This window comes from Benincasa hispida, chromosome 2 (genome assembly GCF_027475165.1).
Source record: "Benincasa hispida cultivar pf3 chromosome 2, pf3_genome.v1.1, whole genome shotgun sequence".
In the NCBI taxonomy this organism is placed as follows: Eukaryota; Viridiplantae; Streptophyta; class Magnoliopsida; order Cucurbitales; family Cucurbitaceae; genus Benincasa; species Benincasa hispida.
In genome coordinates this window covers 46,526,153-46,598,241 of record NC_143479.1, presented here as the reverse complement: position 1 = coordinate 46,598,241, position 72,089 = coordinate 46,526,153, and the positions used below count along the sequence as shown (strand labels likewise).

General features: G+C 34.2%; 3 protein-coding genes across 3 annotated transcripts; 1 reads left to right on the top strand and 2 right to left on the bottom strand.

Moving 5' to 3' along the window:
* The first annotated feature begins 2,538 nt into the window (after positions 1-2,538).
* Positions 2,539-3,426, top strand: LOC150037940 (uncharacterized). The gene has a single exon (XM_090311085.1). The coding sequence runs from the start codon at positions 2,539-2,541 to the stop codon at positions 3,424-3,426; it is 888 nt and encodes a 295-aa protein (XP_090167211.1).
* Positions 3,427-30,690: 27,264 nt separating this feature from the next.
* On the bottom strand, positions 30,691-38,377 carry SMG7 (Telomerase activating protein Est1). Its single transcript, XM_039022610.2, has 8 exons — positions 38,141-38,377; positions 36,412-36,526; positions 35,562-36,161; positions 35,305-35,427; positions 34,516-34,739; positions 32,467-34,418; positions 32,237-32,366; positions 30,691-31,294 (listed from the first exon to the last, which is right to left on the bottom strand). The coding sequence occupies exons 2-6, from the start codon at positions 36,472-36,474 to the stop codon at positions 32,489-32,491; spliced, it is 2,940 nt and encodes a 979-aa protein (XP_038878538.1). The 5' UTR covers positions 36,475-36,526; positions 38,141-38,377; the 3' UTR covers positions 30,691-31,294; positions 32,237-32,366; positions 32,467-32,488.
* Positions 38,378-43,296: 4,919 nt separating this feature from the next.
* LOC120071060 (Rho GTPase activation protein (RhoGAP) with PH domain-containing protein) lies at positions 43,297-68,073 on the bottom strand. The gene is made up of 22 exons (XM_039023068.2): positions 67,471-68,073; positions 64,087-64,123; positions 63,131-63,207; positions 61,895-61,965; positions 61,736-61,814; positions 61,493-61,637; positions 61,241-61,360; positions 57,226-57,303; positions 56,990-57,045; positions 56,827-56,896; positions 56,463-56,550; positions 55,235-55,478; positions 54,591-54,812; positions 53,205-53,534; positions 50,473-50,522; positions 49,173-49,233; positions 49,011-49,094; positions 48,597-48,710; positions 48,341-48,510; positions 45,689-45,758; positions 43,965-44,168; positions 43,297-43,843 (listed from the first exon to the last, which is right to left on the bottom strand). Exons 1-22 carry the CDS (start codon positions 67,522-67,524, stop codon positions 43,655-43,657), a joined length of 2,613 nt encoding a protein of 870 aa, XP_038878996.1. The 5' UTR covers positions 67,525-68,073; the 3' UTR covers positions 43,297-43,654.
* Positions 68,074-72,089: the final 4,016 nt, after the last annotated feature.

The window sequence follows — 72,089 nt, the reverse complement described above, 5'->3', positions numbered from 1 at the left end:
ACGTTATAAAGAGTGTTGCAATAGTTCCATAAAAACCAACTGAAGCCTCCTTTTTGTCGAACCTCGTCTCACACAACATCACATTTTTGGGGTTGGTGCCCTAAATCCCTTAGGGTCCTATAGTTTGTAATTTTAATGTACAAATTTTTTATTTATGTAATAAAATATGTGATGTTTTATTTCAAAATTAGTTGCATTAACCACAAACCAATAAACCAACATCCAAGGTTATCTTATAGCTTAAACATGTATGTAGGGACATACGAGTGGATCATATTTAAGTGATAACCTAAATGGTCTGTAGTAGATGGATAAGGCTAGATACCTTATTCTAGTGACACTACGAGTATGGTCCGATTTGTAGATGTTACAATTGTTGTAAAGTGCTACAAATGATCTAATCCTGATCATTCATGTAGAGACATGTAAGTAGGGATATTTTATGCAAAGGAGTTTGTATAAGACCGAACCACAAAATGTTTAGTCTCATTATATAATACCGTTCATAATAGAGACTTACATTTCACCAGGATGACCATAGGTAACATGACCTGAATCTTGAGTGAGTTGTGAACTCCTACCTGTGACGGCAGTCTTTTGATTTGTATGGGTGAGAGTGGTCAGATCACCGACTCAATAAGCCTACCATTTTGAGGATTCGTCTGATTTGGGAGCTGGGAACACAGCTACACAAGAAAGAATTCACTCCTTCCCCAATGTCGGGGCAAGTAGATAAATTGTTCCCTTACAAAGGCTTGAACAATGTGGCGCAACACCTTATGCTGGTCCGAGAGGGGTTTGGTCATAGTTGAACTATGATTTATTATTCATTAGAGGGATCAGTGGTACTTAAGGAGTTAGACGTAATTACAGAGACAAAATGGTAATTTTGGCCCAACTGTACTTGCGAGCAATTTTTGAAGAGTCATCATACTATTGATTGGTTATATCCAATGGAAAAAGAAATATATTTGTTGTGCGAAAAGTGCAGATGTCGGTCGTTAGTGGAGTACCTGTCAGTTAACAGATGATGAATAATTTAATTAAAAAGTTTAATTAATTATTCATGTACCACTGGAACTTCAAGCTACAGGTTCATAAGGTCCCCTCAGTAGCTCAAATGTCAAGGTCACCTCACAAATATGCATAATATTTACCTCCATATATAGTAATATGTTGTAACAAAGTATGTATTCCCCTTCCTATTTTGCTTCCAATATATTAAATGTTCATTATGATTTGTCCATATTTTCTAAACACAAATTTAGTAGGTTTAAGTATGGCAAGCACAAATCCTCCATAATTTTGTTTATACTTTTTTTGTTTAAACCTTTGAAAAACTTGTATGGCAAGCACAAATCCTCCATAATTTTGTTTATACTTTTTTTGTTTAAACCTTTGAAAAACTTGTTTGAAAGTAGATGGAAACCAAGTTTTTCTCTTTTGGAGACATTTTTAAACATATGTGAGACTTGGTTAGTTGCAACTTTGATCATATTTTCAAATGATATTCAGTACACATGTATAATAATATCAACACATATGTGCTCGACCCAAGAGAGAGAATTTTGAATCTCTCCTCTTTAACCGACTTGTTGAATTCAATAAGAAAAAGAAAAACATAAAACAAAATAGGAAAACAAAAGAACTTGGTTTGGTTTATTGTTTTTTATTTAATATTTTGAAAAAGAAAATAATAATAATAATAAAGCTTACTATATCCATTTTAGGTATAATATTACTGTTGAAAAATGTAATTTTTGGTACATTTTATATGAAATATTTTGGCCTCACACTTTAATTTATTTTAAATAAAGTCATGTTTACCAATATATAATAAGAATTGGTGTAATCGTAATTGGGTTCCATTGATAGATCAACCGTAATACTACCATCACAAACATAATTAAATCGCATATGATCATGTTTACTTAAAATTACGAATCTATCACATTTACTATTATCGTTACCACTATCATTTAGGATCAAACGATAAATATGATGGTAAATTTAACAAACTATAATTCTCATGTTGTAATGGTAACAAGAACGGTAATGGTAACGGTAAGCCCTAAATGTCCACATAAGTAAACAACACCAAACATAATTAAATGGGACCCACTTTTCAGATTACCATTAATTTATTACATTTTCTCTGGGTCAACGTGGCTTAAGGATAATTTACATACTTCTTATCAACAGTAAAACAGTTACATTTTGTTTATTAGTTACAACAATTTATTTGTTACATTCTGTTATAACAATTTATTTGTTACAACAGTTAAGATTCTGTTTGAGTTTGATTCTGTTTGAGTTTGTTTGTATTTTCCAGCTGTTAGTTAGTCAAGCAAACTAGTCAAGCAAATTAATAAGTTCTTCTATAAAAGGAACTTGAAGTATGTAAATACAATAAGTGAAAGCAATAAGAAAGTATTTCCACATATCTTTTCTCTCCATTTTTTATGGTATCAGAGCATTTCTGCAAGAGAGAAAATTAAAAAACCCACCTGAACGTCATTACCCTCGTGCAGTCCTATCATGACGACATCAGATAGTTCAATGTCCAGAAACTCTTCGGAACTCGACGCCCAAATGAATCCCTTCATCCTTCATCATTCAATCATCCCAACCACCAATCTGGTATCTACACCACTTGCAGGATCAAGCAACTACTCTTCATGGAGCAGAGCAATGAAACTTGCATTATCAGGGAAGAACAAGATTGGTTTTATTACTGAAACGATTGAAAAACCATCAGAAGGAAGTTTACAATCAACATGGAGATGTAATAATGATGTGATAACCTCATGGATTATCAACTCAGTCTCAAAAGAAATTGTTGCTTGCTTAGTTTACAGGGGAAGCGTCAAAGAGATATGGGATGAATTAAAAGAAAGGTATCGTCAGTCCAATGGGCCACATATATACCAGTTGAGAAATGATCTTGTAACTACTGCTCAAGAAAACCTTTCAGTGGAAGTATATTACGCAAAAATCACTACGATATGGCAAGAACTTGTTGAATACAGACCAATGGATGAATGTACTTGTCAAGGGTCAAAGAAGATGATGGAATTCTTGAATGCAGAATTTGTAATGACATTCCTTATGGGCTTAAACGAGTCATATGCACAAATCAGAGCACAAATTCTATTGATCGACCCTCTGCCAACAATAAACAAGGTATTCTCTCTTATCATCCAAGAAGAAAGGCAAAGATCCATTGGATTCATACCTACAATTGAAAGTATAACTCTAATGGCTAATGCTGAGAAAAGGTTTACATCTGAGAAATCTAAGAAGAAAGATACTTGGCCAGTTTGCACTAATTGTGGATATAGAGGTCATATTTCTGACAAATGTTATAGACTACATGGTTATCCACCAGGGCATAGACTAGCAAATAACAATTCAGTCCATCAATAAAGGCCGCAGAACTCTATGCAAACTAGTAATGAAAAGCCATTAGAAGCTCCTAAGAGCAATCAGTCTGCCTTCTTTGCCAGCCTGAATAATGACCAATACTCACAACTCATGCTACAAATACACTTGAATACTCAACAAATTGATGAGATCCCTAAGACAGATACTACCCACATAGCAGGTACATGTCTTTCTACTTCACTCATCGATTCTTGTTGGATCATTGATTCTAGAGCCTCTTCTCATATATGCCATGATAAATCTATGTTTAAAGAACTACACAGCACTCAAAATATGTCAGTTATACTACCAACTAAAGCTCGTTTGAAGGTTGAGTATGTAGGGGACATTCTAATAGCAAAACAGTTAATATTGAAGGATGTTCTATACATTCCTGATTTCAAATACAACCTGCTATCAGTGAGTGCTTTACTTAAGGATGGAAGATATTCTATATCCTTTACTAACACCAATAGTATTTAGGACAAGTCAATTTCGAGAACGATTGGGAGGGCTGAACTAATCAGTGACCTATACTTACTCAAAGTAAATGATGAAAAGAATAAAGACTTGTCTATTAAATTTGCTGACTGGCCTATTGAATCTGCTGTGTTTTTGTGTACAGCTTCTGCAACTACTTGGCATAATCGTATGGGACACCCCTCTATTAGTAGAATAAAAGAATTGTCAAAGATTATAGAGATTTCTGATTTCTCAAATTGTAAACAATTCTGTCACATTTGTCCTTTAGCTAAACAGAAGCGTCTTTCATTTCCTGCCTTAAATAATGTTGCTGAGAATATTTTCGACCTTATGCACTGTGATATATGGGGTCCCTTTAAAACCCGAACACATGTAGGTCACACTTACTTTGCCACCATTGTTGATGATAAATCAAGGTACACATGGATACATCTCTTGAAAAATAAAAGTGACATTCTACAAGTCATTCCCAGATTCTTCAAACTTGTTGAGACTCAATTCTCAAAGAAAATTAAAAGTTTTCATTCTGATAATGCTCCTGAATTAAATTTCATAGAATTTTTTTCCAAAACAGGAACTACTCATCAGTTCTCCTGTGCATATACTCCTCAATAGAATTCAGTGGTTGAAAGGAAACATCAACACTTCCTCAACGTTGCAAGAGCCCTAATGTTTTAGTCCAATGTTCCTCTGACTTTTTGGGGAGAATGCATCCTCACTGCAGCATACTTAATCAACAGAACACCTATGGTTTTACTATCCAACAGCACTTCCTATGTTGTTCTATTTAACAAAACTGTTGACTATGGCTTCATAAAGACATTCGGATGCCTTGCCTATGCTTCTACACCAATAGTCAACAGGTCAAATTCGATCCAAGAGCAAGACCATGTGTCTTCATGGGATATCCATCAGGTATAAAAGGCTATAAGCTATATGATATGACTAAAATGACATTTTTTATCTCCAGGGATGTTTTATTCTTTGAAGAAAGGTTCCCATTCCAGTCTGTCAAAGAAGATAACAAGCCCATTTCACATGATTTTATTGATCAGTTCGTCATACCAAGCCCACTATTTGATCACTTTGAAAACAAAGGTATTACTGAAAATCTTGTTGTTAATACCTTAGAACGCTTATGTGAGGATAACCACGGTATTGATGATTCACAACCTCATATTGAAACCTCAGAAGAAACCAATCATACCCAAACAACCATTCCCACAGCCCCAAGAAGGTCATCGAGAGCACGTTACCCACCCTCCTACCTAAAAGAATTTCACTGTAACCTCACATCCCACAGAAAATCACCCTTTCCTCTTCACAAATACCTCTCATATAATACTTACAACCAAAACCATAAGACATACATCCTAAATGTCACTTCCATCTATGAACCCACCTATTATCACCAAGCCGTGAACCACCAGATTTGGAAGAAGGCTATGACAGAGGAAATAGAAGCCATAGAACGAACTAATACATAGACTATCTCTCTTCCAAAGAATCATCATACCGTAGGCAGTAAATGGGTTTACAAAGTCAAGTACAAACAAGATGGAACAGTTGACAGATATAAGGCGAGACTTGTAGCAAAAGGCTACAATCAACAAGAAGGAATAGATTTCTCAGACACCTTCTCACCTGTCGCCAAAATTGTCACTGTTAAAGTCTTCTTCGCCCTTGCTGCATCCTACAATTGGTCACTCACTCAAATGGACATCAATAATGCCTTCCTAAATGGTGATTTGTTTGAAGAAGTGCATATGTCTTTGCCATTGGGTTATCAAACCTCGCAAGTACCACGGAAAGGTGAGAAACTAGCCTGCAAACTTAACAAATCTATATATGGGCTGAAACAAGCCTCGAGACAATGGTTTCTCAAGTTTACAGTTGCTCTATCTTCACATGGCTTTCATCAATCTAAGTCTGATTATTCTCTTTTTACCCGAGGACATGGACATGATTTTGTAGCATTGTTGGTATATGTAGATGACATATTACTAATCGAACCATCCCCTCAAATAATCAGCTCAGTCAAAGAAGTCCTCAAAGGACATTTCAAACTCAAGGATTTAGGCCATGCGAAATATTTTCTGGGATTAGAATTATCCAGATCTCAACAAGGGATCATGATTTCCCAAAGAAAATATTGCCTCGAAATACTTGAGGATACTGGATTTCTTGAAGCTAAACCAGCTACAACTTCTATGGATCCCAATTTGAAACTATCAAAGAATGAAGGAGAGCTTATAAAGGCAGATGACCTCACATGTTATAGAAGACCGATTGGCAGGCTTATATATCTTCAAATATCTCGGCCAGACATATGCTTTGTTGTTCATCGGCTAAGCCAATTCATCCATAGCCCCACTAAAGCTCACTTCAATGTTGCTCATCATTTACTCAGGTACCTAAAACGGTCTCCTGGACAAGGCATTTTAATCAGCCCTATCACTTCCTTTCATTTAAAAGCCTTTGTGGATGCTAATTGTGGATCATGTCCTGACACTAGAAGATCCATTACTGGTTTCTGCATATTCCTAGGGGCATCTATCATATCATGGAAATCAAAGAAACAAGCCACCTTTTTTAGATATTCTGCAGAAGCGGAGTACAGGGCACTAGCCTCAGTTACTAGTGAATTAATGTGGATCTCTCAACTCCTCAAAGATCTTCAGGTTAAGATCCTAAAGCCCACTACTGTATTCTGTGACAATCAAGCTGCTATTGCCATTGCCTCTAATCCAATGTTTCATGAGAGGACAAAACACATAGAAATTGATTGTCATTTTGTTCGGGACAAGATAGCTGATGGGTTCCTTAAGGTTCTCCCTATCCAATCTAGTCAACAACTCGCAGACATGTTCACTAAAGCATTGCCTACATCTGTTTTGTCTAAACTAGTATCCAAGTTGGGCATCATTGACATTCATCGTCCAACTTGAGGGGGAGTATCAACAGTAAAACAGTTACATTCTGTTTATTAGTTACAACAATTTATTTGTTACATTCTGTTGTAACAATTTATTTGTTACAACAGTTAAGATTCTGTTTGAGTTTGTTTGTATTTTCCAGCTGTTAGTTAGTCAAGCAAACTAACAAGTTCTTCTATAAAAGGAACTTGAAGTATGTAAATACAATAAGTGAAAGTAATAAGAAAGTATTTTCACATACCTTTTCTCTCCATTTGTTACTTCTCACCCATTTTAACTTCTTCCAAAAGTACCTTAGAAAAATATTTACAAATTATAATATTTTAAGTTTACTAATTTACTCATTAACTTAAATACAGTAGCCAGAGAGAGCTTAACTAAACAATGATTGGACATACATTTCTTTGAAGTCAAAGGTTCAATCCACCAACCTACAAAATCATTTAAGAAACAAAAGACAAAGAAAAAAAGGAAAAAAAAAAACTTTTTAAACACAAAAGTCTTGGCCTGTTTGGTAACAATATGGTTTTTTGTTTTTTAAAATTAAGTCTATAGACACTACTCTTACCTTCAAATTTATTTCATTGTTATCTAGATTTTCCAAATGGTTTAAAAAACCAAGCCAAATTTTGAAAACTAACAAAAGTAATTTTTAAAAACTTGTTTTTGTTTTTAGAATTTAGCTAAAAATTCAACCATTATACTTAAGAAGTATGCAAGTCATTGTAAGAAATAGAGAGAAGATAAGCTTAATTTTCAAAAATCAAAAAATGAAAAAATTACCAAACGAGACTTTAAATTTTTGTAATTACGATCTTCCATATCATTTGTTTCCATATTTTTCATTTTCATCATCTTTGTTCAATGTTGATTATTCATGATTTTTTTTCTTTTTTTTGGTATTGGTCGATGAAGAAGACAAAGGTGTCAATTTCTTTCATCTTAATTACTCATAAGTACCTATTCATTAGAGAATTAATCATTCACTTATCACTACAAGAAATTTAGCTTTTTTCGACTATAAAAAGCGTCGGAAAAAGTCATAAAAGTATCGAAAAAGACTTTTTGAATGCTAATTTTACCATCGGTATGGCCATCGAGAAAGACTCGTCGAAATTACTTTCCCCGACCCAAAAAAGTTTTAAGGCAGTTCCAACTGGGACTAATTCCACCATGTTTCATGCATCAGACTCAAAAATTGGGAGTGTATAATACAAATTTAGAATAGACTATACGCTACTAATTCCCTTTTCAAATCTTTTCTTTTCTTTTTTTGTTCAAATTAATGGGGGAAATTTAGATCTAATGATACAATTTTTCTATCTTTAAAAATTGTATTTGCTTCTTAATTACTAGAGATAATTAAAATTCACACGTCCATATATATAAATATTTTATCATGTTTCATTCGTATAATTTGACTCATTCTCCAGCTTTTGGAAATATTATAATCGTTCTTAATGTTGCGACATGTTAGACAAATGCAACTTTTTTTATGTTTGTCATAAAATAAGTATTTAAAATTTGTTATGAAATTGATAAATAAAGATAAACAGAAAAATCGTAAAGAGTTGAGAATCGATACGGAGATTTACGTGATTCACTAATAATGTGTTAACTACGTCTACATGCATAGAGAAGAAACAACTTATTATTAGAGAGATTAATATCATATTATAGATCAAGAGGCACCTCTAGGGTTAGCTAGACTTCGTACTTGATCGTTTAAAGTGCCAAGATAACAGGTTAAAAGCATTCCAACAAAACTAGTGTAAGCTCGTGAAATCAAATAATATGTTTATTTAGTTTAATGTGTCACATACTAATTGAAAGGAATATGTATTACAACAGTACTAAAATGTCTCTTATTTGTAGTGATGATATGGGCAACAAAGTTAGTCAATTGATTTTCAAAAAAACGAAAAACATGTTAAAAAATTACCTCTTCGTGACTAAACTGTTGAACATCACAATCTATCGCAGATTCGTGAATTTCCTCAATAAGGGTATATTTTGCTCAAGGAGTTTGTGGGTTCTACTACTTAAAAAAATCAATTTTATATCTTATCAATTCCTTACTGTGGGCCCCAGAAGTTCACAACTCTCTAGACTTCATAACTTCTTTGAACTCACTATTCCACTCCTTACCTTAAACACCCCCTAATAGATATGACAGAAGTCAATTTTACCTCTCGTTACTAACCAAACAACTAAAAGTTAAGCTATCTAATTCCACCATCAGAAGAGATTGTACTAAGCCGACAACGATCCTTAAACCTTATATAATATCACATGTTCCATAGTATAGGATAATAAAATGGTCTTGTGCCAATCGCCTCCAACCCGTTCAAGAGTGTCGTAATGGTTCCACAAAAACCAACCGAGGCCTCTTTTTTGTCAAACCACATCTCACGCAACATCACATGACAAAGCCAAAAACAAACGCGATGGACAAACCCATTGCGGATAGTCCCCTAGATCAACAGTCAACCCTTAACTGTAGACGTTTGTCACAAACTCCTGAAAGAATCAAGCAATTGAATCCATCAACTTTGTACAAAAACTCCATGGTGATTAGCTATTTGGTTAATTATATTGTCATAAAGTTTGAAATGTTGATGTCAATAAAATATCAAGGTCTCAACTTTACAGAAACGATGGTAAAAATATTTATAAAATGTCCATATTGATGAACATGTCATTAACATGTTGATAGAAAAATTAATATCATATAGTTGTAAGTAGTTTATTATTAAATTTATACGTGTTATATAAATATTATTTTTTTTATTATGGATTAATCTTTTTAGTACAATTTTCTACGGGTAAATTAGTAAATATAGAAAAGTATAAAATAATAAATTAATAGTTTTAGTCTACTAAAATAGTTGTAAGGATTGAAACAATCTTAAAAAGTTCAAGAAATTAGATAGGTCAAATTTGAGTTTGCATATGAAAATGTTTAAATAATTCTCAGCAAATATCTTTAAAAAATAGAAAATTATTTTAAATGGTAAAATTGCTGAAAATATTTACAAAGAATTGCAAAATATCATAGATAGACCGTCTATCATGACACATATAGACATAAATAGTAGTATATGATAAACAGTGAAATTTCACTATATTTTTAAATATTTTGGTTCGTTTTCTTATATTTGAAAACAACCCAAAAATTGTATACATAGAAATATGTTGTAGAAGAATTTAAAAAAAAAAAAAAAAGACATTCTAGCCAACCAAAATATACGTTTTCAATAGGAACAAAGGTGTAAAAATCGATCTTGAAGTTTAAGTTTGATTCTCCCACCTTACAAATATGCACAATATTTACCTCCATATATAGTAATATGTTGTAACAAAGTATGTACTCCCCTTCCTATTTTGCTTCTAATATATTAAACATTCATTATGATTTGTCCATATTTTCTAAACTCAAATTTAGTAGGTTTAAGTATGGCAAGCACAAATCCTCCATAATTTTGTTTATATTTTTTTAAAAAAAAAAAACTTTGAAAATTTTGTTTGAAAGTAGATGGAAACCAAGTTTCTCTCTTTTGGAGACATTTTTAAACATATGTGAGACTTGGTTGGTTGCAATTTTGATCATATTTTCAAATGATATCAGTACACATGTATGATAATATCGACACATATGTGCTCGACCCAAGAGAAAGAAGAATTTTGAATCCCTCCTCTTTAACTCGACTTGTTGAATTCAAAAAGAAAAAGAAAAACATAAAACAAAAGAACTTGGTTTGGTTTTATTGTTTTTTTATTTAATGTTTTACAAAAGAAAAAAAAATAACCAAGCTTACTATATTCATGTTATGTATTATAATTACGGTTGAAAAATGTAACTTTTGGTACATTTTATATGAAATATTTCACACTTAAGTTAAATTTAATTAAGGTCACGTCTACTGATCTGTAATGAAAATTGGTGTAATCGTAATTAGATTTCATTGATAGATCAATCGTAACAGGCCACAATCGTAACCATAATTGGATCTCTTTTGATCATGTTTACTTAGAATTATGAATTTTTCATATTTACTATTATCGTTACCATTATCCTTTAGGGTCAAACGATAAATATGATAAATTATAATTCTCATGTTGTAGTAACAATAACAGTAATGGTCATGATAACTAGACCAACGTAATTTTCAAAAGCAATTGGATTGAGCACACTTCAATTGTTAATCAGTTTGCATTTTTTATTGCAGATTTGGAAGTGGGTCCTAGATATTAGTACGAATATGGAACATAAGTAAACAACATCAAACATAATAAAATAAGGCCCACTTTTCAGATTACCATTAATTTATTATGTTTTTCCTGAAGTAAATGTGACCTAAGGATCATTTACATGATTCTCACCCATTTTAACTTCTTCCAAAAGTACCTTAGAAAAATATATTTAAGTTTACTAATTTAATCTTAACTTAAATATGGTAGTTAAAGCAAGCTTAGTTTAACAATAATTGGACATACACTTCTTTGCATATGAGGCAGAACCAGGCGAACCGAACTTGATCTAGCATATGAGGCGGAATCAAGAAAACCAGATGCGATCTTGCAGATGAGACGAAACCAGACAACTCGAACTTGATCTCGCTATAGGGCAAATCCATGAGGATCAAGCTTGATCTTGCATATGAGGTGGAGTCAGGCGCATCGAACTTGATCTCACATATGACGTAGAGCTAAGAAGACCATAGTTGATCTCGCGTATGAGGTGGAGCCAGACGAACCGAACTTAATCTTGCATATGACGCGAAGCAAGGCAAACCAAACTTGATCTCGTGAATGAGGCGAAGCCATGAAGATTAGACTTGATGAAGCAAAGTCACATCAAACTTTTCTTTCCACTAGTTGCATCGGACTTGATTTTCCACCCTCTGCATCGGACCTGACTTTTCGTCTTCCACATTAAGCTTGACTTTGCGACATAGGCATGAAGATGATATTGCAAAGCCTCCAAACTTGAGCATGAAGATGGAGCATCGACGAAGCCTCTAAACTTGGAGATGGAGAAGCATTGATGAAGCCTTTGAACTTAAAAATGAAAGAGCATAGATGAAGCCTCTGAATTTGAAGATGAAGGAGTACTGATGAAGCCTCTGAACTTAAAGATAGAGAAGCATCGATGAAGCCTTTAAACTTGAAGATGGAAGTGCGTCGATGAAGCCTCTAAACTTGAAGATGGAGAAACATCGAAGAAACTTCTAAAATTGAAGACGGAGGAACATCGATGAAACCTCTGAACTTAAAGATGGAGTAGCATCGACGAAGCCTCTGAACTTGAAGATGAGGGAGCATTAACAGAGCCTCTAAACTTGAAGATGGAGAAGCATCAACGAAACCTAGAAACTCGAAGATAGAGAAGCATCAACGAACCCTCTAAACTTGAAGATGGAGAAGTATCGACGAAGCCTCTAAACTTGGAGATGGAGGGGCATCGACCAAGCCTCTGAACTTGAGGATGGAAGACTATCGACGAAACCTCTGAATTTGAAGATGGAGGAGAAACATCTGAGCTTAAATTTGATGAAGCATTGACTAATCCTTTGAACTTGAATTTGAAGAAGGATCGGCGAATTTGCCAAGCTTGATTTTGAAGATGCATCGTCGAAACCTCCGATCTTGAGCAAGTGAAGTAAAGTGAAGCGAGCCATACCAAAATTTGAAGATTAAATGCCACTTCATATGAGCGAAACCCCAACGTTGAAGATAAAAGATGCCTTAAACTTAAAAATGAAGAAGCAACAATGAAGTCTCTGAGCTTTAAAATTGATGAAGCATAGACAAATCCTTCAAACTTGAACTTTAAGAAGCATCGGCAAAACTTTTGAACTGATCTTGAAGAACTCTAAAGCTAAAGATGAAAAGTTGAACTATAGATGAGTGATGCTTTGAACTTGAAGTAAGCAACACCTAACAATGCTTCTTTATTTAAGTGAGCGAAAAGATGATTGAATTTTCTAGCGATAACCCTATTGTACACATTTGACCTTTGTAACATCGTGCAGACAACATGTGTCTTCAATTTGTTGTGTTTCCTCCAATAAGGATGAACATCTTCAATTTGTTGTTTTACCCCCAGTAGGGATGAACATCTTCAATTTGTTGTGTTGCCCTAATAGCGATGAACATCTTCAATTTGTTGTGTTGACTTTAGTAGAGATGAACGTCTTTAATTTGTTGTATTGCCCCCCAGTAGAGGTGAACAACATCCTTTTTTTTTAGCACGTAAGGTGATTGTGTCACTTCTTTTTTATGAACTAAACTTAAATTTCTTTAAGTTGCCTACGTACCCTTGAAGAAAGGGATCAAGGCATGATGTAGTTCAAGAGGATTTTTTTCTTTTTATCTGGATTGAATTAAAGTTTCCTTCAAGCTACCTACATATCCTTTATAATGATAGAGATCAAGTCATAACGTAGTTTAAAAGAATATTTTTTTGGTCATTCACCTCATGCGGGCCAGGAGCAACATGCAATTTAGACTCTTGCGATAAGGATATTCTATATTTAAACTTCAGAAGCTTTTATTTCATCCTGGATTTGATCATCCTCTTCATTTGTAGAATTTTTCAGTATGATGAGTTTTGCCCTTCACCATCAAGGAACCTTTTGTATTTATATCAACAGACAACTTTCTTCCTCTTCATGTGTGAAGGGACAACCCTATGAATCTTTTCGTCGTTGTTTTCTTCATGAAATGGTTTTGCCTTCAACGTTTTCATCTTTCTTTTATGTTGATCACTTATCATCTTGAGACAATTAAAAGCAGAAGCAGAAGACCGATCTTTCTTTGGCATGGAGATACTTAGCCTTTTGAAGGCTAAAGTTCGAGTGCAAGAAGACGCTGAGCATTGGTTTTCTTCATTCATCGTGGTCATACACAATCTTTGGAAGACTGAAGATCGAATAGTTGAAGGTTTGATATGATCGAAGACAGAAGCTCTTTGCTTAGTTTCTTTTGAACCACTAACTTCTTCAACAGTTACATGATTGTTGTCGACTTCCTCTGTGCTGACAGCATGACATACAATAACTTTTAATACTTCCTTTGAATGATTATCGAGGAAGTTCCTTGGGAAGAATTCTGCCAAAGCCAATGGTCATTAACGTTGAGGGAAGTCCTCGTCTTCTTCCTTAGCAGGCTTAGGCTTCCATGTCCTCTTTTTCTTTTTTGTCTCTTGGCCTTACTTCCTCTTCTGTAATTTTGATGGAAGCGTAACTTCTTTGGGGTAGAATTTGACTTTCCTCTCTTTCAACAAGTCATGAGGATCCACCCTTTGTCGTTATCTTCAAAAAGCTCATCTTTCTTTTAAGAGTCTGTCGTTTGATTCTCTTGTTAAAATTGAACAACTATAGGCTCAAAGGTTTCAAACTGGATCAGGCTTTCTCTTTGATCGTAAGACGCAGACAGCATTGGAACACTTGAAGTCGTCGCTACTGTAATGTGATTTGTTTGAGCTACTTCATCAAGCTCTACTACAACATGATTTGTCTGAGCTACTTCATCAATATCCAACTCAAACTTTTTTCATGAGCCAACTTTAGAATTAGCTTCTTTAGCACGAAACATTTCTCAACTAGGTGGCTAACGACCCAATGATATTTACAGTGGTCAGGATCATCTATTTTTCCTAATTGCTCTAGTCACTTGCATTCTAGTAGTTGAATGAGTTGTTTCTCTAACGGTTACTCCAACATGTCTGCAACATAAGAGCCAGGGAATGGATAAACCTTCTCTTGTCTTTCTTTAAGAGTTGGGCAACGCTTCTCGCCCCCTTTGTGTTTTCTTTCAAATTTTGTTTCTTTTCCTTTGGAGGAAAATTTCAGCAGGGTTGCATGAATGACCATAGATTATTTGATGGCACTATCCATGATCTTTTCAGTGCCCTTAGTTTCATTCTTGTCTTTTCTCCCTTCAGAGACTAGGAAATCTTTAGTTTCCCCTATTGGCAATGCTTAACTCCATGTCATGAGTGCATGTCTCTAACTCCTCAAATGTACGAGGTTTAATTCCTTGTAGAATGTAGAGAAGCTCCCAATGCATGCCTTAGGTGCACATCTCCACTGCGAATAATTCAATGAGTCTATCTTTGCAATCCAAACTTAGAGATCTCCATCAGTTGATGCAAAAGATGATCGGCTCTCCTTTCACTGCTTGGTGCTTGTCAGCTCCATCAAGTTGACAATACGCCTAGTGTTATAAAAGCGATTGAGGAACTCTCTTTCCAACTGTTCCCAATTGTCAATCACTTCCAGCTCTAAATTAGTATATCAATCGAAAGCATTCCTTTTCAAAGTACTAATGAAATGCTTGACTAGCTGGTCTCCTCTGGTTCCTGCATTTTCGCAGATTTCGACGAAGTGAGTAACATGTTATTCAAATTTCCCTTTCCATCAAACAGCTGAAACTTTGGAGGTTGGTACCCAACAGGCATTATCAGGTTGTCGATTCTCTTAGTGTACAACTTGGAGTATATAAAAGAAGTCTAAGACGGCCTCCATACTGAGCTCTGATGGAGTTGATGATTATATCTTGCAATTGCTAGACTGATAAGGAAGCAATAGAAGTTGATTGTTGCGATTGATTTTCTTGACACACGATCTTCCCTTTGTCATTAGCTTTGATAGCAGGAGTTTGACTCGACTCAGAAGCTTCACAAGCCTATATCTGTTCTCTTAAGGCAGTGATTTCATGATATCGCTCCTCTATAGCTTTCATTAGGAAAATTATCTTTCTCTCCATCTCAGCCATGGTTGACTCAGCCGTTATGTCAACCATCATGACAGACACTATATTAAAGTGTGATTCTTTCTCTAATTGATCAGAAGTAAGAGCATAATTGTCGAATAAGGGATTTTCTCTTATGAAGATCCTATCTTTAGGAGATTCCATTAGTTGCTCCCAGCTTTTCTTTGTGAGGACAGAACTTTGTTCTTGTTCTTGCATAATCTCTTTTGAATGGTTGTAGATGACAAGTCCCATGTAAGCGCCTCTTGCAATGGTAGCTTTGGACGCGGCTTTTTTTGGTGTCATTTGTTGATCTGTTGATTTGGATAATGAGAGAGTAATGAGAGGTAGAGATGTTTCACCGGACGTGCCAATTTGTTTGCACGAGGTTTCCAAAGAAACTTGCTTCGTGGAGTTGAACTTTGTATTTGTATTAATTTCAGTATAATCTCTAATACATAATTTTTTTATGCTTTCAAAATAAACTTTAATCTTTAATCTTGATCTTCTTGGATGGTCGACCTTTGGGCTTGTTGATCTTCTTGGATGATTGACCTTTGGGCTTGATGATTTTCTTAGATGATCGGCCTTTAGACTTATTGATCTTCTTGGGTGATCGGTATTTGGGCTTGATGATCTTCTTGGATGATCGACCTTTGGGCTTAATGATCTTCTTGGAGGATCAGTGTCCACACGAGGTTTCCAGAGAAACTTATTTCTTGGAATTGAACTTGTGTTTGTGTTGATGTTGATTTGATGCGATGTAGTTCGATCTCTAGTACTTGATCATTTGATTATCTCTCAGTCGAATGCGTACGCTTGATTTGAGGAAACGAAGCGCATGATGTTCTTGGAATTGAAGTCTTGGAAGAATACTTGAATTTCTAAAGGACTTCAGTCTTCAAGTGTGGTCAACTTCAAGAGTTAGGAAGTCTTCTGATTGTTGGGATAATTATCTCTAGACCCTCTGAAGTATAAAATTTTTGACCTCACAAATGAATAGAGCTCCTCTATTTATAGAGTTCTCTGAAGCTTCATGGGTTTGGGCTTGGTTAGTGCATGGGTCTGGCCCTTTGGCCCAATTAGTTGGGCTTGCACCTACTTTGACATTTGGGTTAAATTGAGCCCATTTTTAGGCTCAACTGGACTTTAGCCCAAATTATAATATCAAATTGAGCCAAATTAATTTCACTCAATCCAACACTTGTGATGAAAACACGTGGCATCATCGGAATTCTCCAATTTATGTCTTCAACTTCAATTTCAGCACGTGTCAACTTTTAATTGATCCCAAATTCAATCATTTTGAATTTCGCAATTAATTTAGTGAATGACGTGGCAATTTATGATTGGTCTAAAATTTCTCCTTCAACAACTACATTGGTGTCTATTTTCTATATAGATAAAATCAAGTAGTTTACTTTTATTAAAAATTTATGATCATAAAAACATAGTTTACATATTATTTATTTATTACATAAATGAAATTAATTATTATTTTTAAAGTCTAAATTAAAACAAGATTTTACCTGTATAACACATATTCATTCTACTAATAATAAGACAGAAAGAATTATATTTGTAAAATTAAGTCATCTAATATTTAAAAGGAAAAAATAAGGTTTTTTTTAGGAATATATGTGTTGGATTTTGAGTTTTTAAATTGTACAATTTTAGTCTTCCAATTTTTAGGTATATTTGATCTAATTTTGACTCTCCAAATTTTTAATTTTTTGAGAATAGCTTGAAAAGGTTTTTGAAGCAATTTTTTTATTATTGTAAGAAAATTATATAACATTTTAAAACAGAAAAAGAATTTAAAGAGTTATCTCCTCAGAAATTTTGTTATTAAAATTATTTTCTAATTTAAAATGTCATAGAATTATTTAAAATAAAAACAAATACTTTAGAAACTTTTTTAACATATTTCTAAAAACTGTAGTCTAGAAAGTTACATTTTGAAAATTTAAGAACTAAATATACCTATTCATAAAAATTTAGGAACTAAAAAGATATATTTGAATAATTTCGGGACTAAACACACTTAGTCTTCTGTTTCAAATGACTAAATATGTAATTTTTCTAATTTAAAAAAATAAAGAAAAGCCAAATTACTATCCCACTATGTAGTTAATTAGAATTTTTCTTTTTTAAAAAAAAAAATACTAGAAACTTATGTTTCGAATTAATAGAAAATGTGGATTCTGAAATATGTTGAAAGGGCTAGGGCAATGGTGATAAATTGAAATAAGATTAGGCATAATTGACCTACCAAGAAATAAATAAATAAATAAAGATCAATCTTTTTTTTTTTTTTTTGTTATTAATGGGTTAATATGTAAATTTTCTCATATAGTTAATAATTAGACAAACCATCCATTGTAAAAATTACATTACAATTGATTGAAATAATTCTTAAAATGATATTTAAGATGGTGTATATGAAAATGTTTGTTGTCACAGATTTATATTTACATTTGAATTTACCTTTTGGCATCATCACACATCTTTTTTTGTACGTATTTTGCAAATCATATCAATCTTTTTGTTACAACTCATAAGAACTTAAATATCTTTTTAGGAGGAAAAAAAAACATAAGAAACCTTCTCTTTTCTTTTCGTTTGAGAACAATGGAAATGAAAAATGAGTTTTTATGAGTTTTTTTCCTTTTTTTTTTTTTTTTTACAGATGACCCGTTCACAGGTTCCCTTATGAATAATTATCTGTTCCCACAAATATATGAAATCTAAGCTTCCACTTATATTAGAGTGTTATCGCATTTAATAACTTATCACGTTATGGATAGTCATGTTTATCATAGCCTCAACATAATGGTCATCTCTATCATAAATTTTATTTTATGTTGTGTTTTCCTCATTTTTTTCACAGTTTTTTTTTTTTTTTTTTTTGTGAGAAAAATGAAGATCCCGAGAGATGGTCATTGCATTAAGACTATATGGTCATCCCTAACACAATACGTTATAAAATGTTGTGTTTCCCTATTTTTCTAATAGATTGTTGGGATTTTCTGAAAAAGATGAAGATTGCATAGAGATAGTCATCGCATTAGGGCTACAATAGACATGTTCATCCCTTATGCGATAAGTTATAAAATTTGATAGTGCATTCTAATGTAACAAGAAGGTTAGATTTCAACGTTTGTGGAGGACGGGCTGTTAATCGTAAAGTCTCTTCTGAAAGGGTCACCCATAAAAAAAATAATAAATAAATAAATAAATACTTAGTTTTTATTCTATTTCAAGTTTTTGTCACTAGAATTCATCTAATAGTTCACTAATAACTGAGATAGAAAATTAGTTCCTTCTAAGCAATAGTTTTCTTATTTTAAGTCTGTTAATTCATACAAACTTGAATTTTGTCATTTTTTTTGTCATTTTTTAACTAATACTTCATAATCTCTCTCAACATTTCATTCTTGTTATCTATATCTTTCACCTTTGAATCTATATCATACCTAAGCATACAATCTGCTTAGATGTCATCCCTTTACTCCCTATCTAATCTTGGACTAAAGGAACCAACAATTTTACACTTCTTAGAACTCATATGTGAAGCCTCCAAATCTTATGTCAAATAATGCAAGATATCAAACTTCCTTTAATGATGTTTAGCAATTGTTTTGCTTCCATAAATATAGAAATTGTAATCAAAATTGATATAATCGTAATGGGATTCAATTGATAGATCAATCGTAATATATCACAATAGCAAACGTAATTAGATTGCTTTTAATCACGTTTACTTAAAATTATGAATCTGTCACATTTACTATTGTTCGCACGAGATTTCAAGAGAAATTTATTTCGTGGAACTTGAACTTTGTATTTGTATTAATTTTGTGGAAAGTGAGTACAATCTCTAATACATAGTATTTTGATGCTTTCAAGATAAACTATAATCTTTAAGTTGGTTGATCTTCTTGAACGATCAGCCTTTGGGCTTGTTGATCTCCTTGGATGATTGGCCTTTGGCTTGTTGATCTTTTTGGAGGATCAGACTTTGGGTTTAATGATCGTCCTTGGGCTTGTTGATCTTCTTGAACGATCGACCTTTAGGCTTGTTGATCTCTTGGAGGATTAGTGTTCGCACGAGGCTTCCGGAGAAACTTGTTTTGTGGAGTTGAACTTGAGTTGGTATTGATGTTGAGGTTAATTTGATGTGATAACGACCTCTAGTACTTGATCCTTTGATTCTTTCTCGGTTGAATGAGTACGCTTGATGTTTAGAAACGGGGTGTGGATGTTCTTAAGCTTCGAGTCTTGGAAGAATGTTTATATCTTCAAAGAACTTCAGTCTTCAAGCGTGGTCAGAATGCTTGTATCTTCAAAGGACTTTAGGCTTCAGAATGCTTGTATCTCCAAAGGACTTCAGTCTTCAAGCGTGGTCAGAATGCTTGTATCTTCAAAGGACTTCAGTCTTCAGAATGCTTGTATCTCCAAAGAACTTCAGTCTTCAGAATGCTTGTATCTCCAAAGAACTTCAGTCTTCAGAATGCTTGTATTTCCAAAGGACTTCAGTCTTCAAGCGTGGTCAGAATGCTTGTATCTTCAAAGGACTTCAGTCTTTAGAATGCTTGTATCTCCAAATGACTCTTCAAAATGCTTGTATCTCCAAAGGGCTTCAGTCTTCAAGCGTGGTCAGCTTCAGGAGTCAAGGAGTCTTCTGATTGTAGAGAATTCCCTATAATCTCTGGAGTATAGAATTGCTGACCCCTCCAAATGAGGGGAGCTTCTCTATTTATAGAGTTCACAGGTGGGCTTGGGCTTGGTTGATCCATGGGTCTAACCTTTGGGCCCAATTAGTTGGACTTGGGTTTGGTTGGTCTATGGGGGTCTAGCCTTTGCGCCCAATTAATCGGATTTGACAAAATCATGTGGCGTCATCGAAATTTGTCAAATTTAATGATTTGAAATTTCGTCATTAATTTAATAAATGACGTGGTAACTTGTGATTGGTCTAAAATTTCTCATTCAACAAATGTCCCTTTTGAGATTTATGCACATATATGGGGGATAAATCTCGAAAAATATAAAGTTGGAATTAAAATCCAAATATATTTGTTCTTGTATTTGACCTCAATTGATGTGTCAATCAAACTATGAATTTAGTACATAAGTTTAACTTGAATTTGGGATAAATTTTGGAATATGCCCAAATTTTAATTTGAGATTTTATCTTATGATAAAATTTGAAATATGCCCAAATTTTAATTTGAGATTTTATCTTTAATAATTTGACTTGAGGATAAAAGTCTTTGGATTTTGGGAGAAATTTTGGAATATGCCCAAATTTTAATTTGAGATTTTATTTACAATTTAATCTCAATGTTGAATAATTTGATTTTGAATAAAATTTGGAATACGGCCAAATTTTAATTTGTGATTTTATCCACAATTTAAATTTGATTTGAATAAAATTTGGAATATGTCCAAATCTTAGTTGAAGGTAAATTTAAGCACAAAATCTAATAAAATCAAATTAGATAGGGAATTTGTTTAATTTAATTTGAAATTAGGATAGAATCAAATTAGGAAATCTAATAAAAAATCTAATATTTTGAATCAAATCTTTATTTGATTCGGATTTTCTAATTTGTTATGGAACCTAGGAACCTCTGTAAATAAGATCCCAAACCCCTCCATTATCCTCATCTCCTCCTCCTACTCTAATCTTTTCTTTCTCTCCTTTTCCTCTTTTCTTTCAATGTTTTCTTCATTTTTTTTTTTTTTTTTTTTTATATTTTTAGCAAATTTTTTTTTCTTTCTTTTTCTTTTCTATTTTCTTTTTTTCTTTTTTTTCAACACTTGTCTTTTTTTTCACATTTTTTTTATTTCTTCTTTTTTTTCAAAAGATTTTATTATTTTTTTTTTTTACTAAATCGCTCCCTTATTATTTTTTTGTAGAAGTTACAGCGCAACCAAAGGAGCATAACAAAACAATTTTTTAATCTCACCGACCCTCTTTGGTGCACATAAGGATGACCTTGGCATGGTCTATCTATTGTATCCCTATTCGTGCCCATGTTCGTGCTTCCTAATCGTCATGGGGGACCTGCAAACACTTATAACCCCCTCATTCGATTACCGACTATCTTGCAGCGCCGTTTGTGCATCCTGATCGTCATGGGAGTGCCCGGCCAAGGTTTACAACTCTCCCATTCGATCACCCTAGGGAGGATCCCAGAAAGGTCTACCTTGTAACACCGTTCGCACATCCTGATCGTCGTGGGAGGGGCCCGCAAAGGCTTACAACTCTTTCATTCAATCATCCTAGGGGGAATCCCGATAAGGTCTGCCTTGTAGCACCGTTCATGCATCCTGATTGTCATGGGAGGGGCCCTGCAAAGGCTTACAACTCTTCCATTCGATCACCTTAAGGTAGATCCCGAAAAGGTCTACCTTATAGCACCGTTCGTACATCCTGATCGTCGTGGGAGGGGCCCCACAAAGGCTTATAACTCTCCCATTCGATCACCCTAGGGAGGATCCCAGAAAGGTTTTCCTTGTCTCGACTACTCTTGTATCCTGATCGTCATGGGAGGGGCCCCCACAAAGGCTTATAACTCTCCCATTCAATCACCCTAGGAAGGATCCCAGAAAGATCTACCTTATTATGTTACTCCTTGATCAAAATTTGAAGATAAGGGAAATGTGCCATCGAGTATTGAAGATGAGGTAGATATGTCATAAAACTTTGAAGATGGGAAGAATATGCCATCAAGCTTTTAAGCGGAGTTAGATTGGCTAGAGTCGATCTCGCATATAAGGCAAAGTCGGATGGACCAAAGTTGTTCTCGCATATGAGGTGGAGCCGGATGGACCAGAGTTGTCCTCACATATGAGGTAGAGCTAGACAAACCAAATTTGATCTCGCATATGAGGTGAAACCACACCCACATTTTTTTAGAGGAAGCGAAGCTACACAAACATTTTGGAGAAGGGGTGAAGTTGTATCAACATTTTGGAGAGGAAACGAAACCGCACTACGATTTTAGAGGTGGAGTGAAGTCGTGTCATCAGTCTGGAGATGAAGTGAAACCGCGCCATCAGTTTGAGATGAAATAAAGCCACGCCACGACTTTGGAGATGAAGCGAAGTCGCGCCAACATTTTGGAGAGGAAATGAAACCACACCACGACTTTGGAGATGAAGCAAAATCGCGCCATCAGTTTGGAGATGAAGCGAAGCCACGCCACAACTTTGGAGATGAAGCGAACCACGCCAGACTTTGGAGATAAAGTGAAACTACGCCAAAATTTTGGAGATGAAGTGAAGCCGTGCCATCAGTTTAGAGATGAAGCGAAGCCACGCCATGACTTTGAAGATGAAGCGGCCACGCCACGACTTTGAAGATGAAATGAAGCCGCGTCATCAGTTTGAAGATGAAGCGAACCACGCCAGACTTTGAAGATGAAGCGAAGCTGCGACATGATTTTGTAGACCGAGTCATTGAAGATAGAGTTGAGCCATGCACATCACCATAAACTTGAAGATGAAGCGGAGCCATGCATACCGCCTTGAGCTTGAAGATGGAGCAGAGCCATGCACATTGACCTTGAACTTGAAGACGGAGCAGAGCCATGCACACCGACTTTGAACTTGAAGATGGAAGTGGGGTTGTGCACGCCAATCTTGAATGTGAAGATGGAACAACATCGATGGAACCTCTGAACTTGAAAATGGAGAAGCATCGACGAGACTTTCGCATTCGAGTTTGACAAAGCATCGGAAAATCCTCCGTATTTGAGTTTGATGAAGCATCGACGAATCCTCTGCACTTGAGCTTGAAGAATCGGTGAATCCTCCGCATTTAAGCTTGAAGCATCGGCAAATCCTTCGTACTTGAGTTTGACGAAGCATCGATGGATCTTCACATTGAGCTCGACTTTGCAACTTTGAGCATGAGGATGCCATTGCAAAGCCTCCAAACTTGAGCATGAAGATGAAGCATCGATGAAGCCTTTAAACTTGAAGATTGAGGAGCATCAATGAAGCCTCTAAACTTAAAGATTGAAGAGCATCGACGAAGCCTCTGAACTTGAAGATGGAGGAGCATCTAAGTTTGATTTTAAAGAGGAAGCGAAACCCATTCCAAGTTTGTGCCTTTTATTTACTGTGTTGGCTTCTTACGAGGGATGAACATCTCCAATCCATTGTGTTGCCCCCAATACATCTTCAATCTGAAGTGTCATTCTTTAATGGGGATGATCAACATCAATCTTGTAGTATCATACTTAGGTGGTTGTGGTACCTTTTCTGATAGACTAAACTTAAATTTCTTTAAGTTTCCTTCGTATCTTTAAAGAAAGGGATCAAATCATGACGTAGTTCAAGTTTTTTTTTTTTTAAAACTAGACTAAACTTGAAGTTTCTTTCAAGCTGCCTACATACCCTTCCTAATGATAGGGATCAAGTCATAATATAGTTCAAAAATATTTTTTTTTTATGCGCGACTGAACTTAAATTTCTTTAAGTTGCCTACGTATCCTTTATAATGAGAGGGATCAAGTCGTAACATAGTTCGTACAAATATTTTTTTTTTTTTGGGCACCGTTCATGTTTTAAGCTCATGCGAGCCAGAAGCATCATGCAGTTTAAGATCTTGCAATGAGGAGCTTCTTCATTTAGACTTTAGAAACTCTTATTTCATCATGGTTTTGATCATCCTCTTGATTTGTAGAATTCGTCAATATGATGAGTTTTGGCTTCACTATCAAGGAACCTTTTGTACTTATGTCAACAGAAAATTTCCTCTTCATGCATGAAGGGACACGACTGTGAATCTTTTCATCATTGTTTTCTTCATGGAATGACGTAGCCTTCAAGATTTTCATCCTTCCTTTATGTTGATCGCTTGTTGTATTGAGACGATCAAAAGCAGATATTGAAGGTCGATCTTTCTTTGATGTGGATATACTTAGCCTTTTAAAGACCGAAGTTCGAGTAGAAGTAGTTGTTGGACATTGGTCTTCTTCTCTTACCGTGGCCATACTTAATCTTTGAAAGACTGAAGATCGAGCACTTGAAGGCTTAATACGATCGAAGACAGAAGTTCTTTGCTTCATTTCTTTTGAGTCGTTGACTTCTTCGACAGTTATATGATTGTTGTCGACTTCCACTATGCCGACAATGCGACATGCAATAACTTCTAATACTTTCTCTGGATTGAGAAAGCTTCTTGGGAGAAATTTTGCCAAAGTTGTCTGCCGTCGGAATCGAGAGAAGCCCTTGTCTTCTTTCTTAACAGGCTTAGGCTTCGATGTCATCTTTTTTCCTTTCTTTTTATGAGTTGTTCCTTCTTCTATAGCTTCGATAGGAACACGACTCTTTTAGGTGGAGTTTGATTGTCTTCTTTTTCGACGAGTCACAACTATCCACCCTTCGTTGTCATCTTCAACGAGCTCATCTTTCTTTTTGGAATTTTTTGTTTGAATCTTTTGTTGGAACCGAACAACTATAAGCTCGAATTCTCCAAACTGGATTGAGCTTTGTCTTTGAGCATGGGACACAGACAGTGTTGGAACATTTGAAGTCGCCGCTACTGTAGCGTGATTTGTCTGAGCAACTTCATCTAAATCAGCACGAAGCACCTTTCAACTGTGTGACTAACGACCCGATGATACTTGCAGTAGTTATGATCATTTACTTTTCCGACCGCTTGCATTCCGACAGCTAAATAAGTTGCTTCTCTAGCAGTTGCTCCAACATATCTGCCACATCAGAGTCGGGGAATGGATAAACCTTCTCCTATCTTTCTTTAAGAGTTGGACGACGCCTTTCCCCCTCGTTGTGCCTTCTTTCAAATTTTGTTTGTTTTTCTTTGGAGAAAAATTTCAGCGGGGTCACATGAACGACCACAGATTCTTTTGTGGCACTATCCATGATCTTTTCAGTGCCCTTGGATTCATTTTGTATTTTCTCCCTTCAGGGACTAGGAAATCTTTAGTTCCTCTGTTGGCGATGCTCAACTTCACATCATGAGCGTGTGTTGCCAACTCCTCAAACGTACGACGTTTTATCCCTTGTAGGATGTACAGAAGTTCTCAATGCATGCCTTGAGTGTACATCTCTCTGTATATAATTTAGTGAGTCTATCTTTGCAATCTATACTTAAAGCTCTCCATCGGTTGATGTAATCGATGATTGGCTGTCTCTTCTACTGTTTGGTGTTCATCAGCTCCATCATGCTAACGGTGTGCCTTGTACTATAGAAGTAGTTCAAGAACTCCCTTTCTAGCTGTTCCCAACTATCAATCACTTCTGGTTTCAAATCAGTATAACAATCGAAAGCATGTCCTTTCAAGGTATGGACAAACTGCTTGACTAGTTGGTCACCTCTGGTTCCTGCATTTTCGCAGTTTTCAATGAAGTGTGCAACATGTTGTTTTGGATTGTCCTTTCCATCGAACTGCTAAAACTTTGGAGGTTGATACCCAATTGGCATTCTCTGGTTGTCGATTCTCTTGGTATATGGCTTGGAGTACATAAAGGAGGGTTGTGATGGTCCTCCGTACTGAGCCTTTATGGCGTTTGTAATCATATTATGTAGCTGTTGAACTGATAGAGCGCTAACAGAGGTGGATTATTACGGCTGGTCTTCCTGCAAGACAGTCTTTCCTTTGTCATTGGCTTTTGTAGCTGGAGATTGACTCGACTCAGTAGTTTCTCGAGCTTGTATTTAACCTCTCAAAGCAGCAATTTCATGATCTTGCTCCTCTACAGCTTTCATTAGGAGATTTATCTTCCTTTCCATCTCTGTCATGGCTGACTCAGCCGTTACATCAGCCACATGACAGATACTATGTCAAGGTATGATTCTTCCTTTGATTGGTTAGAAGTAAAGGCAGAATTATCAAACAAGGGATTTTCTCTTATTATGATCTCGCCTTTAGAAGATTCCATCATCTACTCCCATATTTTCTCTGCAAAGACAAAACCTTGTTCTTGCTTTTGCATGCTCTCCTTTCAATGGTTGCAGGTGACAAGTCCCATATAGGTGTTGCTTGCAGCAGTTGCTTTAGATGCAGCTTTCTTTGGTGACATTAGTTTACTTGAATGTTGAGAGAGAGATGAGAGGTAGAGATGTCCCACTAGGCATGCCAATTTGTTAACACGAGATTTCAAGAGAAATTTATTTCATGGAACTTGAACTTTGTATTTGTATTAATTTTGTGGAAAGTGAGTACAATCTCTAATACATAGTATTTTGATGCTTTCAAGATAAACTATAATCTTTAAGTTAGTTGATCTTCTTGAACGATCGGCCTTTGGGCTTGTTGATCTTCTTGAAGGATCGGACTTTGGGCTTGATGATCTTCTTGAATGATCATCCTTGGGCTTGTTGATCTACTTGGATGATCGTCCTTTGGGCTTGTTGATCTTCTTAAATGATTGGCCTTTGGGCTTGTTGATCTTCTTAAATGATCGACCTTTGGGCTTGTTGATCTTCTTGGAGGATTAGTATTCGCACGAGGCTTCCGGAGAAACTTGTTTCGTAGAGTTGAACTTGGGTTGGTGTTGATGTTGAGGTTGATTTGATGCGATGTGGTTCAATCTCTAATACTTAATCCTCTGATTCTCTCTCGGTTGAATGCGTACGCTTGATGTTTAGAAGCAGGGCGTGTGGATGTTCTTAAGCTTGGAGTTTTGGAATAATGCTTGTATCTTCAAAGAACTTCAGTCTTCAGAATGCTTGTATCTCCAAAGGACTTCAGCCTTCAAGCGTGGTCAGAATGCTTGTATCTTCAAAGGACTTCAATATTCAGAATGTTTATATCTCCAAAGGACTTCAGTCTTCAAGCGTGGTCAGCTTTAGGAGTCAAGGAGTCTTCTAATTGTAGAAAATTCTCATCTCTGGAGTATAGAATTGTTGACCCCTCCAAATGAGGGGAGCTTCTCTATTTATAGAGTTCACAGGTGGGCTTGGGCTTGGTTGATCCATGGGTCTGGCCTTTGGGCTCAATTAGTTGAACTTGGGCTTAGTTGGTCCATAGGTCTGGCTTTTGGGCCCAATTAATTGGATTTAAGCCTGATTTGACATTTGGGGGTCAAATTCAACGTTTAGTTGGACTTTGACTCAAATAATAATATCAAATTGGGTCAAATTAATCTTATCTGATTCAACGGTCATGATAAAACCACGTGGCGTCGTCGAAATTTGTCTTTAACTTCAATTCAGGACAAATGTAACTTCTAATTGAGCCCAAATTTAATTATTTCGAATTTCGTCATTAATTTAGTAAATGACGAGGTAACTTGTGATTGGTCCAAAGTTTCTCATTCAACAACTGTTACTAGTACTACTACCATTACCATTAAATGGTAACAGTAACGATAATGGTAACGGAAAATATTATAAATTCATAATCCTCATAATGAAAAAAAAAATCTTTATAACGGTAATGATTACGGTAAAAATAGAGGGTCCTACATAATTTCCAAACATAATAGATTGAGCATCCTCAATTCCTCAATCAGATTGCACGTTTTGATTACAGATTTAGAGGTGGAATGATTACTGAACATAGGTAAACAACAAAAAATATAATCAAATGGAGCTCACTTTTCAGATTACCATTGATGTATTACGTTTCACTTGGATAAATGTGGCCCATGTTTAATTCCATCAATACTCCAAAGGGTAGTTCTTTTTCCAACATTGTGTTCACATAAACCAAAAGGACAACTAGTCCCTTTTTAAAAGGCATTAAGAACATAGTTGATATCCAATTCATATTTCTGTTTTCATTTTGTTAATAATTATATATTTGACATATATATTTTTGTAAAAAGAAATTTTTTAATTTTGTAGTTCAAATAGTGAAAATTTTAAAATTAAATGCAACATTATATTTTTAAAAAAAAAAAAAAAAACTTTTGATATATCTACTATGTCATGTTGTAAACAATTCATTTTCATAAATTTTAAAATTAATATAACGTAATATATTATAAATCATCTAATATTGTAAAATGATAAAATGTATGCATAAATTAACTACTAATTGTTTAGAGTCAACCAAATATTTAGTTGGTAACTAAAATTGTTTTTAATGTTCATAAATATACTACCAAACACATTTATAACTAATATAATGTATTTGAAAAGAAAATACAGTTCCTATTTTTTCATTGAAACCATTGTTTCAAAGTTTTATATTCAGATTACTAGCCAAATGCAAGTATTATACTTGGGAGATGAGAAGTAAAGATATGTCATAATTAATTAACAAAAATGAATTAATCTATCTAATTATTTTTAATTAATTGTTAACACCAATATACTAGGTAAACTTAACAATTTAAAGTGATACATTTATAATTACTATATTATATTATCTTAGCCACATTCAATGTAAATTTTTATTATTGATCTAATTATTTACTATTAATACTTCAATTAAGTTAGACTTATTTTAGAATAATCACCATTCCTTCTAATTAGCGTTTTAATGCCAAAAAAAAAAAATCTCATTTGATTAATCTCACCATGGGATTGGGGCAAGGATTCCATATGGAAAATTCGTAAGGACCCGATTGGACCAGATTCAATGTGAATAATTTTTCCCATTTGACTTCAAAAAGAAAAAAAAAATCAATTATCATAAATTACCATTATGAACAATTTTAGTTAAATAGTTAACTTTAATATGATTAATTCCACAAAACAATTAGAATTTAAAGAGAAACTACTCAAAAGTTTTAAGTTAAAGGAAGTAATTATCAATCAAATTATTCATATATATAATCTAAATTTATTATAATTCAAATATATCCTTTTTTTGGGTTTAATTCACCCATCTTTCATTTATACCATACAAGATTATGTCAACATACATTTGATCGACCTATCTTGTATTGGCCTATCAAATAGGGGTGTTCAAAAAATCTGATAACCCGACCAACCCAGACTACCCAACCCAAACCGCAAGGGTTGGGTTGGGTTAGATTTTATTTTGGGTTGGGTTAAAAATATTAAATTCGGGTTGGGTCTCGGATTATCCCATTTCAGGGTCGGGTCGGGAATATACATATATAAAAGTTAAAAAAAAAAAAAAAAAAAAAACGAACCGGTGACTCAACCCGAAAATTTTGGGTTGGGTTGGATTGACCCTCCAAAAAAGAACTAATAGGGTTCATTATTAACCAACCCGACTTTTTGAGTTGGTCTACAAAAATCTTCCAAATCAACCAACCCAGTACACCCCTACCATCAAAAGATGTACAATAAACCTTATATAACTTGTCAAGTCAAACTATATGCATATACTTGATCGGCCTAACAAAAAATGTACAATAAACCTTATACTTCAACGAATCATCTACAACCGAGGAAGAAGATGACGAATCATACACAACCAACAAGGTGGTATAGAAATCAATTCTAAAATCATCGAAAGGAAAGTCCACATTTTTATGATTTTAATTTGGGTTTCCATGCTCTAATAACAATCAAGAATATGAGACCTTATCTAGAGGGTTGTTATCATCGAAAGAGTTGTTATAATCAAAGCACATATCAACCTGATTTTAAATATGAAAATAAAACGATTTAACCATTTTAAAATCACTTTAAAAAAAAGTTCCCCCATCTCGAAACAAACATTCATCTCCTAATGCATGTACATTCACCTATTATCTATTTGAAAAGCAAAAGTTCAAAACCTAAATTGAGACCTTTGAAAAGGTCAAAATACAACACCTTGGTTGCATGCAAAAACTAAACAAAGGGTTTCATTTCAATTAATCAAAAATTTCACAATAGATCACAGTGGTGGAAATGAAAATTCTTTAATGTGTTAAAACATGGGGGGGTACCTGAAATAAACGACTGAAAGAAAAGAAGATTTGTAAATAGAAAGGCATTAATTCTTTCTTGTAATAACGTGGGATGGCAGGCACAAAGCACTTTGTCAACCATGCTATGAACTTAGGTTAAGCTTATAGATCAGTTGGCAAAAGGCAGCCATGTAAATCTCTTCCTACAAAAGCCAATTTTAGGCAGAGGCATACGTGATAAACAGAATCTCAATCTCATACACAATAATAGAAGAGAACCAAACATGAAAAGTGATGGACAAACCAGAATAGTACATTAGTACCCAGCAAACACGTCTGACGCATTTCACAAATTATTTCCGTATTAGAAGAAAGCCACGACTTGACTCGACATCAACAACATTTAAATCTAGGAAGGTTCCTAAAGATTCCAGCTCAGTCATAACAAAATAGTGCATAATAACCAACCCCCCCCTCTTTCACAACTGAAAGTAAAGGGGTGATTTCACATTCAAAGAGTGTAGTCATCCAAACCAAACATATGAGATTTTGAAACCCACACCATCATCCAGCAGTTCAGGTCATGTAGATTCTTACCCGCATAGAATACGCCAAAAAGTCTTCAGAGACAGAACTTGCCAAGCAGCACAATAGTATCACCTGCCTTCGGATGATAGTAAAAGCAATTTCAACAGCTAGACTCGACAGTTAAGTAGATTACTGAGTACACCATCTTATCCCACCAATCAATACCTCGAGATAAAACCGATGAACTTAAGAAGACCTTCTAACCACCCCAACCAACCTGACAAGGCAATTTACTTCCATACGAACAGCTCATCGAACAATGTTCCCAATTTTCTCTTCCTCCTTTTACTGGAGAGCTCGGCCATTCGCTACATACACGCACACACAAAAAAAGAAAAAAAATCAGTATGCGTAAAATAAAATCATCTTACACCTAACTACCCAATATACACATAAAAACCGACAAGATAACACTTAAAGTAAAAATAGATAACTGTATCAGTCATGTCATGTGCCACCACCATGGATTTGATAAAGCTACCCCAGTTACTCAAATTTTAATTTGCTAGTACAATTCTCTTTTACCCTTTTTCTTTTTTCCTTTTTAAAGAACCAAGCTTTCATTGAAAGAAAATACAAGGACATGCCCGAAAGAGGGGGAAAAAACAAAAGAACAAGCCTCACACAAAAAAGGAGGACCCCACTCTAACAAAATCATGTTTAAAGACCTAGAAAAAAGCCCACAAAGAGAAATTAAACCTTACCAGCTCCCAAATCTAATCACTCAACCTTTTCATCTCGCTAGAAATCTATTTACTTCTCTCGAGCCAAACTCCCCACAAAATTCGCTGGTACAAATAAGACTTGCAAGCGTTTTTTCAATTAGCATCCTCACCCCATACTGGAAAGGATGCAAATTATGATATATCTCAAACACTGATGCATACAAAATTCATCAGAGCCTGAAAAAGATCAGATCGATCTTTCATTACTCCAGTCCAAAGGTGCACAAGTTCTTATCAAATTCCTAATTTATCATCTGAAGACGGCACCTTTCAAGGCAGTACAGTGGATAACTAGTTTCATTATTATTTATTTATTTTAGTTATTTCCTTTGAACTAATAAAAACTAATGTGGAGAGAAGGGAAGAGAGAGACAAGAATGCAGAACCAACTAGCCTATGCAGAACTAAAACATACATGTTGAACCAGAAGTTGGTCACAGAGATTTCTTTATTGAAAAAGAAGGAAGAAAGCAAAATCCGAGATGTATATCAACTACAAAATGGAAGATATGGGAAGAGAAGCACCTGTATGGTCGCAAGTGCCTGCTCAAATCCAAGGCCTGAAATGCTCCAATAAAGTTTTCAACAAGCAGCAAAGGTGGAGTTCAATTTGGCACCAGGATGTGGTACGATCACCATTATCATTCCCGAGGACCTCAAGAATCAATGAAATAAGTCAAGACTATAATATTTTCCATGAACTAGTCATTTAAATATCACCACAGTCCAACAATCAGAGTAGATAACTGACATACCATCTATACTCTCATACTGACATCACATGAAGTAACGACCTGTCCATATAGACTGTCCTGGATATTGCTCAGGCAGCGAATTAAAGAGTTGGCTACCACCATTCACAAGCTGTTGATGTGGCTGCAGATGTTGTTCATTGTGTTGTTTTAGCTGCTCAAGCACTTGAAAATCAGGCCAGCCTTTCTGTTTTCCTATTGGAGACTGCACATTTGGAACTTGTTTTCCAGGAAAAGGGAAGCTGATTGTTGCACTCAACATATTACTAACACCAACTTGCTGAGCATTCATATGAGAGGTGAGATGCACAGCATTAGCAGAGTCTTTTGTAGAAGAGGGCAGCTGATATCCATCTAACCAGCTATAATCATCCATGATCTGATTCTCACTTCTAAACTCTGAACCAGGAAGGGATTCATTAGCATGCTTAGTTGGAACGTGGTTGAATCCAGGAGGAGGTCCAAGATGCCTAACTGGTCGACCAACTGGGCTTTTTCTCAACCCTGTTTGAAGGCTAGAAAATGCACCTGTAGTCATTGGGTCAATAATGCCTCCAAACGAGGCAGCAACATCATTCCTAGATTGCACAAGAGTTCCTATGGGCTTTTTGTCACTGTAAAAAACATCATTATTTATGCTAACAGCTTGCTTGATAGGCATCGAGTGAGCAGCATGATTAAACATGCTTATATCATTCTGAAAATCAGATTTCATCCCATGCCCATTCTCCAATAACCTCAAACTTTGCAAGCTATCAACAAGGCAAGCTTCCTGTTCAAGTGGCCATTTGGAAGCATTCGCCTGAATCGTTTGCCAGTGGAGAGTGTTAATATTAGCAGCAGTAACAGGTGCTTGAGAACTTGACTCAAAACCATTTGACTGGTAAACATCATCAGAAGAGGTTGTCACACCACCATAGGATCTCAGATCACCTCCAGATGAGTTACTTCCAAGTTGCAAACCCTCATAACCTGACCGCAGTGAATCAGCAATTTCAATTCGCTTCTCAGCAACTAGAGGCTTGAAGACAATTACTTCATCCTCCTCTTCCCCTTCCAAAACTAGCTGGGAACTTGGCTTACCAACTGCCAAATTGTTTGTTTTCTCGACTTGAGTTTCTTGAATTGCACTACCTGGACTAGGAATCATGCTAGAAGACGATGGAATGACGAAATCATTTGGCACTTGAGGTTCAACACCGGTGCAAAACCTTTTCACCTTTGAATTGTAGTATATCGGTTCTTGATCAATCTTGACTACGTTTGCTAAAGCCTTCCCTGCAGCCAAAATCCTTTTAATGCGAGCAACCTTCTCTTTATTGCCATCACTTCCAGAATGCTTCCTTGAAAAATCCAATATCGTCTGTGCAGGAAGAAGTGGCAAGAATCCCCTTAATTCAAGATCCTCCCACAATGCAAGCCGATTTTCAGTTTCGCCCTCTTCATATTTACTGAGGTTAAAAAAGCAAGTTTCATCTCCATCATCATCTAAGGACACAGAACCACTTGACAAAAGCTTATTGAAGAAGGAGATGCAAAGGTTCCAAAATTTTGATCTAGCAGTTGCCTGTTTATCATCCACTTCACTGTTTGCTGCAATTTCTGGGCAACAGGCCAACCATTCAATAAGAACTAGAAGGCCAGGCAGAAAAAAACTTGATAAAGGATCACGCAACTGGGAACATCTGTCTAGAATAGAGCCCATCAACTCAAAGACTGCAATATGTGCATTCTGAATCAACACAGCCCGTTGTACAATTTCTGAGTACGTCTGCCCTTCAGTTTCTTTATTCACATTGTGAACCGTGAATATAAGAATTGCAACAATTCTAACTATGATGAGACTGTTCTCAGCAGCATCCGTTCCAAAAAGCAGTTCCTCTTCAGGTCCAGAAGCCAAAAGTTCGGAGAAACTACTATTAACTAATGATAGTACCTCTGTAAAGGTCTCTAGGCTGAAGGAGAAGAAAAATAAGATCAAGAGATATATATGTTGAGCCCAAAGAAAAAGGGAGGAGGAAGGGCGGAAACAAGTAAATAGTCAGTAATTACCTTGTGCGTGTGAAAAGAATTCCATTTAGACGAACAAATCTAATGCAAAAGGATTTAAAAGGATCTTGTGGAGATAACACACTCTCCTTTGGGGGTTCAGTACTAGAATCTTTAGTTGCAAGCTTTACTTCTCCCTTCCGTCCTTTTCCACTAAATCGAATAGGTGATTCCTTCTTCAGAGGAGGTTTAGCAGTCGCTGACAGCTGAAAATGGCTCTGACGGTTCTGCAAAAGAAATAGGAAACAACCGACAGCTCCACTAGTTCAGCATCAATATTGAACTAAATGTCCAGAAACAGTGGTAAAATAACTTGGCTGACAAACATCTACATGGTTGTCTAGTGATGTAAATAGTTTTCTAAAAAAAATAAAGTTACAAACAAACAATTGGTTTTTTTATTGGAAACATACACATTTCATTGATATGATGAAATTACATTAACAAAAAAAAGGAAGAGAGAGAGGGTCCAATCCAATGGAATAGCACCTCAAAACTTCAATGAAGTTAATACGGTAATTTGCAAGGAAAATACTAAAAGCTGGAAACGTGGTACCAAGACTTGTTGGTCATAAAAGTCAGAAGCAGAAAGAGTCATTAAGGAATTAAACAACCTACAAAATCATAACAGATTACTAATTCTACTTGAACGGTCAGCCTTGAGTTTCAAATGGTAGTGCAATATGATATCTAGTAGCATTTTAAAAATTATATCCATGTCATGAGCAAGAGAAAGACGAGAAGAAAATACATAAGATAGACTGCAGCAGGTGATGTACTAATGGCAAATACCTTCTCAAACGCAACAATCAAATTCTCTCTGGCAGTAGAAAATGGAGAATCAACAGCCAAACTACGGAAATATCGATAAACAGCAACCAACTCATCTCCTGAGTATGAAGCTAAAATAGCAAGCTGAAAGATGGAAACACCTCTCATAAGTGAGAAGCTCAGAATGGAGATGGGAAGCATATAAATTCGATTGCAAACAAAAACAATAATAAAGAAATCAAAATAAAGGACTGATATTCAAAATATTCGATAAGGACCTGATGATGAGGATTGCCACTCGATGGCCAAAGTGATGCTGCTTGCAGGTAATAACTTGAAGCTGCAGTATACTCCCGATTTTTTGAATCGCCTTCCCCATATAACCCTTTGTAGCGAGCAAGATCACCCAAGTATATCAAACAACGATGACAAGAAATGAGACCTTTCTTCATGTCAGAAGACTTCTTTCCATCTTTATCTGTAGCCATACGGTTGTCTGCATCCTCCGAGAAAAAACCCAAAGGGAGCCCATATTTTGCTCTGATTTTCAATATTAAATCATGGTAAAATCCAGTAGCTTCGGAAAGAAAAGTTTTGAACTGCAATCTTATTTTTGAAACTCTGTCAGGCCTTGTAGGCACCCCTTGAGAATTGTTAGAACCAGTAGGATTTATAGCAGCAGTATAGTGTCCCCTCAACTCCTCAATTCGCTTGTAATGCAACTGCCATAGAGCATACTCAATATTGTGCTGTTCAGAAAAAGCATAATCCTCGAGGATTATTGCCTCATAATTCTCACGCATTTGTTGCCATGCATTGGGATCTGAAGGAACTCGAGCCTGAGCCGACCTTCTACGTCGATTTTCCAACTCGATATTCTATAAAGAGATAGACACCAAAACTAATGACAAATTTAAAAACACGCATAACACATATTCTATAAGAGATCCATAGCATCCATGTTATCTTAAATGCACAAAACTCATCTCATTCTGATCTCCATACTACAAAAGGTTTGTTTTACCGCTTAATGCTTAAATCATGAGCCACGTTTTATACTACCAAAATTTTATATTAGAAGCAAAAAATAGTCTTTAAAAGAGAACAAAAGAAAGAAAACAAAAATACCTTTTCATAAAGGCGTTGAGCACGCTCCCACGATGAAGAAGCGGAAGCAGACATCTTAGCCATTGGTATATTTATCTTCCATCAATTATATTGAAAGTCTTCATACTACATATATCTGAAGGAAATTCTTAACCCATCAGCATATTGAACAACAGAAAATTATAAGCTTTGTCGAAAAACTAAATAATAACAAGTCGCTAGAAACAAAATATATACCTAAAACTAATGCTTTTAAAGAAGAAAAAAGATCTTAAAACTAATGTTATCATCCATCCTATTCCTAAGCTATTACCGACTTTTACAAATAATTTAAAATGCACCACTTTCAAACAGAACTACCCATCAATGAATGTAGTTAGAATCAAGTTAAAAACAAAAATTGAAAATATCTAAAAGAAAAATCACAACAAGATGAAGTCAAAAAATACCAAGAAAGATCTGAAATACAATTGCATATTGGATAAAATCAAATAGAAAATCACAAAATCAACGGCCTATGCACTAAAAATAATATGAAGCAAGGCTAGCAATTAACACAAGTAATTATTTAGAAGTCTGTCACCTCAAATCATATTTGGTAACTTTATTGGAATGACCCAATTGATCACAATACAATTTCTACCTCAGAATCAAACACGTGATATATGTTCTCCTTTTTCCATTGCTAAGGGGAAGATGACAAGTTCTTTGCTATTCAGCCCAAAAGATTTTAATTTCCATGTTGAGGGAAAACCCACAACGCACATAACCTCATCAACTTAATTTAAACTAAATATGGCCACTCGACCTGTAATGACTATATAAATTTCCAAAAGCCATCAAATCATTCCTCAAAGAGGAATTCGTGGTTCAACATGTAGTCATCAGTATACTTGGAAATTCATCCATATTTACGAACAACATAGTAAGAATCTTTAAATTATTGTCCTATTCAAATCATATCTTTAAAAATCACAAAAGAAGAAACAGCAAGTAGACACATTCATCTATTAAACATGATCCGACAATTCTATACTTCCACACCCTTCCATAATTTAAAAATGAATTACACCTTTACATGAAGTATATTACCACACTCAAAAGAAAACAAAAGGCTTGCTTCTAAAGAGAAGCCATAAAGCCACGCTTTCAATAAAATACAAAATATTCAATCCAATCAAATGCACAAAATAGACAGTTGAATCAAAAATAAGATTCAAAACCCTTCCAGACTCATCCAAAATACAATCGGTCTAAACCCTAACAAACCCAAATAATATCCAATTCCCATTCACCGGAACGAGAAAAATCCACCGATAGATAGTCGTCTACACCAAAAAGAAACCCAATTAAAATTCCCAGAACAATGTAAAATTTTCCCATCAAACAATCATGACACAATACGTAAAATCACACCGTGTTGACCACCAAATTCCAGCTTGACTTAATTCAGATTTCAATTCCAAGAGCCCAAAGGAAGAAAACCCAGAAATCAATCATCAAGCCCTATCTAGAAAACCCCGACAAAAGAATTTTTTTAAAAAAATGTCAAATAAAACAAATACACTAGAGAAAACAAACTTAAGGAAAAGGGAAAATAAACCCAGATCTAGAAAACCCACAAAGAATTTGGCGATGAGAATCAATCAGAGCTCGAAAATCCGAAACAGAGAAAACCCCAACAAAAGAAAAATAGCGAAAAAGAAGAAAAACAAAAGGAAACCAGGAATGGGAAGAAATTGAAAAGTACCTGAGGAGAGCGATCGGATGGAGGATCAAACTGTGAATTGAGGAAAGAGAGAGAATTAGAAGAAGAAGATGGTGGATTCGATTTAGGGTTGGAAGAAGAGAAGAAGAGGATGAGATTGGGTTTGGTTTGGTTTGGGAGATTTTACGAATTCTTTTCTTTCCTTTTTTTCTGTTTGCTTTCTTTTCTTTTCTTTTTCAATGTGTTTTCGTCCTTTTCTTCCTTTGCTTATACCACCCTATTTTCCTCAACCAGCTATCTCCACCAAAACGACGCCGTTTTCTTCCAATATTTTCTTTTCTTTTCTTTTTTTTTTTTTTTGAGAGAGAGAAATAAAATATACTTAATTTTAGTTCTTCGTCTTCCCCTTCTCCGTCGTGGTTTCAACTTTTCAAAATTTTGTTTATTAAAAAAATTAAATTAAATACTTTTTTCATCTAATTTTTGTTGATTTTAATCTCTCTATTTTTAAAATATTCATTATGATACCTATATTTTTAATTTTTATTTATTTTAGTCTATATATTTTTAAATTTAATTCATTTTGATTCATCTATTTTAGGATGATCATTTTGATCCTTATACTTCCAATTTTTGTTAGTTTAGTCTTTATACTCCTAAATTTAGTTCATTTTGATTCTTGAACTTTGACAATTTCGATACTTTAAAAATGAAAATGACGGACGAGACAAAAAATGATCAATTTTTATATGTATAAAAATCAAAATGCACCAAAGTTTAAAACACGATGATCAAAATGAGTATTTTTAAAGTATAAATATCAAAATAAACCAAAATTAAAATTATAGGGATCAAAATAAATATTTTAAAAGTACAGTGACTAAAATAAAAAAATAAAAAGTAAAATAATATTTAAAAATAGATAAATAAATGAGGGGTTAGAATCTTATCCAGATTCAATTTTATATTTTAAATGTATCACGGTTTATTTGATTCTTTATCTAAATTTATTGTTTCTTTTTCATTTATCTTCAAATGAATTCAATAAATAAATTTCTGCTTTTTTTGGATTTGTTTGTTAAGATATGATTTGGTATTTTTTAACACTGAATTTACATCTCTTCACTATATTTTTATTCAAATTTTTTTGTCATTCACATATTCAAAATAGTGAAACGTTTAATTAAAATTAGTTATTAGAAATAATGTTATTTTGTTTTCAATTTTTTAAAAATGTTAGTTTTATTATTTTCTGTTAAACGTATTGTTTATATATGACCAATTATTGTTCTTGGTATACTTTCCCGTTCCTAAAAAAAGGTATAATTTTATGTTTTTACATGAAATAATTAATTAATCAAAATATAATTTTAGATAATACACTGAAACAGCCTTAAGTTATCCTTTACTAATTAGTTGATTCATTATTTTTTAAAAAAATGTAATTAGTTGATTCTTTTATTTCAAAAAAAGCAATTAGTTGATTCTTTTATAATTATGGCAACAATATAAGTTTTAACTTTTTTTTTAGAAATAAATCCTTTTTTATGGTGTAGACTGTATAATAGATATGTATCTTTTTATTTTAAGATAAGAGATTTGTTTTAGGATTTTTATTTTTTAAGTTTATATTTTATCAGATAAAATAAAAGAACGTATTTAACCAATAAATTTCTAAATTGCCAAAAATCTAAAATGTCTTTTAAGTAGTAATATATCAGTATTATTTAAATTATTATAAATAATTATTGAAAGTAACTTTAGAAAAATCAATTCAATAAATATATATACATATTTGTTGAAAAATCAATTCAAAATTGGCCAACTCAGCTAATTTTTTTTTATTATTTATAAATGGCATGGTGGCTTATGGCATGGTAGAAGCTTTTGATTTTTAGTTTTCTTGAAAAAAATATGAATTTATTTGAATTTTAATTTTTTGTGAACTAATTGATTGAGTAATTTATTTACAAATGTAAATTCTTTAAATTTTAAATTTTCTTCAACACATTATAAGCTCAATTCTCAAAGAATATTATTTAAGTTTCATATTTGATTTCTACACAAAATCAATATTTTATTAATAGAAACTCTATATAATTGTAGGACTTGCTAATTTGTTTTATTTTTAATAAGCTCATACATTTAAAAGATATTTTGCAATTAACGTTATTTAAACAAACTTACAAATCTTTTAGATTTCAATCTTCCTTTATTTGTTTATCAATTTGTTTACAAACTAAATAATCATTTCTACCCCGTTTATTTTCTGTTTTTTGTTTTTTAAAATTAAAGTTATAAACACTATTCTCACCTTCAAATTTCTTCATTGTTGTTTACTTTTACTTAAAAAAACCAAACCAAATTTTAAAAACTAAAAAATAAATAACTTTTAAAATTTTATTTTTATTTTTGAAGTTTACCTAAGAATTCAAATCCAATAATATCTTATTATTTATGAGGAAATAGATTTAATTTTAAAAAATCAAAAACAAAAAAACAAAATAGTTAACCAACAGGATTCATAATCTTTTAGAATTTCATTTTTCTTGATGTGTCATCAAATTTGTTTTGCAAACTTAACAACCTTTTTCTAGATTTTGAATTCTCTTGATGCGTCATCAAATCTGTTTTGCAAACTTAACAACTTTTTGATGGATTTTTCTTATGTGCCATCAAATTTGTTTTGCAAACTTAACAACCTTTTATATTTCAATCTTTCTTTGCGTCATCAAATTTGTTGTACAACTTAACAACCTTTTAGAATTTGATCCTTTTTTAATCTGTCCTAAATTTTGTTTTGCACAATTAACAAACTTTTAGAATTCCATCTTTCTTTATTTATCATCAACTTTGTTATACAAACTAATCAACTTTCTAACTTTCAATCTTCCTTTATTTGTAGGTAGGTGACTTTAGCCCTTAAAGTATGTTTTATAAAATTATATTTTATTTCCATCCAGTTAAACAAAACTGTGTTCGGATTAATTGCTCAAAAGAGCTATTTTAAAGGTCCAAAATGGCAAATGAGCCAGATTTTGAAAAAAAATGTCATGACCACATAAAGTTACATTATTGTCCTTCTTCTTCTCTGGATGACGAGTCCATGCGAGTAGCTTCAATGTGACCAAATTAGTGAGCAAGAGACGAGAGAGATGTAGTGAGCAAAAGACGAGAGAGATGAGTGATTTTGTGAGTGATGAAACATATAGAGAGTGAAACGAGCGAGTCCGAGACGAGCTAGAGTGAGAGAAAAAGAAGAGAGAGCGAAACGAGCTAGAGTGTGAGATATAGTGATTTGTGAGTGAAAAAATAAGAGAGAGTGAGACTACTTTGTCTCGTACGCGCGAGTATATTTTGATAATCTCACTCGAATTTGACGTCAACAAAGGGTCATTCGACATCTTTTTCAAAAACCGGGTCATTTCACATTTTTCTCCTAATTTTTTAATCATCCATCCGACGGACTCATAATTCAAGCACTTATTTTTTTTATTGATACTTGTGACACACTTGCTTATGTAATCTTTATTGATTTAGAACGTCAAAAGGAATATCTTTTCTTTTTTGAAAGAAAAAAAGGAACTTCTCCTTGATCAATGTAAACTGTTATATGTTTGAACATAATAAATTCAAATTAAAATATTAAATAGTAGGAAATTAATGAGAACTTCTAGCCACATATAGTTATTTTTTAAAAAAAGAACATATACATTTAAGTGAATTAATTAAAAATTTCGATTTTAACTTCTGTTGTTTTCAACCATTAATCTGACGAGTTAATGCAAGTAAATCTTGAAAGGTATTTGTAAGATTATAATTTTACTTTAAAACTGCTAAATTAGTTTTCAAACAAAATTCTTTTGAAAGGAACTTTTGTAATTTTTGTACAAAGCTTCTTACATCATTTTTAATACAACAATTACAGGATGTGGATCAAACTTCCGACCTTAAATTACAGGACGTGGATCAAACTTCCGACCTTAAAAAAGTGCAGGTCAACTAACAAATAAATAAACACACTTTAGCAATCTTGCATCATAGTAAACTTTTTTCTCTATCTTAATAAGCTTTCAATATTTCAATGTCTACTTTTTACGCAAAATACAAACTCCAACCGTTAATTAAAAAGTAATAATGTAAATGAAAATCATAAGTTCAAAATGGAACATTTTCCAACTCTTATACAAAACCAACATAGGTTGGCCTAGATGTAAATAGGGGATATGACTTTAGGAGTGAAAGCAACTCTGTTACCAAGCCGCATCTTTTAAATTCGATTTTAGTATTTTTCAAAAATCTATGTTATATTTTTTTAATTAAAAAACGATCATGTTCGGTTCGATTTTAAATTCAATTTTGTTTAAATTAAAAACGGATCGATTTTAAGTTCGATTTTACTTTTTTTAAAAATATGTAAATATATTAGTTAAAAACGGTTCAATTCAATTTCAAATTCGGTTTTCGAAATTGAAACCAAACCAACCCGAATTAATTCAATTTCAAAATTTCTTCAAATCGGTCCAAACCACATTTTTCAGTTTCACTGAGTTTTTGGTTCGGTTTTTCTTGTTTGAATGGTCTCCCCTACATGACTTTGCCACCTACCTAAAATTTAATATCTTACCTGTTTTCTTGACGCCCAAATATTGTAGGATCAGACGAGTTGTCCGATGAAATTGGTCGGAAAAAAAAACTCTTATACAATAGTACAAGTGCAAACAATAATTAAGCAATGATATTGTTAATAGCAGTTCAGTTCATATAAGCACAATTTAATTAGTCAAAACATAATTAACCTCCAAAGGTGTTCAAATCTTCATTGAGGTTTGAATTGAAATGTTTTTTTAAGAACAAAAATAAATAAATAATGCCAGCCTCTATATGGCTGAACTGAAGTTAACTCTGTTGACATTTCAAGCCAGATTTAAAGATAAATTTGAAGCCATATTTTAAGCCTTCTTTCTCTTTTGAATTTAGCAATTGCAGGAGTAGGGTCGAACCATCTCGGCAACCAACCACCTTTGATAAAATAACTGATGTCTTATACATTAAACTATGCTCGGATTAACACCCAAAATTGGAAAATGGAATACCTGAACTCTAAAGCTTCTTTCAGAATAATCAGAATAGTCTCATCAATATATGGAAAATGGAAGATTTTCCTTGACATCCAAAAAGAGAAAAAAATTCCAATCTTTGGAACTAAATATATATTATATATGTTCAATGGCAAAGCCTTAAAACTACTATTGTTACAACACGACCCACTTTCTCTTAGTCTAATCCTCAATAAAATCGAAGCAAAATAAGTGAAGTAGAAGATTACAAAACCAACCAAAGTCCTCATTGGAGAAAGAAAAAGAAGAATGAGGGGAAAAAAGGAAGAAAAGACATTAAAGATGGCATCCCCATGAAAGACCAAACTTAAATATAGGAAAGGCACACACAATGAACTTTTCTTATATTATAGGTGTAGGAGGAGGATATACAACAAATGGATGATTGGAACTAATTATGGATATAGAGAGAATTGCCTGTGCTCGGTGTTGTTTGTTATTTCCATGGCGGAGATGGCGGTTGTTTATAGATGAAGTCTTGTGAGGATGATGCACCATAATTTAAATCAAGATTATGGAGCTGCTCCATCAACTGAGAACGTCTCTCCTTGAAGAAATCGAGGCGTGTCGTTAATTCTACCAATGTTGACGAAGGCACTGTTGAGTGTCTTGTGTAATCCAAAACCTGGAACCAAAGATTAAATTTCAATGTAAAAAGATATTCTAGACCTAAGACATTCAGATTCAGCTTTTAAGTAATGGACGTGTTTGGGACGAGAAGTGGGCGAGAAGACGGATGTATTTACCTCTCCTGCTTTTGAAGTAGAAGGCAAAGAAGCAGAATCAACAGCAAGTTCGTCCACAGAAATGCTAGTTGAAACCTCGGTGCTCTTTGAGTCACTTGGGCTTAATGAATCCATAAATAGCTTCCGTGGAGTTGGTTTATTACTATTTGCAGATCCTAATACTTGTCCTTTGATATTTCTCCAATCACTTCCCATCAAACCTTCCTGTGTACCAAAAATAGAAACAGATTTCAGTTTAGTTTATAAGACGAGGAAGGCTAAGGTCAAATAAAATAGAAAATGAATTGTTAAGGACCCGTTTGGTAATCATTTTGGATTTTAGTTTTGAAAACTAAGCTTATAAACATCCTTTCTACCTCTTTATTTCTTACTTTGTTATTTATTTTTTACCAATGTTTTAAAAAATCAAGCCAAGTTTTGAAAACTAAAAAAGTAGTTTTAAAAACTTGTTTTTGTTTTTGGAATTTTGCTAATAATTTAACTCTTCTACTTAGGATATACGCAAACTATGATAAGAAATTGAGAGAAAATAGGCTTAATTATCAAAAAAAAAAAAACCAAACGGACCGGGCCTAAGTTGCAGATAAATTAGAGCATCATCTACTCCCAGTGGAAGTCGGAAATGGAAATATATCTGAGCTATTATCTGCTGATAAAGCTAGACAGCCAGCTAGCATGCAGTTGGTCTACCGATGAGATGGAAAGAGTAAATTCTAAATCCAAATGCCTTTCTGGTGGGCCGGCGGCTACCTATATAACCCCCCACTGAGTTCTTTTTTGGGCCAAAATACCATTTTAGTTTGTTCTTGTACTTTGCAATGTACTTTCAATTGTCCAAAATTTAGCTCCTATACTTCTAATAAATTTTAAATTTAGTGATTACATTTTAAATAAATCTTAAATTTAGTCCTTTGAAATTGATTTTTATCAACATTGGTTAAATAATAATAATAATTTTCATTTAAAAAAAATCTAAAACACTGTTGTGAATATATTTTCAAAATTTTGTAAAGGGAATGCTAAACTTTCTAAATGGAACAGGGACTAAAACGACATTTTAACCTTTCTTTTTATACTGAAAACAGTTTTTCCATACTACATTCACATGCTAAGAAAACTCTAGGTATATTCTTTTATAGAAAACAAATACATGTATTCAAAAGAAGACAAAAGGACAACTTAAGGTCAAGGGGTAGAGATTACCCCTCCCTACCAAGACAACTAAAGAAAAGCTTTCCAATTGTGTCTTATTTTCTTTTTCCCTTTGTTTTTTTAATCAGAATTCCAATTGTTAAAAATCATTAAGAACTAAAATAATACAGATAATAAATACTCTGGATACGTGACTACCGTTATTAACACATCCATGTTTCAAAACAAAGAATTATATATAAGACTAGAAACCAAGTACATAAATGGTTAGGCATTTTATCCACTCATCAACACAGCTACCCAGTGCATAAGAGCTAAATGGTTTAGCAATTAATTATGCATCACGGCAAGTGTAAACTTCTCAAAATTTTATTCCTTAAAAGGTAAAATATATAATAAAAGAACGATAACCGTGTGCAACGACATGCGAGCATTGTGTAAGAAACAATATTAGATAAATTAATCATAAAAGAAAACATAGATGATGAAATTCACTAGCTAATCAAAAAGAAAAAAGGGTTCATTTAACAGTGAAGGACAATAGACATGGAAGTAACATGAGAAAAAGATACCTCATTCCTTTGTTTCCTTTCATGATTAACAAAAGCAAGGGTCGAGTCAAAATCTTGCTGAAGAAATCTCCTGCAGGAAGTAAGAATATTTGAGAGAAAAGTTTTTTCACGGAGTAAACAATTTAGTGGCATTTTTACTTATTCAACGCTACAAATTTATCAAAAGATTTAATGTCAACCATAGATATATGGTAAGAAACAATGAGCTTTCATTGGCAAAAAAAATTGAAAGAATATGAAAAGACATACAAAGACCAAAAAAAAAAAACAAACAAACTCACAAAAAGAGTCCTCAACTACTTGAAAGCTCTTGTTCAAATTCAAAAAAGTCCGACAGACATACACCCATAAAGACAGATTAAATCTCACCACCTCCCAAACCTCCCCTAAAGACCTCTCCACTCCTCTAAAAGTTCAATTATTTCTCTCGATCCACACTCTCCACTTAGATAGCAAAACAACAAGTCTCTCAGAAGATTCTTCTCTTATCACTACGGGTGCAAGGGGTTCGGTTCGGATCGGTTTTTGTAGAAAACCAGAACCAAACTGCTCAATCGGTGAAGAATACACAGAGAACCAAAGCCGAACCGGGCTTGTTAGAAGACTGAACCGCCTTAACCGCCTAAGATTGGCGTTTAGTCGGCTCGGCTCTTGGTTCACCAGTTACCACATGTGCGCACACGAGGGAACTTGACAGCTGGGGGCAAGAGAAATCGCAACGCAACTTTATTCGAAATAAAATAAAACCCCACATTCCCTTGGATTCAAACTTGTGACCTTGAGTATTATGGAGAGCATCATCACCAACCCGACGACAAAACCCTTTTGAAACATCTACTAACGTTTATGATATATATTGAACGGCCAGATCGGTTTTATCAATCTATTTGCTTGCCCAACTCGAAACCGACCCAATAATTTTTGGTTTGTTTATTTTCATCCCAAACCGCCAAACTGACTAGCTTCAACCTGAACTGACAAAGCGGGTTCAATCGGTTTAAACGATTTTTCCAGGTTTTCAGTTTTTTCAATCTATTTGCTTGCCCAACTCGAAACCGCCCCAATAATTTTCGGTTTGTTTATTTTCATCCCAAACCGCCAAACTGACTAGCTTCAACCCGAACCGACAAAGCAATTTCGATCGATTTAAACGGTTTTTCCAGGTTTTCGGTTTTTCCTTGCACCCCTACTTATCACAAAAGGGGAAGTTCATCAAGATATCCTCAACCATAGAAGGATAGTCCCTATTTCGCACCACAGCGACCCCAAAAAATCCGAAGCACCAACTCCAAAGGGAATGAGTAAACTGGAAAACCCACATGAGATGATCAAGATCCTCCTCTACCATCGATAAAGGATACACCATTGTGGATGCAAAACCAAAGTAGAATACCGCTAGATATAATCCTCAATGTTTACCATGTAAAACTTGTCAGACAAATTACAATATCTTAGGGATTTCAACTTTTCAGAAAGAGAACACTAGGTCACTCGAACGGGAGAACGGGAACAAAATATGATGAAAGGCAATCAGAAAGAGATACCCTTCAACGAATTAGGATCCCAAGAAAATATGAAGAAATGTGATCGGAAGAGATTTGACGAATTAGGATCCCAAGCTCATAAATCCCTTCTAATGGATAAACCCTCTAATAAAAAATAATATAAAGAAGACCCACCATCTCTAGAGACTCGATTAGTGAGAAGATGACAAAAACCCAAATAGAGGGGGATGACTAAGAGAGACAAAAAGAGGCAACCAACTGCAACCTATTATCAGACAAGTGATAAAATTCTGGGACTAATGCATAAAAAGGCTTAACACCCACCCACCAATCCACCCAAAAGCAAGCATCGGACTCGTCCACAATGAATCATTTGACTATCTGAAAAAAATAATAATAATAAACTAACGTTAAAGGATAACAAGCCAAATCCTTTTCACTACGACACCCATCAGCCTTCAATAACCAAATCTAATACATGAAGAGCCCTGAACTTTACTGGGATAGGTTACCAGCCCATCTTCTGAAGATGGGAGGGGAAGGGGGAGACGACATACAATGAACTGTTTCATAGAGGGAAAGAAACCTAAGATGTGTCTGTAAACCAAGTAACAGCAGTAAAGTTGACCTAAACTGCGTGAATTAAAATTTTTTAAAAAAATAAACAAAATAAATAAATAAATCGTTAGTTCTCACAATCATAAAGAGAAATTTGAAGAATTTCTTTCTCCACCTGTGCTTTCGTGAGAAATGAGCTTTCTTGTGGAAAGCTGGAATGTGTTTTATTGTGGGGTCTTTGGCGCGAAAGAAACCATTGAATCTTCAGAGGATTGGAGAGATCTCTAAGTGATGTTTGGTCCTTTTGTTAGATTCTATCTTTCTCTTTGGACTTTGGTTACGAAGTTATTTTATAAATACACATTAGGTCTTATTTCTCATTATTGGAGCCCCTCTTTGTAGGCTTTTCTCTTGTACTCCCTAGCATTCATTTTATGATTTTAAAATATATTCTAAAAAATATATATAATAATAAAAAAAACTGCAAGATGCCACAAACCAGCCAGAGGTTTAACCATTGTCTAACAACCTCCTGATCCTTATCCTTAAACTAAAGAACCAACAAGGTAATATAATATCAGAAACTCACAGTTGAGAACCATGATTCTGAACATGTTGATATCGGTCACATGCATCAGATAAAGAACCATAGTTGTGTTGGCGTTGCTGATTCAACTGGTGGTGGAGCTCAGCAACTTTCTGCTTTAACCGAGCCACATCTGCTTCAGCAAGAGCAATCTCCTCAAGCTCAGCCCTTGTCTTCACATCAGCATAATCATGCCTCTTGAGAATGAATGACTAATGGAGGTGAAAGAAAAAGTAAATGACAAAACATGCAGACAAACCTTTGAATCCATGCCACGTGAATTATTAAATTGTCCAGAAGACATGCTTAGGCCAACTTCCAAAGCAGCTCTAAGATCTCTTTCTGCTTGCAATTGCTCTTGTAATCTTGAAACCTACATGGTCATTCAAATGCCAAAAGCGTATTTAAGAAAATAAGTATGCATTCAAAGTCACAAGAGCCTTTCAGTGAAAAGTTTTGTTTCTTATTATAGAAAGATAAAATGAGAAAACGATACTATATCCACATAAATAACTTCCAACGCCACTCCCATCACCAAACCAAATCTCAGATACTAATAGTCATAAAAAATTTAAAAAAAACAGTCTTATAGTATTAATTATTGCAGCATAACTATGCCAAAGATAGAAAAATGAAGTTCAAGCAACAAGCATTCACCACCCTGAAAACGTACATCTTGTTCAAGTGCCAACCGTCGCTCATGCAAAGCTTGTTTCCTTCTTTCCAAGCTGGCTTGTAAAATTGCATTTCCTCTAGCCTACAAAATAAGGATATTCAGTGAATACAATAATCAACTACAGGGTCTTCGGATAACAAAGTTAGAGAGGTTGATTACCTCCTTGGCAATCCTCTGTTGCAAGTCATTTTTTGTCATCTCAAGCCTCTGAATAGCAAGCCTACAAAATAGTTGGCATTTGTCTTCAGGGAAAAGTTCAGTTCATGGTGAAGTAGCATTCGAAGGGGAGGAGAAAGACCCATGGAACCATCCAAAAGTATGAAAGAGTTCTTAAAAAAAAAATACAAAAAGTAATTTTTTTGAAAAAATACTTTGTTTCATTAAGCAGCAGAGGCAAGTTGTAAAGAACAAGCCAATTTGGAATTATCACAGAGTTAACTTTGCATTGTGGCAAAAAGTCAATTAGGGAAACTTTGTGCAGTTATGGTAATGAATGTGGAGGAGATATTGTGACCTCGACTGGAACTTCAATTGTTCAATTGTCTTCTAGTGTAGACCAAGAGTGAGATATTTTATTCAATTCCAAACGACCCTAACTAACCAACAGACCAGAATCCCAACTAACCAACAAATGAATAAAAACCAATCCACCCGAAAGACCTTCAAACACCAGTAAAACAAATAAACAACCAACTAAAATAAGACATTCCTGGGAAAATACAATAAAGCCCTTTGGTTAAGACAGAACCGAGTACATCATCTTCCTTCAAAGATCTATACTTATCATTTTAACACGTGTCCAACAAGTGACCAATGTACAACTCGAACTACCCTAAAAGGAACGTATACAACCAAAAGGAGTTTTTATATATTTTTATTTATTTTCTATTTCATATGGAAATGATCAAGCATCTCATTCACCAACAAACAACCCAAGGAACAAATGGGCAGGACGTCCCTTTTCCCAATGAAGGGTCATACAGCCAAAAAGAAAATAAGAAACGTAGCTATTCTGTCCCAGTTATTCTGAACATGTAAATCTAGTTTGACAATATATGGAATGGGGGAATCGAAATTTTGACCCCAAAGTCGAGAGTATAAGCTTTATGTCAGTTGAGCTAGGTTCATATCGGCCTCAACGTGAAATTCTTGTCATCTAATCATTTTTTCTGTTTCATTTTAACCAAAGGTCCAAAAGGTGGAAATTGCAAAACAAGTCCTACACAGCTTTAACATGCCAATCCTCACATCTTCCATAACAATAACAGAATTTATCCATCTTCAGTTACAAAGAAAACTTGAAACATATAATGAATTTAACCTGCTAATTAGCTCATCATATAACTTATATAGTTATATGATGAGCTAATATGCACGTGTGTTTTCAGATTGAGCTCAAATAGATCACAACACACTAACATATTTCATATATTAAGCAAAAAGCCAATGAACATCTTACTCTTCTTCTCCAGAAGAATCAACTGACTCAATAGAGGGTGTCTTTCTGGCCTGCACCAAATAAAATCAAGAAGATCAATTTTTGATTTAACGAGCAAAGAAATTTTTTTTAAGGTCCAGACTATAGCACAAGAGTGCCTGTATTAATAACACTTGTCAATATCAGTGATCCTTTTTTTTTTTTATGAGATTGCCAGCATCAGTGATTAAGCACAACAAATAATCTTTGTCCTAGCAGTATGGTTTGCTTCCTTTTTTCTTTGGAAAAATATCAATTATACCCTTAAACTTTACGGATTGTATCAATTTAAACCTCGAACTAATAATTGTATCAATTTAAACTCTGTTCTTTAGTAAGAGTGTCTATTTACACCTTCCATTATGTTCCGTTTAGAAAAACCTCATGTGAAACTTATAGTTGTATCAATTAAACTCCTAAATTTTTATAAATGAATCAATTTAGACTCTCAGACGAGATTTCCTTCAAACCATCCATGCATTTACTCGAATTGTCCATTTGGTAAAAATCGTCATGTGAAGAAGTCTACACATGTTTGAGAATTAATGCATAGATGATTTTCAAGGGTAATCATAATGAAGGGTCTAAATTGAATGATTTATAAAAATTTAGGGGTTTAATTGACTTAAATTATAAGTTTCTCACGATATTGATCGAATGAAATTTGGAGGGTGTAGTTTGATACACTTATGAACAGTTTTGTGTTTAGATTGATACGATTATTAGTTCAGGGCGTTAATTTTCCCTTTCTCTTTCTTTCTTTTTTATGAGAAATCAAGTTTTTATCAAGAAAAATGGAAGAATAACACCAGTTTGTTTGTTTTGTTAACTGTATCTCTAGGTGGGCAGCAGCACCTCATCAAATCCTAATCCTCTGAAAATACCGCACATCTCTCCACATTATATCTCAAAAAGCTCGAAGGGAGATTCTAACCTAAGACCTCAGCATTTGTATGTCAAATCTCTGAAATCCTCAACCTCCCCAGAAAGGGAGTAATTTCTCTATTCTCACATTCCATATGGCAGTTAGCTTCTGATGTGTTCGGACTCCTTGGGCATTTGTGGGATCTAATCATCCTTCCCAAGCGGAGGGTAAGGTCATCCAGAAGCACAATTTGACCAAAAAAGTTATCTTTCTTTTCTTTGGATAATGATTCATGATGGTTCAAATGCATGGATCATGTGGTATTGTTCTGGCAAGTGCTCAATGGGCTCATTTTAATGCTTTAGATTAGTGTGAACATTCACACCCTTTAGCTCTTATGCTACACGATATTGGAATGCTGTTCTAACAGCTTTCGGATGGTGTATTGCTTTGCCTAGAAACATTTTCGATCTGTTATCCTTGATTTTGGTGGGCCATCCTTTCAAAGGAAACACGAAAACCTTTTGGCTGGCCTCACTCCTTTTAGTCTCTTTGGTGTGAAAGGAACGGGCAATATTCAACAGCACTTGCACTTCTTTTTTCTAGGGTTTCTTTGAGCTTACTCTTTTTAATGCTTTAGATTAGTGTGAACGTTCACAACCCTTTAAAATAGGATACAGTATTTCTGTTTCCTCTCTACTTTACTAAGCAATTGGACCTCTTTCTTGTAGCTCGCATAGGGGGATCAATTTTATTCATCAACGAAATTTTTCTTTCCTTCTCCAGGAAAAAAAAATCGTGAGTTCATGAAGACTGACCAACTGAATGGAATTGGTCCATACCAACTGATTTACTTCAGTTTTCCTACTCTCTTGATTTTCTTTGGTTTAAGCACTTATAAAACCATTGGTTAGTTCACTTTTGTTTGGTTTACAAAAATGATACACGCCAAACTATAGCATACTACCAGAAAACCTTTGATCTATTGGCAAAAATGAATATGATACAGGTGTTACTCTGGCTCGCTACTTGAACGGCTTTATCCTACAAGAGCCCATAAACCAATTAATACTTGGACAGGGAACTACAAACAAGAATTTCAACTTCGTGATTGGAGAAGGGTAGATAAAGAAGTATAGGAACCCATAGGGACACCTAAACCTACCAAAGTACTAGGCTATTTTAGAGAGGATATGGAAGGAGTTTGATTGATGCTATAAGTATAAGCAGATGCAAAGTGATAGTTATCTAATGACAGTGCATACTAAAATGTTAATCCTTCCACAAATTATAGTCTCAGTGATCTAAAGGTCAGCTAGAGACATTTTTGTAGCTATCTTTGACAGACTCTAGTACAGGCTTTCCCCTTCAGAAGTTTTTGTAATATATATATATATATATATATATAAACACAAAAACAGTGAATGTTAAGAAACTTAGAAGATCAATATTTACATAAACTAAAAACAGTGAATGTTAAGAAACTTAGAAGACGAAACATCTTTGGATTTCTTGATGGAAATATCTTTAAAAAGATTCACCGACATTAGTAATGGTAGATACCTTTGAACGAGCGTGAGGGGGAGTGCCAAAAGGTAAATATTCTCAGTGGACTATTGTCAGTTTAATTTTCCACGACTAAGTCCTTGACATAAGTTTCTTTCCTTGTCCATTACGTCTAATTCCTCCGTTTAGATTGTATTTCCTAACCTGGTTTTAGGTTAGCTTTTAAGGATTTCATGGCAGCAATCTATTTATGCATATATTCTTGTAAATTTTTAAGACGGAAAAGGAGAGAATAGTTTCACTTCTACTCTAATATTCTTCAACTGAAAAAATGAAAACTTACATTGCTCCTTCCCCAGAAAGTTGTTCTCTTAGCATTAATATTAGAGCTTGAAACTTTACCAACTGGCTTCGCAGAACTTGACTCATTTCCTGGATCCATTGAATTCAAAATTTCTCCCATTGAACGATAAGATTCGCCGGCAGGTGAAATATTTGGAGTTTCCATCTCAGTCAAAGAGTTTACATGTCCTTTCTTTTGTTTGCTTTGGTCCCCAATCAGTTGGACATTGGTATCAGAGTTCTTATGATGATCAAAACATGAATTTGAACTCTGAGCTATATCATGATTTTCTCCTGGGGATCCAACCTCCGAGTCATCACCTCCAAAAGCCTGTTCATGTACAGAAATTAGTGCATGTTATTTAGCATTTCATTTGTCAACAAGGATAGTTATTCAAGGAAGAGAAGCAAATAGTCCTGACAAAGAACAGCACAAAGTTCCACCGATTTTATATCGTGTGAATTCAACTTAATATTAATAGATGATAAGTACAGTAACTAATACCAGTCTTTCGTTAGAGAGAGTAATATGCATTTATGGATAAAACTGAAGCAGCGAATTAACTTGAGAAAGTGCAACACTATTGAGATCTTACATTATTGAAGGCCATAAAGCTGCTAATAAATCATTGACCAAAAGAGCTCAGTAAGAATCCCTCTACTTAAGAAAACTATTATTCCAGTCATGCTTTAGCAGATTCAACTTCCTTCTCCCTATCATTAAGAGTACCATTTGAAGCTTCACCAATAAGATTGTTCTTTTTTAATAAGAGCTTCACTAATAAGATTGTTGATTGTAGTAAGAGTTGAATTCTCTTCTACTGGATGCATTTTCCATTGTTTTTTCTATAGGAAACAAAAAAAAAGTTCATGAACTTTTTTTTTTTTTAACAAGAAACAACTTCACAATGATATAAAAAGAATTAATGAATTAATGTTCAAGGGATACAAACTCTTCTAAAACAGATTTTTAAAAAAATAGTAACAAAGAAGAAGAATGAAAATGAAAAAACATAACAGAACATAACAAAGAATTTGAAGATCAGAAATCCAACCAAGAAAAGAAATTAGAAATTAGGATAGTTGATTGCAACGGTAAATGCTATAAATTTCAAGTAAATGTTTTTTTTTCCAATTCAATGTATGGTGCTTCCTATGTATCCCTGCCTCCAGACGAGGGAGATTCGTATTTCTCTTGGTTTTATTTTTGTAACCCTTTATAAGATTAATAATATGCCTCTGTTTCTGAAAAATAAAATAAATAAATAAATAAAAATTAAGGAAAATTTAACCAATAAAAATGCACAATGTTTCAAAAATAAATGAATGTGAAGACAGATAGTGCATGCTCCATGCGCATACATTCACACACACACACACAGAGAACCTTATAGTCATAAAGATCACTTCCAGCATAGCCACTACTTTCACTCAATTTTCCACTAAGAACCCGCTCAGGATCGTCATCTGTGTCTGGATCAACCCCATTTTCCACATTGTGAAAGCCATTTCCTTTCACATCAAGATTATCATCATCAGTGGAATCGTCACTTCCACTATTTTCTATCTGAGAATCTGCTGAAATTGAGCATCTGTGTAGATTCTCATCCTGGAAATAGATCACAAAAACAAACGACATTCGAAATCATAGAACAAAAAATTTTGAAATGCAACTAATAGATAATTAGACTGCTTTTCAATATTGTTATCCAACCACTAACATGTTTGTTTTCCCTCTACTAGAACGAAAAGATTATGCATTGAAGATTCTTTTTTTATGAGAAACTCTATATGGAAGGATATACAAGCGAGGAATACAGCCCATCCCAGAAGAAACTGAAACAAAAAAGGAGAATACAAAACGGGAAGGAAAAAAGGGTGGATATTTTCTTCCAACTTGGATGAAATTATTTCATATGATGAGCTTCAAGCTCGTTAAGGGACCAAGTTACCATTAAATCTTTCAAAAACAAAACTAACATGCGTCCTTTATCAAACAAGAAGAAAATTCTTAGAAGGCAAGTATCTTACATCAAAAATATTCTCAAACTCCTCCAAAAGTGTTGTAACAATTGCTTGAGCATTATTGGCCGCATTGGCAGCAGCCAGCAACTGAGCAGAGTTATCACCACTTACATCAAATTCATCTTCCAACTCACATTCCCCAGCTAATAAAGGTCGTAACAGCAAAGGTGCCATGCAAGCAGCAACAGCAGATGGAGTCATCCGATTCTCGTGAGCATGAGAAGAGATGGTATGCATCATCTTTAAAACTCTGGATAGAGAATGAGAACATCAAATTGACATGTTGGGAAATGCAACAATGATAGAAAGTTACAAAATTTATAACGCTATTCAAAGATAGATGATTCGAGAGAGCCTAATAAAGTACCAAGAATACGGAAAGCTTACAGCTATAGAAATAAATAACCAAATTTTAATGGAAAAACAAGCTTTGATTGAGAAAAAAAATTAAAGGAAAAAAAACCTAATTAGTACATGTATATATCCTGAGCCCAAACTAAAGGGAACGAGATGACTCCAACAAGTGACAAACCATAAGTGAGATATCATTCTTACAAAAGCAAGCTCCTCTGCAAGTAGCTTGGAGCTATCATAAAATGCAAGAATGTTATTACATTCTATAAGATCAACTATTTACACGTATTGTTATCAAGTGTGACCTTTAATTTCGCTTATTTAAAGGATGCAGATTAACACAATAAAAAACAAGAGAAAATGTAAAATAAATAATTAAAATTACAAATATTAATAAGGATGATGCAGGACATGAAAAAATGTAGGAAGAAGGGAAAAGGAGGCCAGTGAAGACATTTAGAGTTGAGGCCTGAGAGAAATCATTTGCGAAATAATACGTGTACTAGAGCATTTATATGTTTAGAGATTATCCTATTAACTTAAAATGCACACCAACCCGAAACATACATTCATTTCAGGCTTTACAAATTGAATACATGAACGTCTTTTAAAGCAACTATTCTATTCTGTTCTTAAACCAATTTCCATTATTACATGCCAAATCCTCCGTAAGAGATGTGCCCTAAATTAAGATTATAATAACCAAGGAGAAAGTGATGATCGACCAATTGATAGACCTAGAAATGAAGGCCTTCTCTTCATCAGTGCTATTTGCAATATGATTATTTTTATATAAAAACTTTTTGCAATATGAATATGTCACAACAAAAGTTAGAAAAGCTTACTATGAAAGAAAAGCAATTACAGATTAACTTCTAACCTTTGTAACAAACGTCGGTTTGGTTCAGGAAAAGTCTCCAATATAGATGATCGCATGGCATTGATCCGCGCCTCTTTTCGATCAATTTCTTAAACAATAAGAACAATAATTCAAATGATCAATGCTAATCCATTTACATTTTATAAAACAAAATAAGCCAAAAAGTGATCATCCCTGATTTTAAGATGATTTGTTAGATTATCCTCTACTTTAAATGATGAATTCTCACATTATATCCACAACCTAATTAAACGATGAATACTCTCACATTTTATCCACAACCTATGATTAGCACCACCATGTTTTTTCTTTCACAGACGTAAGGGGTTTCAATGAATTATAATAATGGGGTTAGCAAACTTACTATAAGCCTCAAGCAATGCAGTGCAGCACGAAGCTGGGACTGGTGATGATGGAAGCTCTCGTAGAATATGCTACATTTCAAATTACTCATTAAGAAGTTAAGATTGTACATATAAATAAAAAATAAAATATCGACGTATCATTGATATAATAAAGGAAAGTACCTTAATACAATCACCAATGACATGAGCATCCTCATCAGAACCAAACTCTGTCTTGCCTAGAAAAAACAAAGCAAATTAGGGCATGTGTTCCAACTTGGCATGCATCTATTTGATAGCAAATGAATCATTCCGCATAACTTTTGGTTTAGTAATCCTCTCCCTCATTAACTTTTTTTTTTTTTTGAAAGGTGTACACTTATCCTCTCTCTCATTAATTAGAAACATTTAAATAATACCTTGTTCATATTCCTGAACTCTACGGTCTACCTCTTCAACATCTGCAGATTGCCGCAAAATCCCTTCTACCTTGGTGCCTAAAGAGAAGTTCAAAGTAATAAAGTTGAATTGACAATATAAAATGTGAATACCAAGTGTTAAATCAACAATCAACCAAAAAATTTAGGCTGATGGGTTATAGTAAATTCAATAATATTAGTTCCCCACATTTGTGGGCTTAAAAATTTGTAAAAGGTCTAACAAGTAGAAACCAATATTAATTAGAGAGAAAATGAGATTATAGGAGTTCAAACATACTTCTTACTTTTGTACCATGTCATATTATCAATCAACCCAAAAGTTTAAGTTGATGGGTTAAGGTAAATTTAATTATATCATTTTTTTTTATGAAAATAACTTTCATTGAGAAAAACGAAAGAATACACGGACATCCAAAAAACCAAGTCCATAAAAGAAGGGGGCCTCCCACTACAAGAAGGGACCCCAACTATACAAAATCAAGTCTGAAGGATAGTTACAAAAAGCCTTCAAAATCGAAGGCCAATGAGATACATGGAAACCGAACAAGAGACCAAATGTCTTTGGCATCCCTTTCAACCTCTCTAAACACCCTACTATTCCTCACCCCAAAACACCCAAATAATAGCACAAACACAAGCACATCAAAGAAACCAGCCTCTCTCCCCAAACGACAGATTAAGGAGGAACTCCTCAATCATATCTCTAACATCTCTGTGTCGGACACTCAACATGCCAAATGCCTGGAAAAAAGAATCCCAAACATAGCTCGCGAAATCACAATGCCAAAGAATATGATCCAAGTCTTCCTCCGCCTTCCGACAAAAAATACAGCAAAAAGGCCCAACCATTAACAGCATCTTCCTTACAAGCCTATCCAACGTATTAAGACAGCCATGAAGAACCTGCCAAGTAAATAACTGCACCTTTCCAGGAACCTTGATCCTCCATAACGATGAAAAGACAGACTCGCGAAGAGGAGAGGGGTTAACCAAACACCGAAACAAGGACTTGTATGAGAACCCTTCTAAAGGATTAGGGCTCCAAACTCTCACATCTCCCCTCCCACGACAAAAGGGATGACTCTCAAGAAGAGAAAAAAGAGTCGTCACGTCCATCGTCTCTCTATTAGAAAGAGCCCGACAAAACCCAAAGGAAAAAGCACATGAGCTCCCATTTCAAACAAGAAAATTTGTCACAAAATGGTTTTTAAAAGAAGACAGGTGATATAACTGGGGAAATAACCCACAGAGAGGTCTCTCCTCCATCCAGAGATCTACCCAAAAATATGTCTCTCTCCCTTCCCCCACCACACACCGAACCAGACAAGTAAAGTCAGGGAGCTCTTTCGAGATATCCTTCCAAAGATTTTGGTAGGTGCCTTCGATCCCTCTATCCAACCACTCATAAATATGAGGACCATGCTTACTAGCAATAATCCTACGCCAAAGAGAATTGGGCTCAGCAGAAAAGCGCCACAGCCACTTGGCTAAAAGGGCTTTGTTACGATCCCTAAGATTCCCAATTTCCAAACCCCCCAAAGAAACCGGTTTTTCAAACCTCCCATCTAATAAGGTGCGATCCGTTTCCTTTACCTTCATCAAACCCTTCCCAAAGGAAATCACACCAATCTTTCCAAATACCTGCACATCTCGCCCAGGGCTCTAAAGAAAGAAAAGTAATAAACCAAAATACCACTCAAGACAAACTTAATTAAAGTAGGATGGCCCGCTTTAGAAAAGAAACCTTTTTTCCAAAAAGCCAGCCTACTAAGAAATTTATCCATCACAAGATCCCATAAGGAGACATTCTTCAGATTATTCCCAAGAGGAAGGGCTAGGTAAGAAAAGGGAAGGCTCCCCACCTCGCACCCAATCCACTCCACCCACCTTTTAATCTTGTCCTCCTCACAATTGATACCCAAGACGCAACACCTACCCCTGTTGATCTTCAGACTCGACATCTCCTTTAAAAAGGCGAGAACATGATTTAGCAAGAGAAACAAGTTATCACTTCCAGAGCAAAAGAAGAGGGTATCATCTGCAAACTGAAGATGGGAAAGGACCACCCTACCCTTGCCCACTTCAAAGGCTCAATGTTACCACCTTCAACACATTTACTCACCAACCTACTTAAGACATCCACAATAAGGAGAAAGAGAAAAGGGGAAAGAGGATCCCCTTGCCGAGATCTCTCGAAGCCCTCACTTTACCTTTAGGGCTCCCACTGATGAGAAAGGAATAGTTCACATTCCTCACGCAACCCCACATCCACGTACGCCACTTATAACCAAAAACCTTTCCTCTCTAAAATCTTATCCAAGAAATTCCAGTCAACATAGTCATAAGCTTCTTCAAAATCAATTTTAAATAGCAACCTTTCCTTCTTACAAGCTCTATAGTCCTCTATCGCCTCATTAGCTATCAGGGCTTGATCCAAAATTTACCTTCCAGCCACAAAAGCCCCTTGCGCCTCCGAGATATCGATAGGAGCACAATACTTTGATAGACCCTTAATAACCAAAGTATATGAAAGAAGAAAAAAAGTGAGAAAATAAGTAAGTTAGGAAAATATTGAGAGAATATAAGGGCTATGGAATATTGTTAGTTAGAGGAGGAAAAACAGAAAAGAGAGAGAGAGGGGCCGAATGGGAGCTATTTGTAAGGGTCATTGAGGCCATGAGAGTCATTGGCAATTTTGTATCAGTTCTCATATTTTGAGACTGATGGGAGAGAAGGGAAGCTCTCAAAATCTTCCCTACTGTTAATAAAATAAGGAAAGGCATTCCAACCTTATCATACTTCTAACACCAAGTTTGCATATCATCATGCATCAGAATCGACCAAGAATGTCTCATTCTATACTTATTGTAACTCCAATTCTCCATGTCTCATTTTGTATCTCATTTTGTAGATTATTGTTTGGCTGGCCTGAAAATTGTTAAATAAATGAAAAGCAATATGTTAATACACAGGCCTAACTCATCAAATTCATCATTTTGATTATTTGAAAATGACTCTTGGTGCTGGCCCACGTTGATGTATGTTGTGCAGTAGGCCTCCTTATATGGTCTCGATCATATTTTTGGTGTTATTCTACAGCTATAAATATTGGTGCAACATTTGAAGTTCTTTTGCAGTGCATCCTTCTAATGTTTCTTCCTAGGGGAATTGACACCTCTAACTTTCTTCACAGGTTCTTTGATGCTCAGCCCACATGGGTGTGCTGCACTGCGCCAATAGGCCACAGAGGATCCCATTCAGATTTTCTCAGATGTTATTTTGCTGTAAACATTTGGTTGAGCTATCGGAGTTCCTCTGGAATGATTTGGGTTTTTTCATTTGGGAGTTCCTTTAGAATAATTTAGGTTCCTCGTGTAGGACTCTGATTGAAGAGGTTCTACACGATCCTTTATGCAAGATTGGGAAGCTTTTGTGACAGGCCAATTTCTTTATCATTTTTTGGAGTATCTAGCTCAACAAAATACGAGGGTTTCTCGGGGTGTAAAGGGTGCATGGGATGTGGTTTAGAGTACTATTTACTATTATGCTTCCTATAAGATAAAAAGAAAAGATAAAAGTGAAATGGCTTTTCAGGACTATGCTCAACACTTTAACCATTCGTGTACAATAGTGTGCAAGAATTTGGTCGGAGATAATGATTTTGGAATCAATTCTGAATTTTTAGTCTCATTCTTGGCCAAAAGCAATAAAATTGTCCAAATAGCTGTATAGCTCAATCCTGATGTTAGATGGGCACAAAATTATAGCACCAAATCATGCTTTCTTGAAGCATTTTGAGATAAAAGAGTATTAAAACTCAAACTATTACTGTTAATAATCAGAAATAAGAACAGCTATCATTGCTATATGAAAGTTTGAATTCACTATGAATTGATATAACAAATCTACAAAATAAAAATAAAATAAAATAAATATAAAAGGAACCAAGTGAGAATAGCAATGATTTCATCATAATTTTAATATAACTTCTTACCAAATGTTTCAAGAAACCGAAGTGCTTTCTCAAGGAAAGATGGACCTCCGTCAATATCTTCCAATGCAAGTAAAATAGGTCTTCCCACCACCAAAGATTTAACAGGACGCTTATCTCTCCCTGGATATAATTAATGGATCATTGATGGATCAAGCAAGCAAGTATACCACACATATCCCTACTCCGAGCATTCAGAAAGGAATCAAGCATCATAACGAACAAGTAATTGCAAAATGATAGCAGAATACAAACATGGGTGGAAAGAGCTGTCAATTTTGTCACTAGTGTCACTCCGAAAAATCCCATTATGTCCCATGACAAGGGCAGCACTTGGTGCTTGTGCAAGGGCTTGTTCAAGCGCAGTTTTCCATTCAAACAGATCATCTGAGGTCTCAGCCTTTTTTATGTGTAAGGCACAGGAACAGAAAGCTCAGATTAATAAAAAATTCTAGAAATCAAAATATTCTTTGCATATATGATATAGCCTTAGAGTACCTTGAGAGTGAAAGCTCGTCCATCACGACCATCAGGAAACAATACAGTCAAGAGCTTCTTATCCTCTCTAACAACAACACTATATGAACGAAATTGCATGCTTAAGTTCAATAACAGCTAATAAAATTTAAAAATTCACATTCATATAGAACAACTTACCTCCCTGAATTATTCAAGTCTATGCCCCCCAAAGTAAGATTTACTTCACCCCCTCTTTGAGGAAGTGCACTCTAAATACAAAAAAAAAAGAAAGATATTTCAGTTATATAAATCAATCATGCTACATCGTTATCTACATTTAAAATTAACACAGTTAAAAAGTGAATGGATCTTATATAAGAATCGACATTTATAGCGGATGTTAAGCAAAAATATGTGGGATGTCGCTTGAAGGGACATCTAAAGTACAAAATGGAAAATCTTCTGAAGATTACCAAGTCCAAGCCACCACTGTCTCAAGGAAGAGAGACAATGTCTCATCTAACGTGGTGTTTAGATTTCCCTTCATCGGTTGCTAACAGTAGGAAGATCCTTACTTCTCTTTCCACATTCAATGCCATTTTTCATAGTAGGAGGAAGTTGGACATGTAATAGAGCAGGATGCCAAATGAGATCAACTACTTGACCATCTCTGTAAGGCAATCATTCCATATCGGTTTTTCCGAGATCTTTTCCTAAACAAATGTCCATAGCTTAGAAGATCTATAGTTTCCACCAGACAGGACATCCAACCGAGTCACAGGCTATGACTAACAACACAATCAAGAAAAGCAATCAATTTACTAATCCTTTGTTGACTCAAGTTGATACCCATAAGTACATTTCGTTTCGCAATATCCATCTTCAAAAATAGAGGCAGCTTCAAACTTTGAAAAGGTTGTACAATTGGTTGTCCATACTAGATAATTACATGATGTTAGCTAATGGAGGTCTGAACAGACCCTTGTGGCCTTTTGTGAACTCAAAGATTTTGCGACATGCCAACCACAGTGGCCTTTTGTGAACTCAAAGATTTTGCGACATGCCAACCACAGTGTCCTTTCAATCATCTGACTCAAAATGTTAATTACCAGCACAAAGAGAAATCTCTATCTTAAGGAACTGGCTAACTAAATTCTCTGGATCGACGAGTTTTGTTCATGTTTATTACCAAACTGATTGAGCTGAAATCTCTAACTTCACAAACTGGTATACAAAATTTATCATGTTATTACATGATTATGCAGAATAATTCATAATGTTTCTCTAACCCAAAACATGCCCTATCATGATCATCCAAAATAGAATGGATGGAAAGGAAACAAGTCATAACGTGATTATCCGAAATACCAAAACGATAGATAAAATTAAAAATAAGGAAGGAAGAAAGAACTAGGAAATTTTAACTATACTAACAGGATCATTTTTAAAGAATACTAGGGAAGTGCGTGTAAGGATGAACCAGCGCTTCTTCCAAGATTTCCACCCTAGTCCTGAACAAATATAAGAGCATTAGCAAAAACACTGAGATGGACGTTAGACCCTTTCCAACAGAAATAAACAAGCAAGTTTAGCATCATAGGTGCTGCAGGAAAATTTTGGAAACAATACTTTGAGACCAAGTGAATGAACTAACTATTAAAAATAAACCCTATATTTGAAGACTTGAGCATTAGCACAAGTACAATAATGAAAAGTTTCAGAGGTTTAAAATGAAGGGAAACATGGTGGAAGATACGGTAGGTTGAAAATGCTAGCATGTGTTCCTATATTGTGTCTGAAGCACTGCATAGATTATTACACCAAAGAGGTCCATAATAGCTAAATATTCCAACCCTTAATTTACTACAGCCTGGAGGAAAACTCAAGTCAATTAAGAATAAGATATGGAGAACTATACCACATCAAGAGGTCTACATATAAAAGATGCAAATATCCATAAATGCAAAAATAAGAATTTTATATTTTGCCAATTGGGAAACCTTTACGTAATCCCCTTGGCTTGATGGGGGGCACTCATCTACCCCTTTTGTATTCCTCTCTGATAATGAAATTCGTTTTTCTTACCCCAAAAAATATGAACAGAAACTACTAGTAAGGGACTGTCATGGATAACACCACACCCTAACAAATCAATCAAAAAGTCTGATTATATATTTAACAAAAGGAAAGTATACATGAAACGGGAAACATAACTTTTAATTCATGATGTAACTTCATTTACAATGGTGCACAAAGAAAAAATGTCTCAAATAGTTACTTGCTTATATGTATAGTTGACAGACATGTCTAGTACAAAATTATAATAAACTCCCGAGAAGCCCTAGTGAAGATAAAAATTTCAAGTGACGGGGAAGAAAAGGAGCTCCAACCTTTGGATGATATAAAAAGCGGGCCACTCTTGAAAACCTGCCAAATTAATGCACAGTTTAGAAACAAAGCTGAGTAATGGATGCTAAATTACACCAAATGCAGGGTCTTGAATCAATCAACTGAAAGAAAATATTCCTCGAGCATGAAGCTGCATCTTTCCCATAATTTGTCATTGGGTCTTTCACAAGAACAACAATATCAGGTGTTGTGCATTGAAAACTCAAAGGTCATCTAACAGGACCACAAATATGCTTCTTTTCAAAAATCGCAACTTAGATGAAGTGAACATGCAGTCTACAAGACAGGTCATAAGCAAAGCCTTAGATAAGAAGCCAATGATCATTAACTTAATGCCTTTTCCTTTTTTCTTTTTTTTAATTATCAGTTAAGTTTTATTCTCCTAGATTGAAGTTTGTTTCTTAGTTAGTATTGGGACTCCTTTTTGTGGGGGTGGTTTTTTCGTATCCGCTTGTATATTCTTTCACTTTTCCTAATGAAAGCTTGGCTTTTCATTTATTCAATTGCATCTTACGAATTTGAAAGCTTAGGTTATTCCAAGTAGGTCAAATGAGATCCAAAGTGAGACTCAAATAGATTTTTTTTATTGAAACTGAGACTCAAATAGATGTGATATTGGTTACGCTCATTCTAGCTAGTTCTTTTGTATGCCCTTATACATTCTTTCATTTGAATCGTGAAAGCTCAATTTCATACCAAAGAAAAATAAACAAGAAATATGATCTATTGCTAAAATGAGTTCAAAGGGTGTGGGCAAAGTTAAGATATCGGGCGGAGCTTAAGAAGTTTATGCTAAGTATGTGTTTTTAGAGGTGTCAATTTTCCCCGAACATGGAAGGGATTCACATTTCAATTGGGGATGGGAAGTGGGAATAGGGATTGCAAGTCCCATCTCTCTATGCCTTTTGATTTTTCAATATTTTACCACCTTCTCAATAGGACCAAGGAAATAGCATTGGTAGAGTTACATTCTAGACTTCTAGTAGGATCATAACCCTTTCCCTTTTGATTCTGGCTTCTCTACACACTTTAGTGCAAAAGGGTTAATACACTCTAACAACAAAAGTCCTTTCTCCCTTGCCCAACCACAACATCCCCCAATAAAGAAAGGAGGGCCACAACAAAACAAAGAACAAAAAGAACTCCCCAAGATCAACAAAACAATTTTTCTAAGCAAAAAGGTGATAAAGATGCGGGAATCTATTACAAAGGGGCGGTCCCCAAACCATATATCCTCCCAGAAATAAGTCCCCAACCCATCACCCACCACACACTGAATCAACTCAGAGAAAGAGGGGAGCTCCAAGGAAATCTCTTTCCACAAATTCCTAGAAGTGCCTTTGACCCTACCCGACATCCAATTGGATGAGGACCATACTTGCTTGTGTTTGCACTTTAGCCCTTTATAAAAGCTTTGGAGTAACATCCTGTGTCTATTCATACAACGTCACTTCTTCTTTCGGTTTCAAGTTTTGTAGAGCTCTCCTCGATTGTCGATGTTGGAGAGTTTTACTTCAAGTAGTTCTTTCTCAATATAGAGATCAATGCTTTCAAAATGAAGATTTAGATTATTTCATTCATCAACAAAATGTTTCTTATCCCAAAAAAAAAAAAAAGATTACAAAAATAGTTCTTTGAAGAATGATTACAAAAAAAACCTCTAGAAAAACCATCACCAAGTAACACGAAAATCCAAGATTGTCTATTACTTGTGAGGTTGAGGAAAACATCAAAAAACCCTTTGGTTTCTTTGTATCCAAATAACTCGAAATGAGGCTGCAACAATTCTCACTCATGAACTTTTAGGCTTTCTTTAGAGTTATGGGCATGGGCAATGAGCATTCAAGACAAAAACTCTCCAAAATTCTCTGGAGCAAACCATCTCACGTGAAAGACAGCCAGAATTACAACATAAGTTCCTAGAGAAGTTCCATGAAGATATGCTTCAGGCACCGGCCACCCTAATGTGGAGAGCAAAATAGGTTGCTGAAAGAGTCATAAAATACTCTAAAAAGAGTTCAAAGGAAAGTTTTCATATTGGGTTTCGGACCTTATTCACTCGCCTTATAAGAGCTCCCTCGATCTTATGCTCACCATGTCCCTTGTAGTAGGTGCTTTTTCTTTTTGGGCATTGGTACCCCACTTCAATTGGCATAATGAATTTCGACGACTTGCTATAGAACAAGAATGTGCCTAGTCATTTAAAGCTGGATAAAAGATTGGAGTCCTTTTGTTTCAGTTTGGCCCTTTGTGCAGGGCTGTTTGTCACTTGTATTCTTTCATTTTTCTCTATGAAACCTCGGTTTCATATCCGAAAGAAATAACTAAACTTAGTCTTGCTGCCAGCTCTCTGCACCCTGCAATCTGGTTGAATGCTTTGAAGAAACCTCAAACAGATTAGATAGAGAAGCCCACTCCTGAATCTCCCAATCATAAATATTTTCTAAAATTTTAAGTTTCACCTTCTGCTTTTTGGTTTTATGTTGCAGTAGTTTTCCCTTGGTAAGTTATACAATGCATAGTAGGGTAGCTCACATGCAAATAAGGAATCCCCACCAGATATCTCACAATACTTGAACTTCTATATCATTCCCCTGTGAAAGTAACATTCGGATTACACAAATTCCAACACTTTCCAATGTAAATCAGGGGCGGCTTGAACTTGAGATGTGAAATCTCAGACCGTTAGAAGCCAAAACATACTTGCTCCAGATATTACTATGCGAAAGACATGTCAACTTTGGGAGAAACCTCCGCAGCCACTTCGATAAGAAATCATATTCATGAGGCCATGTATAGGGCTCAAGAAGCCATAGCCAATTCGTTCGAAGAAAATAAAATGGGGGGAAAAAGACAAAAGCATCTTCAAAATTACGAATTGAAGACTGGAACTTCGATGGTTGAATGAATTGGTCGTTTCCATGCAATTGGGTACCGTTTGAACTCCAAATTTTATAATTCAAACCCAAATATTGAGCAAGCTAACAAAACTAAACTGAGAGATGTATTGATAAAAGAGCTGAAGGCAGGTTTGAATAATCCACGACTATTAGACAACTAAAAAAAATTAGTTCAAAATCCACTACAGGAATTCTAATTTGATCTAAATATTTGCTTAACTCACTTACTAAAATTAGTTAGTTTGAAAAAGCTAAATGGTTGAGTTCCTTCGCTTCTTCAATTCCAGACCTAATATAGTATACTCCGAAAGTTATTAATTTCTACGGGATTGAACCTATGATCCTCCTAGTACATTTTTCCGAAACTAATGAAAACATTTTCTAACATACGGAGTCAGTACATTTAGAGAAAAAATTGCTCTCAAAATCAACTCTCGGCATACTTCAAATCCAAAACAAAATTACCGTATTCGAAGACCCAGCTCGGGGACGCTCAAAAGCCGCCAAGGAAGCAGACATTCTCACCGATTCCCTCTGAAGCTACGGCATCGAAGGCACAGCCAATGCAAGTAACAAAATCACTCAAACCGTTCGACATTCACCGAAAAAACCAGTCCGATAGCTAACCTCACTTCTCTAAACACATCAAGCATCGATTGCCGCAGACAAGATGACAATGCCAGATCAGAGAGCAGCTCTAGCAATGAATCAGTGAGATCCAACAACAAAAGCAAAAGAAAACTGATCCCTAGGGCTAAGATTTGAATATAGACATGAAAGCAGAGCACCGTAACACAAAACCAATCACCACCTCAATTCAACTCCAAATTTCCCTCCATTTCTGACCTCCTCCGATTGGATTGATGGGAAGTGTGATGAAACTGACAACAAACCTCCAATTTTGTTCCCTTCAAACAAATTTTTTCGCACAAATTTCTCCTTTTTTTGATTTTGTATTGGATTAGGTAGATAGAACAATAGTGGTTGTGGTAGTAATATGGTAATAGAGAGAGAGCTTTTAGAGAGAGAGAGAGAGAGTTACTTTGCTTTTCACCTAATTTTGGCCGTGAGGAGAGAGAGAGGGAATTTGGACATGGAAAATGGCGGTAGTGGTACTCTGCGGTCGTGTGTAGTCAAGTTCCGGTCAATGCGAGTATCCCAGCCAATCAGAATTAGCCACGTGTGTATGTGGATTGTATTTTGAAAATCCTTGAATATAGGCTCCAATTATGGAGGTAATCTAGATTTATAAAGTAGAAAGTCCATTTGTGTTAATTTTGTCAACATGATTTGACTCGTGAAGCTAGTGAAAAAATAGTGGAAAGGGAAAATTTTTCCTTTTTTTTTTTTCTTTTCGTTATTTTATTCATATTATTGTTTATACTAGTAGATACAGAAAATTTAATTATATATCATTTAACACCCTCTTTATTATGGGCTTGAAATATGAATAAGACCCTATAAATGACAATTGATATTAAATGGGTGGTGAAACGACCATGAGCTTGAACACATAACTTTCTTAGACCATCCACTCTCACCGATTGACCTTGAGCTATTCGATAAAAGGTAAATTTAATTATATATTATTTAATATTATTTATAGGAAAATTCTTATAAGTAGAAAAATCCCAAAAATCAAAAAAGTTTTAGAGATGTTTGTACTTTTGGAACTTTTTATTATAAAGTGTAATATTTTTAAATATTTTTATATTTAAAAATACCCCTTATTTATATTTAGTTACTCTTTGTTTTTCTTTTCAATTTCAAACAAATCTAAAGTATTGAAAATTTCTATCATGAATAGTTGAACCAACTCTCACTTCAATCGAATAGCCAGGTCTAGTTCGAGATTGAATCATTTCCTATAATTAAAAAAATGAAGAAGAAGAAGAAGACGAAGGAAGCAAACTAGTATAGTGAAAGTTGCTCAAATCGCCTTTGGAAGTTGGAATGTCGGAATCGTGATGGATTGTCATGTCGCAAAAGGAGATATGGTCCGGTATTCATTTGTTCCCGGTACTGGTTATGTTCTTACATGAAAATAGTATTGCAAATTATTTTCGACTCTTTTAATGTTTGTTTTCTATGTGCAACAATTTTCTAGATTTAAATACTCATTTTAGTTCATGTATTTTAAAATTATTTATTTTGATTTTTGTAGTTGTACCTTTAGTTCATGTTGGTTTTTGTATTTCTACAATGACTATTTAAGTCATTGTACAATTAAAAAGTTATTTTATATCATTCATTTTAATTTTTACTTCATTTTCAAAAAATTAAAATAGTCACTTTCTAAAAGTACAATCTATTTATAAAATTACAATGGCCAACATTACTCAAATTTGAAAATAAGATAACCAAAATGAACATTTTACAAATACACAGACCGTAATAAACCAAGTTAAAATGCATAAACGGAATAAATATTTAAAAAATACAGATACCAAAAACAAACTAAGATTGGAAGTGCCTAGTATTTACATTGTTTTTCTACCATAACAACATTGTCAAGAGTTTGGGATTTTTCTTTAGAAAAAAAACTAATAAATACATATGATATGTGATAATGAAGCAATGAGAATGAACGAATTAATTTTGTATTGGTTTGTTTAAGTTCATATTCTTACTTTTTATTAGACTATGGCTTTTCTAGTCCAACTCTAAAATATTTAATTCAAAAGTTAAATACTCATGTTTGATACGAAGTAATTTATCGAATACAAATGTATTGTGATTAAATAATATAAAAAATTATCAATTATAAATTCAATCGGTAAACTTTCAATGACTATATCTAAATTTTCAAATTTGTGTCTAAAAAATATTAACAAATAAAAAAAAAAACCCTACAAAAATCAATTGATTTATTGGTGTACATTTAAATTTGACGTCCAATGAAATTCTAAATTTTTAATTTCGTGCCTAGCAAATTATTAAATTTCAGGTTTATATCTCTTTTTAGTCCATGGATTTTGAATATTGTTCTATTTTGATTTTTAAACTTTAAAAAATGTTGTTTTAATCCCTAAAATTAAAGAAAAATGTTTACTTTAGTCATACTATTAAAATTGTGTCAACTCTTCAACAGAAATTCAAGAGAGTTTATATTTTTTAACAACTATGCTTTAGGTGTATTGAGTAAGATAAAGGCAAAATAAAATGTCAATAATTGACATACAAAATATTGAAGGACCAGCATTTTCACCTCTTAAATTCATTTGTTTTGTCATCTTATTCAAAATTGAAACTCTAGATTTTGTAGCATAATTAAATTATTTGGTAGTCTAATCATTCAAAAATACAAATCACGTAATCATTTTACTAAAGAGTTAACAAAATATTAATATAACATAGATTAATACAAGTATTTTTTAAAAATTTATAGACTAAAACGAACAATATTCAAAGTTTATGAACTAAAACGAATATTTTTAAAAGTTTAAAAACTAAAATAAGATTTAAACCTATAATTTAAAAAAATCAAAGTTGAACGACCCGTATATAATTTTGAAAGTTCGGATGAGTCGAGAGTAATAAAAAATACGTTTTAATGACATATTTACACACGCCCGATCAAACCTACCAATCTTATATTAAAGCATTATGTTCTCAAATTGTGTATTCTCGTTATTACAAATCAAACGCTTTCAATGCTTTGTTTAAATGATACAAATTAAAAGTAGAAATAAGTGCATTAACTTTAAAATATGGGAAATTTTTGTTTTTTAAAAATAGAATTCTATAAAACATCTATATGACTATTATACACAGGCACATTCAATGAACACCCAATTGTCCATATAGAATTTTTGCAACATATATTAATTACAAAATACAATATTTCAAATTTACTAGTTGTATACTTCAAAGAATAATAATTAAAAAAATGACTGGAGTTAAAAAAAAAAAAAAAAGAATGATAAAATAATTGAGTTTTCCAACCACCATTATATTTATTGGAAACACCTGCAAAGTTCATTAAATATAACATCAATATGTTTTCAAAAATGAATACACAATTAATAACAAATATTTAAATGTGTTTCGGACGATGACTATCGTAGGATTGTAATAGTTATCTCTTGTTATAGTAAATACAGTCAACATTATTTCAAAACTCTCGTTTGTTACAATATTTATAATCTATGTTACAGTTTTTACTATTTTACATTCATCATTTTTTTTCTGCTATATTATTTACTATATTATTCTCAAACTAAAATAATTTACACTTTAGACACATAATATTATAAATCAAACTAAAATAATTTACATCTAAACATAAACTACCATCACCTAACTATAATAATTTAAAACTATAATAACCAACTACTTATCCCAAACGCTCATTTATTTCATTATCTCATTTTCTTTTTCTTCTTGATATATTTGTTTATTAATATTTTGGTAAAAAATGAAAGGTAATTATTTGAAATGACAAAAATACTAAAAATATTTTCAAATACAACAAAATGATAGTGATAGACACACATAAATATCTATTGGCTAGCCACTGATAGACAGAAAGTTTATGGTTTAAATTAATATAATTATTAATTTATAATTTAAATTGATACAACCTCTAAAGTTCATACGTATAATTGATATTTTATCCAAATACTTTTAGTCATCGAGCTTTTTGTATCTATTGCTTGTTTTGTTTATTTGGGATTGAAGAGAGATGTTAAAAAATATATTATTTTAGTTAATGTATTGCTCTATTTATCTTATATCGATAGTTATACTTTTGGATAATAATAAATATTAAAATCAATCTATGCAATTAATTTTTATTTTTTATTTTTACAAAATAATTATTTTTAACTAGCATTATCTTTATAAATTGTAAAATATATTCGCAACATATCTATTCCCACATAAAAATTGTTATTATTATTTAATGAATTTCGATAAAACTTTAACTTTAAACGACTAAATCTAAGATTATTTAAAATATATGGAGTAACTTTATTCATTAAAAGTTAAAAAGGTCTAAAATTAGATAATTGCAATTGCAAAAAATGAAATTAATTATATATTAACCTTTAAAATGCCTATAAAAAAACCTTAAAAATAAATCA

What these genes read in the sequence shown, in the direction of transcription:
- SMG7 (XM_039022610.2), bottom strand. Translation starts at nt 36,474, where the DNA reads ATGGCTAAGATGTCTGCTTCCGCTTCTTCATCGTGGGAGCGTGCTCAA. An exon ending in GTGGCAATCCTCATCATCAG is followed by an intron (nt 35,428 to 35,561) that starts GTCCTTATCGAA and finishes TCCATCTTTCAG; the next exon opens with CTTGCTATTTTAGCTTCATA. An exon ending in ATTCTTTTCACACGCACAAG is followed by an intron (nt 34,419 to 34,515) that starts GTAATTACTGAC and finishes CTTCTCCTTCAG; the next exon opens with CCTAGAGACCTTTACAGAGG.
- LOC150037940 (XM_090311085.1), top strand. Translation starts at nt 2,539, where the DNA reads ATGACGACATCAGATAGTTCAATGTCCAGAAACTCTTCGGAACTCGAC.
- LOC120071060 (XM_039023068.2), bottom strand. Translation starts at nt 67,524, where the DNA reads ATGTCTGCTTCCTTGGCGGCTTTTGAGCGTCCCCGAGCTGGGTCTTCG. An exon ending in TGACAGCTCTTTCCACCCAT is followed by an intron (nt 61,361 to 61,492) that starts GTTTGTATTCTG and finishes AATTATATCCAG; the next exon opens with GGAGAGATAAGCGTCCTGTT. An exon ending in AACAGAGGATTGCCAAGGAG is followed by an intron (nt 49,095 to 49,172) that starts GTAATCAACCTC and finishes CTTATTTTGTAG; the next exon opens with GCTAGAGGAAATGCAATTTT.